Raw genomic sequence first — 72089 nt, 5'->3', positions numbered from 1 at the left:
CGTCTTTTGTAGTTTTAAAAAATGAGTAATCCACTTGAGTTCCAGTGCATATTGTTGCTCTAAACAATTTTATCCTCCCTAGATGTTTCGATGAGGTATGGATGAAAGATGGCAGCGGCTGGTAGGCTCTCCTGGGTCAGGAATAAATGCCAAATTCCAGAAAACCGCAGACTGACTCATCAACGCAGTCATGTGGAAGGTATGAGCACAAAATATTGGAGAAAATGTTACCTTTCCCACAATTTATGAAGATCTACCTTACATTAAAGCATATCATTTTAACCACTAAACCAGAGTATCCCATATTTTTAAATTAAGGATGTTAGAGTCAGCTTTCAAGATGAAAATCATTTCCATTCCTCGGGTAAAGAGATGGAGACAGAAGTTAAGTAACTTGCTATATAAGTTTCCTATCGCTGTCTAACAAGGTACCGCAAACAAGGTGGCTTAAAACAATGTCTCACAATTCTAGAAGCAAGAACTCTGAAATCAGAATATCCACAGACTGTGCTTTCTCTGATGGCTCTAGGTGTACAGAATTGTTCCTTTCCTCTTCTAGCTTCTGGTATTTGCCAGCAATTCTTGGCATTCCTTGGCTCTTAGATGTATCAATCCTATCACAAGGCCATTTTTCCTTGTGTGTCCTCAAATCATTTTCCCTCTGTGTAGGTTTGTTTCTATGCCCAAATTTCACCTTTTTATAAAGACACCTGTCACATTTGATTAAGGCCAACACTAATGACCTCATTTTAACTTGATTACCTCTGTAAAGACCTTATTTCCAAATAAGGTCACCTTCTGATAACCTCTTTGTAGGAAACAATCCAATCCATAACACATGGTTTGGCTTATGGTTTTTCTACTTTATTATGGTACAAAAGTGATATGCATTCAGTAGAAATTGTACTGTGAATTTTGAATTTTGATCTTTTCACAGGCTAGCGATATGCAGTATGACACGCTCTTGTGATGATGGGCATTGAAAGCGAGCCACAGCTCCCAGTCAGCCAAGCGATCACTAGGGTAAAAAACTCATACACCTAACCACCATTCTGTATCCATTCTGTTTTTCACTTTCAGTACAGTATTCTCTAAGTTACATGAGGTATTCGACACTTTAATTATACATAAAATAGACTTTGTGTTACCTGATTTTGCCCAACTGTAGGCTAATGTAAGCGCTCTGAGCACATTTAAGGTAGTCTCAGCTAAGCTATGATGTTTTGTAGGTTAGGTGTATTAAATGCATTTTCAACTTACAGTATTTTCAACTTATGATGGATCGATTGTGATATAACCCCATCATAAGTCAAGGAAGATCTGTAAAGCTACCAAGCATTAGACCAAGAGACTAATCCAATCTGTCTCACCTGGACAGATGTCTGAAAATTGTTAACGTTTGGAATGCTCATGATTATATTAACAAGCTACACTAGAGAGCTGGAAGGAAAGGGTCAGGCATTGATTCATTGGTCAGTAGTTCTCACTCATTCCAGATTCCCTCGACCCCAATGACTTTTCTCGTACTTCTCATGTTTCATAACTGAAGGGTAGATATGAGATGCTATCTCCCCTTGATTGTCTCTAAACTGTGTCCTGGGTTCTTTGAAAGAAACTTACCCCATAAATCTGATTCATGGGAAAAGTGTAAGTACAAGATGGTCAAGGTTCATACCCCCAGACAGATCTGACCTAGGTGGTGAGTGGTACTAACGGATATACTCAGAATGAAACACAGTCCATGGAATACCAGGGTGGTAGTAGAGAACAGTGGTTAAAATTAAGCTTTGGCATGGGGTTGCCTGGGTTTATATCCCTACTAGGCCACATAGTGGATATGTAAGATTAGCCAATTTATTAACCGATAGCCTTACTTTTCTCATCTGCAACATATTGGTGACAATAGTACTTAATTTAGAGGTCTTGTAAAGATGAAGTAAAATAATTTATAAAATAGCATATATTGCCTGCTGCATGGTAGTAACACAAAAATTTTTAGCTCTTACTATTACTTTGAGGGTGAAGAGCCAAAATATGAAATGCTTATTCTTGTTCTCTTTCATCCCCTTTCTAGCTACCTCCATCCTTACCATAACAATACACACACAATCTTGTATATAAAACCATCTTGCCCTAGCTACAAAGACTTTCTTAAAGTTCCTTGAAGAGTCTGAGCATGCTTCTACCTCAGGAACTTTGCATCTGTCCATTCTCCTGACTGGAATATTATTTCCACAAATAATTTTATGGTTAACCTCTGTACTCCCTTTGGGATTCGGACCAAATTCCAATGCCTCAGAGAAGTCTTCCTTGATGACACTCTTTTAAAAAGGCAGCCCAATCACTTTCTATCCTCTGACCTGCTTCATTTTTTTAGCACTATTTGTTGCTTCACTTGTATTATACAACCATTTGTGGCTAAATATCTGTCTCACAATGTCAAGGACTGCTAGTTGCGAAGCACTAGCTATCCTCCCATTCTTCCTTAGGTATAGTATCTCTATTTAATCAGCACAGTCGTACTTCTAAGTAAAGGTTCCATTTCCCAGTATGTTTTGCAGCTGATTATGGCCATGACCAAGTCCTGGCCAATTAGATGTAAGCAAAATCTGGTGCTGGATTCCTGGGAAAGTTGCTAGAAAAAAAAAAAAAACTGACTCTCGACAAAGTGAGTCCTTATTGTTCTTCTACCTTTTTGATATCCCTGGAATATGGACATCCTAGCTGGAGCTCAAACAGCAATCAGGGATTATAAGGTGATTCTAAGGATGGAAGCCACGTGCTCCGATGGAGAAGCAGATGGCATAAAAGAACCATATAAGTGAGTTCTGGTCTACGTAAATCCTTTGCTTTTATCTGAAATGGCAATTCCTTGTAAATTAGTCAAACACCTGCTACTAGAAGCTGAACACAAATCCCTCACTAATTAATTCTTCCATTGATATGTAGGGTCTATGAAGACCAGCTGTGAATTATTTCTCCTTTTCAATATGTGGCTTTAATACCTAGAATAGTCCTTGGCACCTTGTACATGATCAGTAAGCATTTTTAAAATAAATGAACAAAAAAGTACCCAAATATCCACTATCTGTCTATTCATTAAAAAAGAAGTAAAGGATGTAAGTGTACACGGCTTTATATTTGATTTAAGTGTTTGCCATGATAGAAAAATGGCAGGTGATTAGGCATGTTTCTATTGTCACTTTATTAATTTTATTGTATTTATTGAGTACAGTTTCATTCAAGATATGTGTTAGGAGTTATAACGAAATAATTTTTGTCTTAGTGTCAGCATTTTGCAGCCTGGATTAAATTGATGAGCATTTTTAATACTACCTATGAATCTGAAATTGGGCTAGGAGTTTTAAGCATATAGTGGATACGAGTCTCAGTTTATAAACTTGGCTGAACCGGAAATATCATATTTCTTTTCTCATATTCAATTTAAATATGATCTGAGCTTAGAATACATAGCTGACTAAATTCTCAATAAGAGTTATAACTAGAATTCCCTTCCACCCCAAATTTGACCAAGATCTCAAGTTCTGATGCATATCCAAAGGATTGCAAAGTCTTTCTGCTCAAAATTCTTTTGCCCACCCGTTTTTCTGTTATGACATCCCTGTCTCATAGCTCATGATTCCTTAGGTTCAGCAAACCACAGTTATTAGAATCCTTGAAAAGGCACAGGTTCTTAGATCAGGGTGATTTAAAGGTACTGCTATAACCCACTGTGGTTCTTCCTACTAACCCTTCCCCCTCCCACCCACTGGGGAACTCTCTTCCCATATTTCTCTTGTCCACATAACTGTTCCCTTTTCTAATTTCAGCACACCAGAAATTTCACATTTTTTTGCAAAAGATAGGAAAAGACATTGTTAACTTCAAACAGCTTCTGCTTTCTGCCCTGTAAATATTACAGAGGCAAAAACTTAAAAAGAAAGAGCCTGCATGAAAGCAGAGGAGGGAACAACAGAGAAGAAAATAGAAATAAATCTCTCAAAACAATTTTGTACCACATGAAGATCATTTTTAATTCCCCCATTAACCTAACAAGATGAAATAGTTTTTCCCACTATCAGATTTAAAAAAAAAAAAAAACTCAAAGCTCATAAGTCTAAATGAGAGTGTGCTTGGAACGTGCTTGAGCATGTATTTCAACCCAAGCATCTCTATGTTTAGAAATTCTGTCCCTCTTTCCACTAGGGCAGTAGTTTTCAGCTGCATCTTATAGCATTCTAGTGTTCCATGGGATTTGTCAGGGGAAACCAAGATTCTCAGGAGAATTTTGAATGGACATAGTTCCCTGGTGGATTCTCTCTCTCAGTCAGAATAGTTCTTCATTTACCTTCTTAGCAGTTGTCCATAAAATTTGGTAAGACCATAGGTTCCCATTTCTTAAGACAATGCTCCAACTTTTGTGGCATTACTTTTTTTTTCCCATTTGCCTTTGCAGCTGTGTCATTTGTGCACAAATAGCTCAGAACTCTTTGGCAGTCTACTTTAGCACTGTGTAAGGAATATATATTGTTTCCTAATATTAAAATGCCAAAGTTTGAATCTAATATAATTTTATTTAAAGATTTGAGCTGATTAAAAGTCACCCATATATAAATGTTCTCTCACTCATGTTTTATCTGCATAAGCATGTTTGAGTGAGAGAGAGCATCTATTGTGCTTGTTCCCGGGAATTCAGCATCACCAATAGGAGCAGACATACTGTATAGTTCACACATGTCAGTGTCTTTGATCATATAAATCACTGTTGAAAAATTGTTGCTACCTGCTACTTGGAATCCAGGATCACAGAAAGAAGAAAGTTCTGTTTCTGTAGTTTCAGTATCTTGGGTTTCTCTAGCTAGCTGTACTGTCAGAAGAAATTGGAACTCTAAATCCATATTCTTCTGTGTCACCATGGTTATAAAATCATGAAATATGATATTCTTGGAAAATAAAGATGTACCTAAGAACATTTCCATTTATTAGCAATTTTAAAATGCTATGAAATTAAAGACTTCCCATAGAAAAATGGTCCTCCTAATCTTAGAGGAAAGAGAAATGGTTGAGTTGGCCACATGTAGGAAAAATCTTCTCAGATGATAACAAGTTTCAAATCAGAGAACATCAAATAGTGGCACTGAAGAAACAGTTCTTATCTTAATTTCATTTCTTCTCAAATACACTATGCTCTGGGCTTAGGAAGAGTACTGACAGTTTCTTTATACATATATTTGGCTTGTGTTCAGAATAAAATTAGTAGAATCCATCTTCTTTCCATCCCCCTCAACTCCCTTGTCTAAAATTAGGCTTTTATTTGAAGAGAGTCTTTGATTTTATTTATTTACTTTAAAAATTAAATACCAAGGACTATAAAATCCAAGCAGGCCTCACCTTCTTATATGGTCTGGAAACAATCATGCCCAGAAAGGCTAATAGATTGACCAATGATATATCACATAGCATCGGAGCCTAAATTCAAACTCAGTCTTGACTCCCAATCAATGCCCTCAGCCCCTATGCCATTTCGTCTCTCTAAGACTGCAAAACAGCAATAGATTCCATAGAATGTCAACTGGATTTAGGCAATTTGAATAACCTCTCCAAATGACACAACGTATATTCTATACAACAAGAATATTATCTGAAAATAAATGCATTTGCCTTCTCTATTCTGGTGGCTATCTTTAAGCTATATATAGAAAACATGCAATACACCCTTCATTGATTAATTATTTAAAACAATATTTACCATGAATTCCTTTGCTTTTTAAATATTCATCCGCTCACTAGGCCTTGGGGATGCAAAGAGAAATTGTAAGAAGACCATGGTGTCAACGTACTGTGCAAAGGTAGTTGCCAGGGGGAGGAAGAAGTTGAAATACAGCCTAGGCACTACTACCAACAGTGCACCCAGGAGACTCAAGTCACCAGTGGGTATTATCGTGTTCCGAATGCGGGTTGGAAAAGAATTTCCAGACACAAGGCAGAATGTAAAGAAGATAGAATTTATTAGAGGGAAGGGTCACTGCCAGAACAGCAGGTCGACTTCCTAGTAGTCAGGGAGAGTCAAGCCCAAACATGTGTTATTTATCCGTTTTTATAGCCAGAACACAAAGGAATGGTCTGAGGTGAAATTTTCATTTACTGATTGGTCGAGGAACATATACCTTCCTTCTGTAGGGTGGGAGTGGGACAGGGCATATGCCTTTCCTTATTTGGGACAGGTTCCAATGCCCAGGTGGGCATCACCCAGGTGGGCTCAGGAATTTTGTAACCATTGCAACATGGGGGGGAGGGCGATTAATAGTCTGGTAGAGGGTATAACGCTGAAACTTTTTCAGGCAGGGTTGTCCTTTGTCCTTGAAGCATCATTGTCCTTGGACCACCACATTCCCCCCTCTCTTTATTTATAGGGCCAATTCCTTGGCCCTATTGAATACCCTGCTCATATCTACCTACCTGCCTAATTCCCTCTCAGACATTCGGGAACCCCTTTTGTGAGGAGAAGGGGCGACAAACTCTCTCTGGCTGCTTCCTGCTCAGCAGGGGTGTCATGGGGCACTGGGTTCCTGTTGCCTGCTCTCTGTCAGGGTGTATCTAAGGAGGAGTGTGGGCTCCATGGAAAGTGATGGTGGCTCATTCAAGGGTTATACAAGTGTTGACTTGCCAGTATTCTTGTTGCATCACCATTTGGAGGTTTATTTGTTGTGTTCTGGAAGAGACAAACTTAACAAGGAGGTTAAAAATACACGGCCACGGCTGAAAATCAGTAGAAGTAGGAAGGCTGCTATAGGACCTAGGAAAGGGGCTAGCTAAGAGAACCAGGACCAGATATTAGTCTTGAAGTCCCAACAGTTGAATCCCTCTGAGACTCCTTCCTTGTAGAATCCATCAGCTCTTTCAATAATGGCTCGAAGATTAGTCGGGACCTTGCCTGATTGGTTGCCAAAAATAAAACAGCAATCCTCCTTTAAAATTACACAGGTCCCTCCTTGATTAGCTGTTAGGAAGCCCAGAGCTCTTCTATTTTGTAAAACCACTCCTGCCAGCAAATTTATTTGTTCTTGTAGCATGTTAATTTGAGCTGCTAGGTAGGTAATCTGTTGTGTGAGTTCAAGAGAGAGTTGTCGGGCAGTGAAAATAGAGTTTGAGTCCTGTTGAGCCTGTCCCCATCCCTGTTAGGAGGATTGAGGAATGGCAAGTGGGACCAGAGAAGAAGATCAGGGCTGAATAAGTAGCCCCTGTGTCAATTAGAAAGGTTATAGTAGCCCCTGCCACATCCGGGGTTACCTGGGGCTCCTCCGGTCTTATGGGGAACATAGGGACCTGTAGATTGAACCCAGGCACCTTCAGTCATCCACATCCAGGAGCCCCAGATCTAGAGCTCAATCTGGTTCTTGCTCCTGATAGTAAATTACCACCAACATGGGCAGTTGACCTTGACTTCGGCCCAGGGGGCGGGACCCGAAATACCCCGGGTGTTGGGTGGTTGTGGTGTTGGCCTCCCCGCTTGAGGGTGGGAGGGACAACCCCTCTTCCAATGGCCCTTTTGATGACAGTAAGTGCACGGTGTATCTGGTGGTGGGGTGCAGCAGTTCCTGACGGTGTGCCCCTTCTGACCACACTGGTAGAAGGTCAGCAGTGGTTTCTGAGACGGGAGAGGGGCTCCCTTGGGTCCCTGTTGTGGGAGGGACTGAGAAATGGCAAGAGCCATATATTGAGCATGTCGTTTTAATTTTTCCTCCTCTCTTAGTTCTCGTCTATTCCTAGAAGCCTCCTCTCTATTGTTAAAAAAACCTTAAAGGTCGTGTCAAGTAGGACAGAAAATGGGGTCTGTGGCCCTTGCTCTAGTTTCTGTAATTTTTGTCTTATGTCTGGGGATGCCTGGCTTATGAATTGAACTGCAAGTATAGCCTGACCTTCAGGGTCTCAGGGTCTAGGCTGGTGTATTTCCTCATAGCCTTTACTAATTGAGCCTGAAAAAGGGCAGGATTCTCAGAGGGTTCCTGTGTAACTTCTCTGAGTTTATTATAATTGACAGGTTTGATGAGTGCCTTTTTCATATCTTCTAGCAGACAGGTCATCATGTAATTTCTCCTAGTGAGCCCTCCTGCTGCCCCATTTTCATTTGCCTGGTATCTCCATCCTGGGTCTGCCCAGGTCTGCAGTGGGACTGCCTCTACCCCTGCTCCGTTCTCATTAGGATTTTGGGTACGTGCCTCATCTGCGCAGGCCCAAGCCAAGGCCCAGATCCTGGTCTTTTCTTCATGATGCAGCAGGTAGTTAGGACCACAGGAATGTCTTGCCAGGTCAGATCAAAGGCTATATGGGAGTGGGACAGGGCAGATGCCTTTCCTTATTTGGGGCAGTCCCGTTGCCCAGGTGGGCGTCACCAAGATGGGTTCAGGAATTTCGTAACCATGGAAACATGGTGAGGAGGGCGATAAAGAGTCCGGTACGGGGTGTAACGCTGAAATTTTTTAAGGAAGGGTCGTCCTTTGTCCTTGAAGTACCATTGTCCTTGGAGCACCACAGGTATGTCTTTTCCTAATTTGCCATTTTTCTAATTCCTTCTGATGCAGAGCCTGCTGCAAAGGGGCTTAGACTAGTAGTTTCTTCCCTGCCAACAATCCTTACAGGCCAAGACCTCTCCAACAATCTCACCTTTACATGAAATCTTACCAAACACCACTCTACCAATACTAACACCCCCCATCCCCCCACCAAGGCTGGTCACCCCACTTCTCACCCCGAAAATTGAAATGGTTATTTCTGATTCCAAATCTGCCAACTCTCTCACCTGGTATGTCTTTCCTTATCCTCTCTTTCTAATTAAATCCTAACCATTCATTGTTCAGAATCTAGTTGAACCACTACTCATTCCAAACTCTTTACCACACCCCATAATGATCAATTCCCTTAGTTTCTTTGTTATTATAATTTATTGTAGCAATTAATTATTGGCAGGAGATTCATCTCTGCAACCATGTAGTTTCCTCAAGTATGTGGGGTTTATCTATCACCTCAGCTAGATAAGAAGTTCACATCATATATTCAGATAAATCTATTAACTTATTTGTATATCCAAAAAGTTTTATTAAACATGTATTCAATTGCATTGTTCCTGTCAATAGAGGTATCATTCCAGGCACTAAGAATGCACATAAAACTATAATAGCAAGAAATGCTGTACATTTAATGAGAACTTCAGAAATTTTTTTATATTCATAAAATACTGGTTGAATAAATGAATTAATGAATAGCAGTTAGTCAACAAGTCACCCTGAAAATATCCTTCCATCATAATCAAATATGGCTATTCTAATCAAAATTCCATAAAAGTGATATAATAAGAAGAGTTAAATAAAAAGTAAAGTGCTCCCAAAACTAAAAAATGGAATTAAATATATTTTTCAATTAGTCATTAGCACCTTTCTTTCTTCAATAAGGAAGACATATGTTGGAGCTATCTCAAGGGTCCATTGTTTCTCTATTTGCGATGGAGATCACTCATAATATGTAAACTACTTCTGTTAAGCATTAAAAGGTTTTGTTGTAATTAAAAATACATTCTTGGGCTTCCCTGGTGGCTCAGTGGTTGAGAATCTGCCTGCCAATGCAGGGGACACGGGTTCGAGCCCTGGTCTGGGAAGATCCCACATGCCACGGAGCGGCTAGGCCCGTGAGCCACAACTACTGAGCCTGCGCATCTGGAGCCTGTGCTCCGCAACAAGAGAGGCCGCGATAGTGAGAGGCCCGCGCACCGCGATGAAGAGTGGCCCACGCTTGCCGCAACTAGAGAAAGCCCTCACACAGAAACGAAGACCCAACACAGCCAAAAATAAATAAATAAATAAATAAATAAAATTTAAAAAATAATACATTCTTGTTTACCCAAGTAATATTGGCCTTTTTAATTTTCAATATGTGATGTGTTCTACCCTGTATCTGGTGTGTTCTATCCTGTATCTATGGCTTTTTCAAATTACCAATCCTTCCTAGTTATTCTGCTCTCCATTTATTTATTCTCCCCTACAAATATCAGTGTCATAGTCTTTAGAAAGATCTCACTCCATCTTTAAGAACACTGAAGCCGCAAGGAGTACACATTGATAAATTGCTTCTTTTATAAGGAAAAGCAAGAGTACAATATTAAGGAATTTAATTTCTTTAGTAATCTCTTCTTTTTATTCAGGAAATAGAATCAGTTATGGTCAAGGTGGAAAGTGTTTAGAAAGGGAGTCAGTTTGGGCAATTGCGAAAGGAGAGAGTGGAAAGTATGAAGTTGTATAGCCATTTTCACTTGTTTCATTCATTTTGTTTATCTGTAATATTTTCATCCTGAATATACTCTATTCCTCAAAAAAAGTACTAGCTTAAGAATCCACCAGTTGCCCATCAAACAGGAAAGAAGGCTAACACTGAGTTCTCCTTATGTATCGATACTACTTGGGAAGTTTTATCTAATATGTTAGAACTCCTTCTGTGGAAAGATACTCCCACCCAGCTCAGATTGATTTAAATATAAGATAAAATCCTTTGGGTCATGAAACTAAATGTCCGTGTTCTTGTTTCACTGTTGCACAATGTATTTAGGAATCTGTCTCTTTGTATCTCTCAGCTTTATTTTTCTCTGTGCTAGATTTGTGTTAAGACATGATCTCAATATGGTAACGCCAAGATGTTTCAGGCTAATATTTTATTCTCTATGGCAGAGGTCAGCAAACTACAGCCCATGGGCCAAATCTGTTCAGTTACCTGTTTTTATAAATACAGTTTACCAGAACACAGCCAGACTTATTGGTTTACGTGTTGGCTAAGGCTGCTTTTGCACTACAAAGGCAGAGTGAGTAGTTACAGTGGAGACCAAATGACTCACAAAACCTAAAGTTTTTTTTTAATATGGCTCTTTACAGATACAGTGAGCTGACCCATGAGCTATAACAACACAAAATGAATTCTCTTTTATAGTAGGTCCCCATAAACATCTTGGACTTATGTCTTATTTGTGTTATGTGCCAATTTCTGTATCAGAAACAATGACCAAAGGTTTGGGCTTCTATAATAGGCCAGTCTAGGGTCATGTGCCCATGGATAGAGCTGGGATAGAGCCAGCCTCACCTGAACCACATAAATTGATGGTGAGGAAGAGGTTACTCCCAGAAGGTACAGTCATCACATGAAGAAAGAGTGGATTCTGGGTGTATTCGTTTGCTAGGGCTGCCATAAAAAAGCCCCACAAACTAAGCGGCTCAAACAGCAGAAATTTATTGTCCTGTGGTTTTGACCCCAGAATCAAAGGGTCAGCAGGGTTGGTGCCTTCTGAGAGCTATGAAGTAAGGGTCTGTTCCAGGTCTGTCTCTTTGGTTTGTAGATGGCCATCTTCTCTCTATATCTCTTTGCATGGCATTCTTCCTGTGTCCAAATTTCCCTTTTTTTTTTTCCAGATAAATTTCTTTTTTAATTTAATTTTTATTTTATATTAGAGTATAGTTCATTTACAATGTTGTGTTAGCTTCAAGTGTACAACAAAGTAATTCAGTTATACATATACATATATCCATTCTTTTTCAGATTCTTTTCCCATACAGGTCATTACAGACTATTGAGTAGAGTTCCCTGTGCTATACAGTAGGTCCTTGTTGGTTATCTATTTTATATATAGTAGTGTGTGTACGTTAGTCCCAAACTCTTAATTTATCCCTCCCCCCCACGTTTCCTGTTTGGTAACCATAAGTTTGTTTTTGAGGTCTATGAGTCTGTTTCTGTTTTGTAAATAAGTTCATTTGTATCTTTTTTTTTAGATTCCACATATAAGTGATATTTATCTTTCTCTGTCTTACTTCACTTAGTATGATAATCTCTAGGTCCATCCATGTTGCTGAAAATGGCATTATTTCATTCTTTTTTATGGCTGAAATCAAACAGGAAATAAAAAAATACCTAGAGACAAATGACAATGAAAACATGACAAATTTCCCTTTTTTATGAGGACACCAGTCATATTATGTTAGGACCTATCCTAATGAACTCATCTTACCTAATTGTATCTGCAACCACCCTATTTTCAAATAATTCTAAGATAATGTTAGGACTTCAACATATAAATTTTAGGGGGACAAAATTCATCCCATAACACGGGGCCAGCAAAGATTAACTTACTCCTACAACTCCGTTATCTCCTTCCAGAATATCTACCCAAGCTCCCTTAGTATTTTTGCTCCAGTATTATGGCTTCATATTAAAGAATGCAAGAAGTCATTAAAATGTGCCTGAAGACTCAAATTAAGTGAGGAATAGTTAGAAAATTAAAAAGCTTTGGATTAGTATTTTAAATATTATTTAAAAGGATAATGACTCTCTTTCAATAATATTTAGGTTCTAGACACTATACTATAAGGTCACCATACATTATTTCAATTCATCTTTGCATCAGTCATATGATATTGATATTACTGTTTTTATTTATGGATGAGGAAAGAAATCTCAGAGAATTTGGGGAAATAAGATTTGGAGAATTTGTGATTCTATCAAATCACACAGCAGTTAAGAGGTAGAGTACGAATTAGAAGTCAAGTCTATGTGAGCCCAAAGCCATATTCTTGGCACTCTCCTGCATTATTGCAAATAAATAAGATATGGACCCAAAATGCTCAGACCTTAGGGAAAGAAAACAGTGGCATGGAAGCAGCAGGAATCATAAAAAGACTAGAGACTTTGTGGTTGGACTTCCTGTTTCTAATGATTGGCTAATTTTATGACTTAAGGGAGTAAACTTATCAAATCTCAATTTTCTGTCATATAAAATGAAGATGATGAAACCTACTTCATAGGGTGGTTGTGAAGATTAACTGAGAGGGACTTCCCTGGTGGCACAGTCGTTAAGAATCCACCTGCCAATGCAGGGGACAGGGGGTTGAGCCCTGGTCAGGGAAGATCCCACATGCCGCGAAGCAACTAAGCCCGTGCACCACAACTACTGGGCCTGCGCTCTAGACCCCGAGAGCCACAACTACTGAGCCCATGTGCTACAACTACTGAAGCCCGTACACCTAGAGCCTATGCTCCACAACAAGAGAAGCCACCGCAATGAGAAGCCCACGCACTGCAACAAAGAGTAGCCCCCACTCTCCTCAACTAGAGAAAGCCCGTGTGCAGCAACGAAGACCCAATGCAGCCAAAAATTAATTAATTAATTAAATAATTTTTAAAAAAAGATTAACTGAGATAACACATGTAAAATGCTTTGAACAGTGCCTGGCAGAAAAATGCTAGATATAGTTGTGGTCATTATAACAAGTGTTGTGATTTTCAATGTCATTAATATTCTTTCCTCAACTGGGTATTATGTTGAATTTAATAAATTCACATGTAAAAAAATGTTATTTCATTTAAGATTTCTATGTTGCTCCCCTTATATGATTTCAAACCCTTTCCAAAAATAAATATATACATTTATAGAATTTTTGAAAATATATGGTGGGTATTGTCTCTTTAACTCTACAAGTGAGAACAACTATGTATTCACATTTACAAGAAGTCCTGATTGTAATGACACAAATAGTGTGCTAGAATACTCCTGACTTCTCTCAGCATGAAGCAAGTCACTTTTCACACTTTCATACTGAACAAGCTTAATATCATGAAACTACAGCAAAAATAAAGCTGGAAATACTGTTTTTCTTTAACATACAACCAGATATTTTTTAAAATCCTTACCTTTAAGAGCCTTTAAAAATTATAATCTAAATAAGTGGTTATAAATGACAAGGACAAGAAAAATTTGGTAGTGGTGTTTCCATAAATGGGTTATTTGAAATTGCCAAGAGATAAGGGGTAAATAAGTCACTGTGTTATATACTGAGATACATACATATGATTTCTTAGTCCACTGTGTATTGGTTTTGAGATTACCAAGGTTTATGTTTTTCTATAAGAAAAATATAGTGAATTTGTTCTGTTTCAGGTTCTGAAAGATGATTAGATTGTCCTGCACATCTTACTCCATTCAGCAACTGGGTCCTGACCAGAATTTACTTAAAAGAGCAAGAATAGTGTGGTTCAGTAGGAAAAAAATGTTCCATCATTTTAAGTGGAGGAAAAAGCAGAAGAATTAGTATGGGCAATTGGATATGCTATTTCTCAAGCGACATCTTGGATATTAAGAGGAGATCAAGAGAAAGATGTAAGTACCATTGACCAATTTGTGCCAATGATCAAATGAAGTTGACATCCTCTTGCATGTATTATTTTATCCAACAAGTTCCAAACAAGACCCACTGGACTGTCAGCTTTGATTAAGAAGGAACCCTTGTACAAACAATTATTTAATTGCAAATGACCCTCTGAGTAGACAGCATGTCCCTATAATCTCTCCCCAACCCCAGAATCTTTTATCTAAATTGGTTGCATATGTACATACACCTATTTTTATTATTTGAGACAATACCTTAATTCTAGGTGAAATATGGTAATCTACTATGTAAAAAGCAAGAGAAGAAAAAAAAGGTATGTGGCTACCAAAGCATTACTGATATTTACTGGGGATATAAGACATATGAAAACTTTTGCATTTACAAGTTATGAACTACATACCCTTTTACAGACTTCATTGATGAAAACCACGATTAATTGGAAAGCTTGTTGCAACATTTCCCTCTAGTAATGGATAGACGATGCTGATTTTGCTAAGCCCCTAGCTCATTCTCCTTAAAATATGATTTTGAGGCAATACTTGTGTTCTTGGCTCCCTTATGAACTCATTAGGTAAGTTCAGACACAAGCCCACAAGTTTACTATTATGCAATTCATTCCTTCCCTTCCCCTATCCTTGGCATATGCTCTTGCATTATTAATTCTGACTTTCTGAATGCATGGTGGAAAAAAACTCAGAATTGGAAGTCCAGGAACCTGGTTTCTAGTTCCATTTCCACTGAACCCCTTTTCTACCTTTTGTTTGCTTTAGCTCTATATTAAAACTTTCCAAATCGACTTTTACAAAATAGCATGGCCCCATCTAAGTTCTACATTCCAGGACCCAAAGGAAGTAAAAGGAAGGGATCAACAGCTTTGATTGTCAGTTGGAATACGTAGCAGAAAAGAACCACTTCCAAATGAGAAAAATAGTCCTTAGTCGTCCACAGACCTGCATTGCTCAGCTCGCTTCCCACCCCAACGTTCTAGGAAAATATCTATATATCGAAATCAAAGAAGTTAAGTTGTTTTTCGAGTTAAACTTTCTTTTAAATTCTGTACGTTAAATACGTTCAAAATGCAATTTACATTTTTGTGTTCAGAATGTTACCAAAGGAGACTGGAGGCAGAGAATAGTCTCTATTATCATAGACTGCGTAGTCTTAATCAGCACTTAAATGTTGGCTAACTGTCTCCAAGATTAAGGCCCCCTTTAAATTGGGATATTATTTTTTGTGTCATTTCAGGCTTTTTGGAATCGAGCAGAAAGCAAATAACCATATTTGTTTTTATGACATTTATGAGGTGAACAGTCTTATTCATTGCCCCCTCAAAAAATTATACCCCAAATAAACAGACAACTTTGTATTTTTTCCCTGGCCTGCTTCGCATAAATATTACAGTCCTACCAGCATTCTTAATCCAAATAATTGCTACGTGACTGCTATTCACATAGACAGTGCTAAAATTCTAGTTTCCATCCAACAGAAACATAGTAGCATGATCATATTTCAAATCAGATCTGTAAAGTTTCCAAGATACAAAAGTACAGCAGCCATTGAGATGTACTCTCAAAACTCTCTTTAAAATAATGTTTCAAGGAGCACAGTTGAATGGCAGCTTTCAGCTATGGTACGTTTGGATTTCTTAAAGATAACACCTGCAAATGATAAAGGGAGAGGAAGGGAAAATGGGCAGGTAGAGCCTTCAGACTGTGATATGGGTATGACACTTGGAAAAGGAGATAGAAGGAAGAATTATTGGGTAGGAAGTTCCTCGATGGACTTATAGTTCTGTATACTTCATTCACTATGAAGCCACACCTCTCCTGGGCTGCTCCCAGCCAATGACTGAAAGTACCAGAGCCACTGGTCCCAGACCATTTTTTCCTGAAGTGAAGACATTGGCAACATTGGCTCAAGGACTCCCCATCAGATTCTCGGAGATGGTCTCAGGACTGCCTATTCATTATATACAACACTGTACACAACAAAAGTATATAGTCTGTTCCAGTGTTTTCCCTCAAGGAAAGCATCAAGAAGAAAGATTTATGTTCATTTATTCACTCATTTATTCATCCATTCATTCAACCAATAAATATTTGTTAGAACACTTATATAGGCCTGGCACCAGAGATTGAATACTATATCAGAATAACATGGTCTCAGTCACTGTGGAGCTTACAGCCAAATGTAGTAAATCTTAAATACATTTAATAATAATAAATAATAAATAAATCTTAAATCATGGCCCCTCTTGAATGTGATAAATGCTGTAGGCACTGTCTCCGGAGAAGTGTCACAGGCACATGTGCATGTAAGGAAATTCTGCATAAACATGGGAGGTTTCATGAACATAATTGAGTTCCTTTCATAAACAGCTTGAGTTCTTGCCTTTTTCCTGAGCCCATTCGCTCACATGGTAACCTTGTTCCGGTATCTAGATTCCCGCCATGTCTTCCACACCAAAACTTCTGCTGTTGAAAACTTCTCTACAATCCAGATTTTCTCAGTTTCCTTTTTTTTCTTTTCTTAGGGATTACAGTCCAATCTCTGAAATGGAGTCTGGTTCCTCCTGAATTACTACATTGCTTTCTGAGATTTCCCTTCATGACTGCCAAATATTATTTCTGACCTGCATAATTCCAGTAACTTCCTAACTCATGCCCTTGTCCCCAGTGCCTCTCTATTCCATTTGGTCACATCCGGATGTCAGAGGTACACTCCTAAAGCATAGGTTTGGTAACTTAACTCCAGCATCGTCCCTGCCCTTCGTGCCCGCTGAAGTAGTCCTAGGAAAGTACACAATGCCTCACACACAACAAATCCATTTCCAACTCTATTCCCGGCCAATTCCTCTACATGAAATCCGTGCCCAGAGAAACTCAAGTCTTCGCTTGTCGTAGGAAACAGCGTTCATTTTCTTGCCTCAATGCTTTCTCTCACCTAAAATGTCCTTCTGTCACATTTTCTGCTGATCTCTGCCCATATGTCAAAGGCTAAATCAAATGTCCACTGCTTTATGACATATAAGGAAGACAAATTATTATTCAGGTGGAAAGTTAACTGGTCATGTGGGAATGGAAAGTTAAAAAATCAATGTAAGAATTATTTTAAAAGTAAAATAACCATAATTAGTCCCTTATTTTGATCATGAGGATTAATTTTAAGTATCAGTAAAATAAACCACAATTGTTTAGCAACTGCACTGTATCCAACTCAGCTTACAAATGAGAAAATGGATGCTTATAGATGTTAGTAAACTATTCATAGCTTTTATAGTAAAGTTAACATTTGAATGCAGGTTTGTCTAATAGCTTATAACATAGTCTTAACCATGACTAAATGACTTGGAGGCTTGTAGCCTAAGGGAATTAGTTGCTTTGTGAGAGAAAGAAACAAGAAGAATTTCATCTTTGAAATGTTTCATTTTGAAACATTTAAACAATGCCTAAGAGGAGACATCCACCAGTTAATTGCAAACATGGGAATAGAACTCGGGAAAGAAATCATTAAGATAGATATTGATTTGAGTCAATTATATGATGCTAAGAGATAAATTCCTATGAGTAAATGCATTACCAAATGAGAGAACATGTACAGAAAAGAGAAGGAAACCCAAAGCCAATATTTTTGAAAACTTTCCATGAATGATAATGTGGAAGAAATCGAAAGAGAGAAGCCAGGGGAATTTCAAGACATTCTAGGAATCCAACAGTATCATAATGTTGTAAAATAGAAAATAACCTGGTGGTCTATGTTTAGGAGATCTTGGAGATACCTGAACAAGAAGCTGTAGCACATAAAATGGAAAGAGCTTAGGGAGTAACTCATATTGATGATTTTGACTTTTACCAAAGAAGGAAGTTGGCTCTGGGTCTGGATGGTTTATAGGAAAAGCTCTTGTTTAAGTACTTCTCTAAGAACTGTGCTCCCCCTTCCGATGGACTTTCCAGGTAATGTGATCCATCCAAGTCCTCAAAACTACCCTTCACATTCACTGAGTAAAACAGCACATTCTTTTTGGACAGTTTTTCTTTTTTCAGTTGAATTGTACAAGCTTGAGGACATCACCACTTAGTTTCCAAATGACTATTATTCAACTGAAAATGTTGACCAACCACTGAAATTTGGTGATTCCAGTGTTTGAAGGGCACTGTGATTATATATTACACTAGACTGCAAAATTTTTCAGAACAGAGTCAATGTAATATTGTTTCAATACCCATTGACTAGAACACCCCTCACAAATACAAACACACACGCCCACACACACACTCACACTCACTTACTTGACTCCAGCACCAAACATAACACATGTACGAGGCATTCAAAAGGGGTTGTTGAATGAATTAATAAATGAATGAATGAGAAGATAAATGAATAAATAGCTTGCTAAGGGAAAAAAACAGATAAATGCTTTTGTAGAGACATAAATATAAATCAATAGAAATTATATTCCATGTAGCAATGCTATATAATTAGTACTTAGGCTAAAGGGATACAAAAATTAGCAAACCTTTCTAAAGATGAGCCCTCTACAGGGACACATACTACTTCATATGGTAGAGTAAGTATTCAAGTAAATGTGGATTGGCTGGCAAAGATATAGCAAAGTATAATCTTACGTTACTGGAATATTGATTCAGACTATCTTGGAAGTACAAAATGTAACACTACATTTTTTAAAAATAATATCTCCACAGATATAAAAAAGTAACATATCTGGATTCGTAAATGTTCTTGACAATATTCTCTCTTTTGGGTAATAGCTCTTGCACTTCTCATTTATGAGAATGTCTATTTCTTAAACAATTATTGAATTATTGAATCAGTCAGAAAAACTAGATTAGGCTGTGGTAATCAACTCTAAATCTCAATAGCCTAAAACAAAAATGGTTTATGTCTCATTCAGATTACAGGTCTATTTTGTCTCGGCCCTGGTGGGCTCTAATTAGAGATCCAGGCTGATGAACTCTATCATCTGGTACATCACATGTTTCCATTACAGGGGGGAAGAGCGCATAGCAAATCATGCAGCAGCTCTAAAAGGCCTTCACCAAGAAGTGATATGTGTTACTTCTCTCAAGTTTCTTTGGTTAAAACAAGAGTCTCCTTGTTAGGCAGAAGTTAATTTACTCTTTATTTTATTGTTTTAACAAATTACAATATAATATAGTCCAAGAGTAGGTTTTTGTTCTAATTCAACTATTCTCCCTGAATCAACCTCACCATATATGTGACATGTGTGTGTGTTTTACAAACTTTCAAAGTTAGAATGCAGAATTAGCAAATCTAGGACTTCAAATCTAGGGACCAAGTATTTATGCACTGTTTTCCATATGCCAGGCTCAGCACAAAGCACATAAGATAAGATGAAATACGAGGTGAACAAAGCACAGTCCTTGCCTTTGAAGAATACTTGCACTAGTGGAAGAGATGGATAAGTAAATAATTCATAATGAAAGATGTATTTGGTGTCGTGGCAGGGAAATTAATTCTGCATGGAAGGGTCGCAGAAGACTACATTGATACTGGAGGAATATTTAAAAGGGCAAATGGGAATTGGTTAAGTGGAAAATGGCAGATAAGATGAAGCGAGGTGATTGTCATTCCTAGCAGTGGGAATGGTATCAGGAAAGACACGGAGGCATTCAAATGCATTGTATCCCAGTGAGACAGAAAGTCTTTAACTGTGATTATGAATGGAGCACCCAAAGAAGACAGCCCAGGATGAACCCAAAGGCAAGCCAAGGCCAGGATGTAAAGTTCCTTGAGCATTACACAATCTTTCCTGACGATCTAGATTTCAGAGTGCCCCATGTTGTTCTTCAGGAACACCAATGATCTCTAGTCCTTAAAGATAAAAATTATAAAATTATAAAAATATTTTATAGTACTTTAAAAGAACGTATAATTGTCACATGTTCTTATGATGGCTGATATTCAATACTTTTGAGATATTGCCAAAATATGTGAAAAATTAAAATAGGCTATATTTATACACCACATAAAAATATTTAAAATATAAGCTATTTTCCTTAAACAAAGAGATCTCTATTTTACTTAAACATAGGGACCACAAAAGATTGAGGGGAAATATATATGTAAACAATGAGTTCAACACTTAAATTTCACTCTGTTCAAGTCCAAAGGGAACAGCCTGCCAGGGCCAAACCCAGATGACCCTGAGTTGCACAAGTAAGCCTTTATGTTACAGGGACCTGAAAATCTCCACCAGGAGTTTACAAAGTAGAAACTAAATCTGAAACTAAACCCCAACTCCTAATCATCCTCTCCTGAAGTCACCAAATTCCATGTCCTCTGACCACATTCACCACTGAGTTACCACTGAGTTCAGCCCTGTTTCGGTTGCTATGGCTATTCTGTCTGGTTCCTAAAATATTAACTCAATCTTTCAAAAGAAATAGCAGTGATAAAAATAGCTGACTGTTTCAACTGCTTCATACTAGCATATCTATTTTGGGTTTTCTACTAAGAAAACCCAAAATAGATATGATAAGTTTATTAAAATAGTAGAAAACTTGAGAGAACTCCTGGATGATGTCGGTTAGCAAAAGGAACAGTATGTAAATATTGTGTAACAGCGATTCCCAATTTAAAATGGTTCTTAAATTATTGCCCTGGTACCTCTCCTGGCAATAGATTTTTTTTTTAACAATTTAATATTAACTAAAAAGAAGAAAAAGAAATTTTAACATGTCTAATGCAATGTTATTTTCCACTAAGAAGCAGAATTATGGAATGTTATACATGTGGTATGTATTTGGATATTCAAGTCTTTAGAAACCAAACATACATATATTGAGAAATCAGATATCAAGGAACCTTTCAAAGGGTCAAACTTAATGCCATATATAACAGTAGAGCAAAGAAAAGTTCTTTCATATGTTGTTTCTACAAAGACTTAGAATATTTCTTTTATGAGAGAGGAATCCTTCAACAATAATCTCCTATATGGCAATCAAAATGTCCTGTATTGAAAAAGCTCTAATTTAAATGATGTTGGGAAAGGAACTGTCAGAACTTAGCTTCCTGTTTACAATAGGTACAATATTAGTCAGCTTAGACTGCCGTAACAAAATACCATAGACTGGGTAGGTTAAACTATAAAAATCTATTTTCTCACAGTTCTAGAGGCTAGAAATCTCAGCTCAAGGTGCAGCCATATTTGGTTTCTGGTGAGAGTTCTCTTCTTGGCTTGGAGAGAGTCTTCTTGTATTATCCTCACATGGCCTTTCCTCTGTGGTGCACAGACAGAACTCTGGTTTCTCTTCCTCTTCTTATAAGGACACCATTGCCATTAGATTAAGCCCCCTTCTTTAAAATTTCACTCACTTACTGTTAATTACCTCCCTATAGGCCTTATCTCCAAATATGGTCACTTTGGGGGTTAGGAATTCAACATATGAATTTGAAGTGACACAATTCAGTCCATACAAGTTCTTATCTAGAAATATTTAAAACCTCCCATTATATTCATATTCCTTTAGGAAAAAGCTATCTGAACCCCAGAGATGTTAATATCAGTTGGCAGAAGTTTCCACAGAAGGGAAAACTTGAGACAAGTGAGGAAATAGGAAATATTACTTCCCTACCTTCTCATTAGGAAGCAGCCTGTAGAGAATCCAACAGTTCCACCCACTATATGCCACCATAATACTTTAAATGCAATAATATATATCTATCACCAAACTCTCCATGCCTTCCTAGGCCAACTTGTTGAGCTGTGCTATAGTTTGGGTCTCACATACTCGTCTGAGCAGTTTGACTAATGGGACTGCATACTAGTCAAATGGAAGGGGTGTTGCTTTACATAGCAGAGCAAAACTCCACCAAAACTCTATAAATAGGGATGGAAATTTAAACATATAAAATGCAGAGTCATGTTATAGGAAGGTTAATGAAATGACCAGATAAATCTTTGCAGCTACCTGGCTAGAAGTTTAGGAATTCTAAGAGTCAATATTCAGTTGTATAATTTCTGAATTTTGGTTATCACTAAGTGCATTACCACAGTATTTCACTGCATTTCATTTTAATTATCAGTTAAATAATAAAGGGTTTACAGGGTGTGCTTTGAAACTAATCTTTGTTTAGCATGAATTCTATGGAAATATGGAATTCCTTTTTTCCTCTCTGGTGAAACCTATAAGATTATATATTTCTCAGACTGTGCCCTGATCTTGTCCTGAAGTCTAAAGGTAAAATGCAGTGACAAGAGTGAAGATGCCAATAAAGGAGAGGCAAGAAAGGCTCCAGGGACAACATCAGGAGACATCAGAGGGTGTTGGCTAAAAGCTCATCTTTCAGGCTACATCTGCTTTCAAATTCCTGTTTCCCCACTTCCTTGTTGAGTCATTTTGAACAAAGCATTCATCTTTTCCCTGATCTTGAGGGTCTTTATCTGCAATCAAATAAAAACCCGTATCCACCTCATAGGGTCATCCTCAGGATTAAATGCCATAATAATTGTGAAGCACTCAGCATCATGCCTTGAGTTTCCCAAAGCCCCAGATGGTAGTAATTATTTTAGTATTAATGCCACTAGTAATGATGCTGGCAAAAGGGAGAGTTTCTACTATGAAAGTTTTCATGTTTATGGAATATTTGTAAATTAATATTCAAATTCAACGACAAACCTATAAAGATCTTTAGACAAGTTTCTGCTTAATCTAAAATGTTGCTTGCTATTTGGTCAGATGTACTAATTCTATTAAGCTCTATTATTCAAGGTTACTCATTAGATGTCTAACTCCACAAAGCCATTAGAATGAGAATGAGATCAGAGGGCTACAATTTCCCCAGCATTTTACTTACAATAGATAAGCAAGTTCTAACAATTCTCATTTTTCAGATGAGGACATAGAGGCTCAGAGAGGTTAAGTGAATTGTTCAAGTTATCCTAGGTCCTAAGTATATATGCTAAAATTTAGATAACAGATTTACAAAGTTCACTATTAAGTATATTCTAGCTTAAGTGTCAGCAAAATTTTTTTTGTAAAAAGCCGGATATTTTAGGCTTTGCAAGTCAATGGGTCTCTGCCTCAAGGATACACCTCTGCCGCATAAAAGCAGATATTGACAGTAGGTAAAATAATGAACATGACTGTGTTCCAGTAAAACTTTATTTATAAACATGAGCAGCAGGCCAGATTTGATTCACAGGTAGTAGGTTGCTGACACCTGCTCTGTTAATAGTTATAGTTTAATTTTAACAAGAACACTTAAGCATTAAAGAAAATCATGTCCATCTATGTGTCTCCCAAACAGAATGCCTTGAATTCTAATGGTCTAACTCATAGTAAAATCTTTTTCCATCATCCATTAAAAACTGTGCCTCATTGTGCATTATTAGCCTAAGATACATATTTAGTCACTCAAATATATTTTAGACAGATTTTCACAGTAGTCACTTAGTATGTATTCAATGAACAAATGAATGAATAACCAAATAAAGAAGCTATTAGTTGATACTTAGGCAGGACATCTGTATCATAACCTGCCTCCTATACAGATAAATTTGTCAGATCTTTATCAAACGTCTCCTATATGCCAGGTGCTCTGCTACTAACTGAGTTGTACAGAAGAATAAGACATTATTTTTCCTTTCCAAGGATCTCAAGCCTGTGAGGCAAATAAAACTACACAAGGATAATAAGTATTGCATTTATGAAAATTGTGTTGACTCAGGATATTCAGATGTAGATTATTACAGGACTAGTCCTCAAATTTAACTTCTTGCAATGCCAATCCATATTGTATTACTGTTCAAGAAATGCAAGAATCTACCCTTCACACCAAAAAATCAAATTATGTCTACATTTAGCCTGGATTGAACTGATTTCAGGAGGATTAAAACTGGAAACAGCAATTCTTTACTGGATAATTTTTTTCTTGTCATGTCCTTGTTTTATCTTTAAAAAAAAAAAACAGTTCTCTCAAACTTCATATTGGTTCTTTGGCCAAGTATTATTTTGGAAGTGAGTTACATACAGTCTATCTTTAAAGCTTGTATTCTTTAGTCCTTATCCATATGCTTAACCGGTTTTTCCCAAATTCCTTTTCTGAATTTTTCCTTAAGATCAACCATGCAACCACAACAGAGTAGAGCATAAGTTTAGGTTTTACCTTTGTTGTTAAATGCATGAGGCATCACAAAAATTGCCAATGTTAAGCTGATGACAATTTGAGGAAGATGAATCAAGTGCCAAAATATGTGAGGGGACATATCAATACACAGAAAACAGAAAAAGAAATGTCTGAAATTGTCATGGCATAGCTTTGAAAGACAAGATATTAAGAAAAGGTTTGGAAGATAGTCATATAATCTGGATGAGATAAGTGGGTTTCATTTGTCACAGCCCTGGGATATGAGTCTTTCAGATCATTGAGAATGATGCTTTGAGTGTTATAATAGAACTGAAAACTGTGGAAGCATTTGATTTAATGCATTGACATCAGTTTTGTCTGCCAGATCCCAAGGAAGACATCTATAAGCCCATCAATCAACATTAGGATCTCTGTATTGAGCAAATGACATCCAAATCAGAAAGCCGTCGTCATTTAAAATGCATTTTTAAATCACTCTCCACTACCGTTTATAATGGGTATATTTTTAACTCTAATAATTAATCAACTTTGACACATTTCCTTTCTTTTTTTCTTGTTCTCCTCTGACATCCCTCTTTTATAAGAAGCCATTTTTAATTTCCTGTATGCAGAAAACCATCCAAGATATTCAGGTTTCTAAGTTTCACTGACAAAGGGGCTTTGGAGGTTATAAATTAAGAAAGTTGAAAAACAATCTTCAGCTTAGATAGCATCTTGACATACATGTGTCATGAGCAGAATGACATCTCCATCGGGAATACAAATCCACTGCTTCTGACTATCGCAGAAAGACATTGCTTTAAAATGATGTACCTCAAGCACACAGCCATATCACATTTCCCCACCTCTTTGAGAACCAGTTCATCAGATAATTTCTCTTAAAGAGATTCCAATACTGTAATTTGCCTCTGCTTTAATCAACAACGAGATAATATAGAAGCCACATTAAATGATTCAGAATGATTTAGTCAGCAGGAAACCCATTAGTCTAACCATATTTTCCCATACTTTTCAGCACCATGTCCTGTCATCTGGAAATAATAGGTACCATAAAAGCAAATTCTGAAGGCTTTAAAAAAATTGCTAGGAGAGAGCACCCAGTGTTTATCTGGAGGTTGATATTGCCACAGATTAATCAAAATGAGAATTTTTTCAGTAGATTTGAATTCGATCTCTGTATGAAAGAATGTTAAGAAATTACATTTAAGCATGATATATTTACATATTTATTTTCATCACATTGGAATATGCCATACTAATGTAGATGTTTTCATTTCTAGTAAATCAATGCATAAACTAAAAAAAAAAAAAAAGAATGAGGAACTGACAGCTTGAGGAGATGACTAGTGCATATTAAAATATTTTGAGTCAGTAGTCTATATAAGGGTTCATGTCTTATTTTTTTTTAATAAGCTACCAAGTCTTCAAGGTGCCATGAATGCATTAGAAATAGTCATTAAAAATCAAAATCGCTAAAGTTTAATGAATGTGATGGAGGGTGAGAGGGAGTGTAGAAATCGAAAAATTTAGCATTCGATCATCCTTTAACTCTGGGTACCTGCTGGAGTTCCTCACAGATTGTGGGTTCTCAGTGAATACTGATAGATAATAATCTTACTTTCTAAAAATTCAGATTCCCCAGAACATTCTCCAATCCTCAGAGTGTATCAACACAGCAGTCCAAGTTATAATGCGGCTGTTTTGTAGCCAGCAGAAAGAAGAGTTGGGAGAAATAAGGTTTCAAATGATAGGGTGATGACAATAGCTGAAATGAACTCAATTTTTTTAATTGAATGAAAATTTCTAGTTACCATTTTGCAGAAGAAAAAATTGGGAACATTACAGTGGTGAGTAGAAAATTCTAATCTTTAATGAGACGCCTGAATTCCTACTCCAGACCTCAAAATTTGCTAGGTCTTTCAAGGTGAAAGTGAAGAGGATAGTTATTAAGTAATAACAAATCCCTGTAGGGTTTTAATTTAATAATGCAAATAAGATAATCCTAACCAGTCTATTTGATGGCTGCACTACTTATGAAAGTACACTCAACAAAGCTACGTGGAATAGTCTAGTGGAGTCACCAAACTGCAATGGTTAAGACCTGGTTTCCATTGCCCATCTACCTCCTAAGTTCACTATAAGGACTAAATGAGCTAATGAAAGTAAAGTGGTTCATACAGGGATTGGCCCTCAGTAAGTACAAACTGTGACAAGCCCTTGTTCTCTTGGAGGTGATGGTTGAAAGAACAAGGAAAATGAATAAGTCTACAACGGGGAAAAAGAGCCCGTCCTTCTGATCTATTAAAAACAAGAGCCAATATTTTATACCACTTATTACATGCAAGCAATAAGTATTTGGAAATATTAACTCATGTAATATTCACCACAGCCTGATAACACAGATACTACCTTTATTCCCATTTTATGGATGAAAGAAGCTTAAGCAGAGGGAGGTTACATAGCTCGTCCAAAGGCACAGAGCTTTGTTTGGGTTAAGATTTTAACCAAAGCAAATTGACACCATGGCCTAGCACTTAGAGAACAGGCTCTCCAGCCTTTCACTTGCATTTGTATTATGGTTATTAGCAGTGAACCTATTGCCATCTACCTAATAGCTTATAAATATAAGTGGTTTTCAAAATAGCATCCTTGTGGTGTCCTAGCAATTATGAGGCCCAAAATCACAAGGCTCATTTTTCTCTTTATATCGAAGCATAAAGCAGAGCAGTTTAGGCTAAGTTTGTGCTAACTTGACCTCATTATCTCTTCTGAGAATAAGCAGAAAGATTTGGACTATGAACAGGGAAGATGTCTGTCTTCATGAGAACTAAGCTTCCATACCAATAAAAATGATAAAGAATAAAATGTTTTGTTTCAACATCCTTGTGTGACTAAAGCACTTAGGCCCCAAATGTATGATCACAGAATTATCTAGGACCCTATCATCCTTCATGATGTGAAAGATGAGTTAGATTTGATTTTAAAGTACCCCAGGAAACAAAATTGGGGGGAGAAATGGGATGAAAGAAAAACAAATCTCAGAGGCCTTCCAAAAATATTCCACCCACACTACAGTTTTGGACAACACTGTCAGAGGAAAAACATTTAACACCCTCTTTCTTTAAAGCTGGATTTGTTTAACTGGCCAGGGCTTAAGAAAATGTCATGTTTATTCTGTGGGAATATTTGTGAAGAGCGAATTTAACTTGGCTCCAATGAAAGTTGTTTTTGTTGTTTGGGTTTCTTTAATGTTAGTGTTTGGGATGAGTTTGTTTTCTTTGGGGTGGAGGAAGCAACTTTTCATACAATTTAGTGGTTACTTGAAACCACCTCCACTGGACTCTCATGCATTCCACATTCTATATATCAGCGGTCCCCAACATTTTGGGAACCAAGGACCAGTTTCGTGGAAGGCGATTTTTCCATGGACGGGTGGGGGTGGGGAAGGGGGATGGTTCAGGCGGTCCTGCGAGCGATGGGGAGCGACAGGTGAAGCTTCGCTCCCTCGCCCACCTCTCACCTCCTGCTGTGCGGCCCAGGGGTTGGGGACCCCTACTCTCTATAAAATATATTTCAGCTAGGTTTGTTTTCCCCAAATCCAAGAAAGACTGCATTAATGTTGCTCAATTTCAGAAAGATTGAACCCACAGGGAGGATAATTCTAGATGATGCCAAACTGCAGGGGTTTCCTAAGCAGACTGCATATCATGTCACCTCTCTCTTGTCTTCCGTCCTATGTCTTGGGGCATCAGTGTAAAAGCCACCATATTCAGATTCAGTGTGTGACTGAGTTAGGAGGCTAGACAATTTTGTCTCTAATGAGCACAAAGTCTGAAGCTCCTTCCTCAACCTCTGTATCTCCTCATATTCTGACCCCTTCTCTCCCAACGCATACACACAATACACACAAACCAGAGTCCCAGCGTGGCCTCAGGCTTTGCTTTGTCCCTTTCGCTCTCAAGAATATTCTACAACTTTAAAATAGCTCTAAGCCAGACTCCTACACGGGTAACACAAGAGAGTCTGATTACAGACTTTATTTACTATGTGGCACATGGGAGAGTTATAAGGAGAGGTTTAATGAGACAGTTTCAGTATTTTTAAAATTTAAGTTATAGGTCATTCTTTTTCTCACTTTAGTTATCATAGGCAGTTTGGCATAAAATGTCCTATAGAAAAAGTATGAACATAGAATCTGTGTCTCAGTCCAACTCAGAAATGCAAAACCGGACTGGAGCGTGGTATACTCACACTCAAGCTGAGTCTGAGGAGAGTCAAATGGAGAGACTATTTCCCAGAGTGTGGGCAGGGAAAAAAAATTAAAAAGAAAGATAAGACCCAGAACATTATTAACCTTAGTCCCAAAGGGGCAAGAAGACAAAGCCTTGAGTCTGTATCACACTGGACAGCAGGTATGGCCTCAGGAAGGTGATGGAGGTAACTACAGGACAGTCGCTGACATCCCTCTCCTCTTGCCCTCTTTTCTGCTCCAGTCTCTCCTTTGGGCCAGTAAAATCTGAAAGCCAGAGGGCAAGGGAGTCTGGCCATGCAGTCTGGACAGGTCAGCCTCCCAGGGCACAGGGCAAAGCACACTGGAGAATGGGTCTTTGGGGGCAAACAGCACAAATATCCTGAAGATTATGTTTAAAAGTTTAAGAGTTAGATAGTGATGATAGATGATAGATAAAAGTAGTTTGTTGAGACACTGTTGAATTCAAATATGTTAAAACTCTGAAAAGCCTTTGTATCAAATTCACACTATGTTAAAGTCTGGAAGTCTCTTCCTCCACCAAAGCCCAGCTAAAAACTAAGTTGAAACTGTATAGGCAACACCTCTGTGAATAAAAATATTTATTACCCAAAGTATTGCTTTCTTTCAAAATACATCACTTTATACTTTGAGAGAAAAGAGATTGTAATCAGATCTTTCCCATTCTGTCTTTGCTCTGGGATTTTAAAAGGCATCCTGCTACATTTCCAATTCAGGTTTGGAATTCAAGACTATAAGATTCTGGGGATTGCAAAATGATCATTTTACCAATAAAAATGGTTTTGAGCTAGGCTGATTGTTTTTTCTAAACTGAACTTAAGTCAGAGGATAAACATTCCTGTTCGGTATCTATTATTATTCAAAGTATTTCCATACTAAGAAATCATGGAGAAATCCTAAGGAAAAGAAAAGAAAAAAAAAACAGAAGAGAAAAAAAGAAAGGAAAGCCAGCTGCCTCCATCTACCCTGGAGATAGGCATGAATTGCGCTAATGGAGTGAGCTATTTAGCTAAGTAAATTGGATGTTTTTCTAGCCTTGATTGACTCACTAGCAGTAAAATGAAATTTGGCAAATACCGCATTACCCTAGTAGTGCTAGAGTTCCACTGATAGCTGCTATAGGATTCTGACCTGGCAGTGATTGGACACTTCCTCAGAAAGCAAGAGCAACTCCAACCTCATGATGAAGCAAGGGGCTGAATGGTTTCTCATTGCTGAAGAAGAATTTTTTTTTTTAATTTGTATTTATTTATTTATGGCTGTGTTGGGTGTTTGTTCCTGTGCGAGGGCTTTCTCTAGTTGCGGCGAGCGGGGACCACTCTTCATCGCAGTGCGCGGGCCTCTCACTATCGCGGCCTCTCTTGTTGCGGAGCACAGGCTCCAGACGCGCAGGCTCAGTAGTTGTGGCTCACGGGCCTAGTTGCTCCGCGGCATGTGGGATCTTCCCAGACTAGGGCTTGACCCCGTGTCCCCCACATTGGCAGGCAGACTCCCAACCACTGCGCCACCAGGGAAGCCCTGGAGAAGAATATTAACAGAGAACTGGGAGCAGTGAGAGCTCTGTCTGGGTGTCCATGAAAAGAAGAGTTAACTTCTCCAGGTTCCATGCATAACCTACTTGACATCAAATGACCAAAAATGGCTCAACTTATTTTCCATTACAAGACGCTCCCATGCAGTTGTCTTGTTGTTAGGGAGAGACAGAGAAAGCGCTGGAAGCACCAACGCTTAAGCGGCTTGTTTGAATCATGCTCCACGGCAGGTCCCAAAACTGGTGGATAATTACAGGAAATCTCTGGAAAATGGTTCTCATTTACAAATGAGAAAGTGCTCCTCCTCCCTGCGGGCCACATCAGACAGAGAAGCGAAGAAGCCCGGCCACATTGTCGTTTGCACACTAGATTTCAGCCATATCCACAGCTTTCAATCCCTCTTTCTTTTTTTCCTTTGGAGTCTTTGCCCATTGGCTTCATGCTGTCTGGATATACTTCCGCTGGCTTACCCCATGGCTCCTGTTCTCACAGCCTCCTTCCTCTCTCCCCACCTCATTTTCTCTCACCTTGTAGGCAGGATGACAGTTTCCTGCCCATTTCTCCCTCTAGGTATTAAGCTATGAGAGAATAGGGACCAGGTTTGAGGCCCTCTTTTTTCAACATTTAACAGAGAGCCTGACATGTAGTAGACCCTTAATAAATATTTATTCAATGCATGAATGAAATTCTCATCCGGCTCTAATTATACAGTAGCCCTCCTGAAGGCATGTCCTCTTTCTTTTTTTTCTTTTTTTTTTTAACATGGGAAATTAAACCAAAACTTTCCCAGGGCTTTTGTACTAACAAATATTCTAAGCAGGTTTCAGAAATGTCTGAAAAGCCATCCCTTGCCACATCAGTCTACAAAGAGTCTTGCTGCTGACAAAGCCACAGCAAGGGCAGACAGAGCTGAGAGACCTTCATTCAGGGTAGATGGTGACTGTGCTTTACTTTTTTTTTTTTTTTTTTTAAATTTTATTTATTTATTTATTTATGGCTGTGTTGGGTCTTCGTTTCTGTGCGAGGGCTTTCTCTAGTTGTGGCAAGTGGGGGCCACTCTTCATCGCGGTGCGCGGGCCTTTCACTATTGGCCTCTCTTGTTGTGGAGCACAGGCTCCAGATGCACAGGCTCAGCAATTGTGGCTCACGGGCCTAGTCGCTCCGCGGCATGTGGGATCTTCCCAGACCAGGGCTCGAACCCGTGTCCCCTGCATTGGCAGGCAGATTCTCAACCACTGCACCACCAGGGAAGCCCCTGTGCTTTACTTTTATACAGAGCTCGAGAGTGTTTTGTGGCGATGGCACTGTCTTATTAATATCTAATAAAGAGATTAAAGTGACTCCCAAAGAAAACTACTGCTATTGTAAAATTTCCATCAAGAAAATTGCTTGGCCTAGCAGTTGTGGCCAAAGAACATGGGAATCCCCTTGTCAAAAGTCCTGAAGATTTAGGAGGAAAAGGAACCAGTCCAGAGTACATTTTTTTTCCATTTTGTTGACTGGCAACATTTCTTTAACTTCTCTGAGACTCATTTTCCACACTTGGAGAATGTGGATAATCTAGGACTTACAGAGTTATTATAAAAATAATAAGAAAAATTATATGTGTATATATGTACACAAACACACATATATATGCTTAGCTCAGTGATTTGCACTAAGTAGGTACTAAATATTTAATAATTTATGAATTTCACTAGTGCTACACTAAAATGTTAGAAGGATGGGCAAAATATTAAGATGCCATGTTGTCACACTCAAAAATTATATACACATAGAGAATTTCAGGGTAAATAGAACTATCAAATAACAAGAAATGTGTTAAGTAGAACAAAGAGTATAGCTAAGAAAAAGCTTGCCTAGAAAAACATAGACTACACAAAGTCAAATATTTATAAGAAAGAAAAAAGGAAATATAATCAAAATAATAAAAGTAAAAGAGGAGTTCTTCATGGACATTTATCTCTGTGTAAAATAAATAGGGGGGATCAACTGAAAAGTGTCTAAAAATGCAAACACTTTAAATATTTTTGTAAATTCTATGCTTACATAACTATAGATATGAATTATATTTAGTAGACAGACTCTGAAACACATTACTCCCAGCAGAGGTCCCAATAGGAGTCCCAGCAGTGTCACTCAGCATTCAGATACCCTCATCCTGGTCTGGAGCATCCAAGGGGTACATTATCTATGGGGGGTACATCATCTATGGCTGGTTTTGTACCAAGAACGGAGTAGCCTCCTGGGAAAGAAATAGGAAGTCTGGACCTCCACTTTGGTTGTGCTAGTGGTGCAATGCTCACAAACATCTGCCCAGTGAGAAGAGTAGAGGCTGAAATTTCACCCAAACTCCCTTCTTTAAGTATTGTGACCTGGCATGTGGCTAGATACACATAGAAAGAGCATCTTGCTTTAATTTATCCACCCCAAATCTCTGGAGGTAAAACAAGAAAACTCAGTGCTAGAAGGAGGAAAACGCTTCAGGTGTGTCCTATTAAAATTTTTCCCTTCTTTCCACTCTTTTCTACCAGAGATTGTGACCAGAAGAAGAAAAAGTAGATGTGAAGATATAAAGACAGGAAACAGATCACCAGAATTTCAGCACGTTATCAAGTGCACACAGGAATAGTGTAAAGGAATGGGAGGGGTTAACCTTGAAGCAGCTGCTGGCATCCACTGAGGGCCTCAGTTGTGGGAGACCAGTCTAACAGTGGAATGAAAAGGATGCATGGAGGACATGGCACATGGGGAAGGCAGAAGTCACTGCAGTACTGTTGAGGGGGCCAGGCAAAAAGAATAAATAGCAGGCGTCCTGCAGCAGCCAAGTTCATGCTCATGGAAAATGGTAAACATGGGTAGTGAGGTATCCAGGGCAATTGCCATTCTAGGGATGAACTTCATCACCAAAATTTCCTAGGAGCTTTGAAAAGTAAAATTCCTGGCCACAATCTCAGAGACTTGGTAAATCTGCATTGGGGTCCTGGAAATCTGAATCTTTAAGACAGCCCCCAGGTTTTACCTTAGATTTGAAAATAATTGATCTAGAGGGAGAACATGAGGCAATCCCTGGGGAATCTGAATTCTTGTTGGGGAAAATCTAGAGGGTGGGCAGAAGGGTTAATATTTCTATAGGGTGAGAGAAGACAAAACAGAAAAATATTATCTTGTTACAGTTTGCCTATTTCTATCCCTTTGGTATCCATATCAGAGGACCAGCATCTTTTTGGTGTTTATGATAGAATTAAGAAGCAAATTAGAATTGTAAAAATGAAAGTTTCTATAAAACAATTACTTAATTGGCAATGTAATCATATGAAAACTGTGGACTCAAAATCTGCAGAACCTATGAAATTGTCTGGATTTTTGTTTTTCTTTTGTTTCAATATTTTTAAGAATTTTTAGTAAGCAAGAAATGTCTCAGATACCTTGAGGGGCTGGGTACAAAAGCAATAGAAATAAAAATCTCATCATGTAACTTTACTTAAATGTAGACACCAGTAAATCATCAATTTGTAATTTTCTAAAGCTCCTATACATAGTTTGCAGAAAAATAAAAGTGTCCTTAATAATCTTCTTTCTTTTGTGAGCAGTAGACAACTGAATAAGTAGAGGGAAAGAAATGAAGGAAAAACAAAGAAGCTATTGATGGATTCTCTCTGTACTATAACACTCAACACAGTGGAAGGATTGGAATCACAATACACCATCATTGCTTAAGTACACAATCATAACCTGAATAGAATCTATGTCCACACAGCTAGGATTCAAAGGAAAGTTAGCAGTGAACATACATTTGTATCTGACTCCTGAATTATAAAGTTGAAACGATACCGATATCATCCTTGTGGGAATATAAAACATTTTTCTTCATTGTCAACATTTAACGTTTTTGAATGTAGATAAACTTCAAAAAAGCAGCTTTCCACTTAGAAGGAATCATTTTGTCAGAATTTATAGCAGCCAGTGATGTTTGCACCTGGGGCTGAAGATGTCCTCATTCAAAAAGGACTTTCCCACCTAGAGGTATGTGCCTGCTGCCATCACAATTTTATTAAAAAGTCAATTCTAACCTACTTGCATGTGTCCTAAATTGTTCCTGGTGTGTAATAATAATTTTTTAATGAATGAATAAATGAACATGCCAGATTGATACATGGCATAAGCTGTTCTAGTACACTTCTTATACATCATGGGGTGTAGAAGTTTCTCTGTGCAACAGCAAAGGCCTGTTTCCTAACTGTTGTACAGCTGTTATGAAAATAGGTCCTGACTTTAGTGCATTTCTTATCTTGTACCCTCCAGACTACTGAGGATATCTTTTCCTTTCGTTTGTTTGTTTTCTGAAAGCAGTGGTACTAATTCTAATTAGCTGTCAATTTAAAAGGAGATTTCTTACTTTTAACTAAAAAGATACCTGTCACCATGGTGATGCTGTTTATGTCAGGTAAAATAGAGTTCCAGCTGAGGTGGACTTCACAACCCATCAGTCTCTCCAACCACTGCCCAATTTCTGCCATTGCTGTTGCAGGAATACAGAGTCCAACTTCCCTAGTGCAACCCAGAAAAGGCTCCCCAAGCCTGATGCTCTCAAGTTACACTGGAGATCTTTCCCCAGTGACCTCCGCAGGGCTTTCTATGCACAAGTTTTATCGTTCCTGCAGAACTGAAAAGTTGTCACTCAAAACAGTGTCCTTGGCCCTGGTCAGTCCAAGCATGTGATCCAAGTGCTTCTGTGATTGATCTAAGTGATTGGGCTCCAGGAACAGCAGGGGAAGTTTGGCATTCATTGCTGTTATTGCACAACCAACTGGCCACATCATGCAGCATGGGAAGTAGCATAGCTAAGAGGACAATATGTTTCTCCCTATTCTTTAACTTTTGCTGGAATACCTACTCCAGATCTCTTTAATTTGAGAATCAGAGCCATCCCTCTGGTTTAAAAGACCCACTCCTACAAAGGACAAAGTAGTCCTGCAAAGGACAAAGTAGTTATATCAGGTTTGCTTATGAATACTTCTTTGAAATGGATATTGTAGACTAATGATAATAGCAATAGTTCCATTGTAACAAAAAGTTATCTGTTGCTTTCCTTATCCAGTGAAATACTAGATGGTCTAGTCATCAATTAAATGGCTCTGAGTTCACACACTCTGTGGCCCAGCCAACGTGGACACATCATACACTTTAGATCCTGATTTTGGTAAGAAAACTCTTACGTTCGTGTTCTCTGATTTTATTACTATTTCTAAATAAGAACAAGTTATACTTACAGAAAACAGTTTAATAAATATATGAGTATAAAGATAAGCCAAACACTAAAAACAAAATGAGAGTAGGGCTAATCCTGCAAGCAAACAAACCCAAAGATATCTAAAGTGAAAAAAATAAAAAGATGGGAAAAAGAGAAAAATGGATTTCATTGGGATCCAAAACCCATTAATGAATAGTCACACCTAAATATGTAATTTACCTGAAATGCTTGATGAGTCACAAATTGTTTCAGAAAATGCCTAAGACAGATGTTCCAGTCAGGAGAGCTCAGGGCCTTATCAGACATATTTTAATTCAATCCAATTAGGAAAAAATAATTAATGAATATCTACTATGTGCCAGTCTCGGAAAAGTTTAGAAAGATGACTCTAAGCTCCATAATACTATGAAGCATATCAAATCTGTTTTATTCGCCAGTTCCTAGCACAATAACTGGCTTATCCATCAATATGTGTATATTTATTTATATAAAGGAATGGATTCATCCCCTCTTTTCTGGGACTAGAAAGGTAATCTTCATGGTTGGATTGCATTCCCTAATTAATACAGAAAAAAAATTTCACACACCTGTTTGTTCCACACACCCATGGGAGGTAAGCAGGAAAGATATCATTAGCTGAAAGATATCATTAGCTGGGATTACTTGATGAAGCAACTAATTATTGGGTTAAGCGATTTACCCAAAGCCAGGCAGCTAAGTAGGAACAAAACAGGAACTATTCTTTCCCCTCTACTATGATGCCTGGGGCAACACATCAGGGTCCAAACTCATCCCCCTGTTTTCCTGTTCAACTCAAGCAGTGGGAAGTACAGTCATCAGCAATGCCCCAATCTTGACTCATGTGGATATATTTCTTTCAGAATATAGCCTTCACAAACCACCATGCAGACAGAAACTGACATTTGCTGAGTTCTGATTATGTGACATGCACTGTACCAGATTTTACAGATGTTAGCTTATTTGACCCCAACTAATTACTCTCTGACATAGGTATCATTTCCCTTTTGAGGCATTATATATGGGGAAATTAAATAACCTACCCAAGGTCAAAGAGTTGGTAAGTGGTTGAGCTAGGATTTCCACAATCTCAGTCTTGTTTCAAAGCCCACTGTCTTTACTTTATTACACACTGCCTCCAAGAAAGAAAAATTAGCTCCTCTTCACAAAATATCTGGGGACTCCTGCCCTAAGAAATAACTGAGCAAGCTAGCAGTGGACCTCTCTAATAAGAAGTAACCCTGGTTTCCTTTGATCAGAAGGAATGCTTCAGAACTGCATGGTGTTTACAATGCTTTGCTCCAGGAATTGCTTTCTTTCCACTGAGATGTGAAACCACAAACTAGTTGCTTTGGGTAATTAAAGATCCTTTGCACCAACTGAATGTGTCAACAGCAAATGTCCTGGGTAAATTTCAAGTAAGTAATTACATTCTGCCAATCTGAAATGCCTTTCTAATTTCATTCGCCTAACATATCCACTTACTGTACCTTTTACTGTGGCTGTAGATAATTCTAAAATAACCAAGACCACACAGTCCGTTGTCCCAAATAAGAATGTGAAAATGGACTTTCATTTGAAGAGTGTGTCAAGTTCTTCTATATCACTGGATTGAAGCAAACATATAAATATTAGGAGTTCATTTTTCCCCTTACATATCATGTTTCTTATGGCTAATTCAAGCAACCAGAAATAAAAGCTGATTATATCTTCTTTTTCTACTTCACCTGCTATAGTGTGGGTAAGGCAATTTATTCACATTATAAAAACTTTGCATTCCTTGGAGAAAAAAGTCTATTGAAATATTACATTTATAATTACAGACAACCTAATACTCAAGATATTTTTAAAACGCTCCACTCTAGAAAATAAAGTATCATCCTAAAACCTATCATACATGCTTTATTGTAACAAGTCATGTTATGCCCCAAAGGGGAAAAAAATCTCAACAGCATGCCATAATTTGCAAGATATTTTTCTCATTTTCTCTCTCTCTTAGTAGAGAGAACTTCTCTGCAGTAGATTATATTTAAATTTACTGACAAATCAGCTGGATAAGTAAATATTACAAGTAGAAAAATATACTATATTCTATAAATTAATATTTCAAGCAAAAACTCTCAAAGAATTTGCTTTTATAACTAATCCTCCTCACTAAAAAATATGGTATATAATCAAGCAATTTGTAAACTAATGTCTATCTAATAATTCTGTAATTGCTATGAAAACAAATCAACCAACTGTTAATCACGTACTGTTGACCTCATGATCTCATTTCCAAAAGTAGGTTTATAGCTATGCCTCAGAATTTTGAGTAACATAAAAGCAGAAAAATTGCCTTAGGAATATATGTTTGTTTCCATTTTTTATAGAGCCTGAATGCCTCTTATTCTTTGATTCCATGAAAATTATACAATATTTTTCAAATTCTCAAAAGTAAGTCATAAAACAGGATCACTAACTACCAAAAATTGGCTCTTTTCTTCAAGTCAAGTGTACCAATTCTTCATATTGGCCACATAGAACCTCATTATTTTTAAACTTAGCAAAAGGTCCAGAAGCCACAGCCACATTCGAGTTGAAAGAAATGGGAAATTGTTGCATTATAAGCTTGAAGCTATTCCTCAGGAATGAAAGTGGTAAGTGGCTGAAAAGCATCCCCGGATTCAATCATAGAACCATTTCCAATGAATCTTAACTTTAATTCTTTGTCCCTTCCTGGAGGTCTCTAGGCCTGGAACTTGGCGAGGATTATACCCAAGTTCTAAGACACAATTGCCAGGTGAATAGTTCAGTGACACGGTTTAAGTGTGTGTGTGTGTGTGTGTGTGTGTGTGTGTGTGTGTGTGTGAATTAGCTGGGAAGATGCCTGGATTCTGAGCAGTCCTCAGTCGATAGTGGAGGTAAAATGCAAAGACGTCAGAGAGACTTAAATCAGAGGTGAAGCTAGAACCCAAGCCTATAGACTCCCAAATCAGCTCTTTGGTCTACCCATGTTTCTATGTACTAAATTACTTCCTTCTTTTGCTTGCCTACAAAGTATAAACTCCTGGGTCGTAGAATTAACCTCTCTAATTGTAACCTTCTCTGTAAAATTTATCTTGGTTAAAATCTTGTGTGAAAAATGTCTTCAACAAATGTTTATTGAATTATACTTGATACTTTTTCTAGCATCACCAAGCCAATCCCAATCTAAGTTTCTCACATTATCTTTCATTGTTTCCCAACATTATCCTTATATCTCTGTCCCTGATGTCATCTTATAAAAAGCAATGCAGAGCTCCTGTCTCCTTTAGGAAATTAATTTTGGATTTTTTTTCTCCCTGCAAATGAGGTAATGACAAGGTCATGAGGAGTTTTAAGAAAGACTTGCCGTGGGTTCAATCATCCTTTTGTTCGCTGGTCATTCCTAAGCTGAGAAAAGTCAATAATTTTCTGTTACTGTAAAGATTTTGACAGCTACACAGTCACTGCAAAAATATGCTCCAGGCCCTGAAGTAATCCATCTCATTAAAGCCTGACCTTTGACAAAAAAAATGGCAAGGAGTTAAATATTTTACATGTTTCTCATGGCAAAATGTTTTTTCTCCATAAAAGAGCAATCCAGCGAAGACACTGGAAGATATAAGAAGTCTTATACAGAGCCAGGGAAATCAAAAGTCATAAGATGATGATGATTAACTGTGTAGGTATCTACAATGTCTAATAAATTGTCCATAAATGCTTTTAGATGACCATATAATAGGGAGAACTGAATTCACATGATATCTCATTTTCTTATCAGTGAAACAGAAGCAATGATAAAGATAAATGGAATTTATTTCTTAGTGGATTGCAACTTTTTTGCTGAAATTGGCTATGATCTTAGAAGAAGTAATGGGAGTGGAAGTATTCTTGGATTACCACTTATTTTAGGAGAAGGCAAATAGGAAACACTAGCAACTACTTAATGCCTATTTTGTCCCACATATTGTGCATGCCTTATCTTACGTAATCCTCATTTTGCAGAGGATGGTGCTAATAATCTTCTTGCAAAGGATGATGCTAAGAGAGATTAAACATTTTGTCCAATGTAACACAAATAGTAAATGAACTAGAATATGAGCCCAGTTGTACTACTCCAACATCTATACGTACACTTTTCAAACCTCAAAGGAGCTAGCAATAGAAGAATAAGAAATTTGGAAACTTTCTAGAATGTTCAGTGTAATATCTCTCACCTAAAATTCAAACACACAGATTGCATGTCATGTTTCAAATAGCATACTGTGGGAAAGTAGCACACTTCTAAAATAGATGATCTACTAGAACATTTTCAGATCCAAGATTTTAAATTAATAATGTTATTGTAAGCTTTTATGCTCAAAATGATACTATTCCTTCCATCCATTGAATCTGACACAGAATATCTCAGAAGATACTTCATCCTTTGATTTAGGGGCTTTAGTATTCAAATCCAGACTCAACAGATCTTAAGGTTCAGGAATCTTCAAACTACACCATATCCAGTGGCTTGGAAACAAAGAAAGGTTGTTCAAACCTAGTTCATTTAGATTTGGGGAGTGTGCATTATTAAATATTTCCCTCAATTCCACAAAATCTGTAAAAGAAAGCTATAAAGAAACAAAAGTGTTCTTTACGATCTTGCAAAACCTAATCAAATACCCCGCTGGAAAAATGGTTCATCTGCCTCTTAAGAATATTATAGCAATTGTCTTTGAGGTTGCCTGCTCCTCCTCAATAGTTGACAGAAGAGAGAAGATAATACTTCATTTAAACAAAATCTTTATTGGATTATCAAGTGCAGGCCCTGTGACCTGTGAACCAGGAAGCAGTTCCTCGCGGCTCACCAAGGAAGGCAGGAGAAAGTGCTTGGAACCATGGTGATAAATGGGAACTATTCACCTGCTCAGGAGTTTGAAACTGCTATTTAGTGAGATCTACACAATAATTTAACACATGCCATGCAGCACTTGTAAATGTAAAAAAAAAAAAAAAACTATTTATCACTGGCAAAGCTTAGGGTCAAAGCATTCACCTGTGACTCAGCTGATCCTTGCAGCTACTGATTTTTAAGTATGTCTTTATCAGGAAGAACATAGAGATTTATTATTCCAGGGGCTATTTAAGGGAAAGACCTTGAGCATTTTTGCAATGAAAGGTTCCTTTTCATTTTCCTAGAACTTTGGTATCATGGGTAGTGGGGGCAAATAGGTGTGACTTCTGAGCAGAGCAGAGGAAGAGACAAAGCTAATGCTTGCAGTTCAAAAATCAGAAACAGAACAACATGGCAGAAAAGTGGGAATGGTAGCCAGCTTGAGTAACGGTGATCTAGTATGTATTTTATATTTGAGGTCATCTATATTTTTGTTCTAGTATTAGTAGTTCTCTATAATTATACCACTACTATTACAACTGAAATTACTACTACTACCACCACTACTAATCAATTATTGAAAACTCACAATGTGCTATTCTTTAGTAAATTCATTCCAGAAATAAGTATCTAATCTCTGCTATGTGTGTTAAATCCTGAATACACTTTAATGTGGATTTGCTTTTACAGTGCTGAGTGCTTTTGGTAAGCTGTTTCGTATGTCTACCTTTCAGGTCTTGAAGATGTAACCGTAGGTGGTTATTATTTCCATTTAACTAGTACATATTTTCATAGAAGATAGAGGACAAAATGTACAGTGAAACATTACATGTGCATATGTGGGGCAAACAAGTAGCAAGTGATTAGGACAACCTGGAAGAGGTTTACAAGGTTACATGAGAGGAACAACAGTATCCTCTTCCTTCTAATACATCCTGAGCAGAACAACAAGAACAATCCTCAATGAGGCACAAATTTTATTGATTCAATTAGCATCCATTGTGCTAACAATAGTACTATGGGCTTTTTAAATTGTTTTTTTATTCTGAGAAAAGTATAGAAAATGTATCACATCCTTTTGTAAGAAATGATACAGAGAGATCCTGAGTATCCTTTACCCAGTTTCCTCTGATGATGACATCTTGCAAAACAATAGTGCAATATCACAACCAGGATGTTTATATTAATACAGTCAAGATATAGAACATTTCTATCACCACAGTGATCAGTCATATTTTCTTTTTGTAACCAAAACCTTTTTTTTGCATCACCAATTATTCCTTAACCCATGACAACCACTAATCTGTCCTAAATTTCTATAATTTTGTCATTTCAAGAATGCTATACAAATGGAATCATATACTATGTAAGCTTTTTGGTACTGGCTTTTCTCACTGAGCATAATTCTCTAGAGATTCATCCAGGTTATTTTGTGTATCAATGGGCCATTCCTTTTGATTGCTGAGTCGCAGCTCCAAGGTATGGGTGCACAACCATTTAACCATTCATCCATTGAAAAACATCTGTTTGTTTCCAGTTTTGAGCTATTAAAAATAAAGCTGCCATCAACATTCACATATAGATTTTTGCAGGAACATGTTTTCATTTCTCTGGAATAAATGCCCAAGATGGCAATTACTGAATAGTGTGGTAATCACAGATTTAGATTTTTAAGAAGATGCCAAATTGTTTTCAGACTGCATCATTTTACATTCCCACCCACTACACATGAATGCTCCAGTTTTTCCACATACTCTCCATCATTCGGTATTGTCATTATTTTTTAAATTTTATTCATTCTAGTATGTGTGTACTGATATCTCACTGGAATTTTTTAATTTGCATTTTCCTAATGGTAACTGATGGTTAATATCTTTTCATGGGCTTATTTACCATCTGTATATTCTCTTCAAGTGTAATGTTTCTTCACGTCTTTTCCCCACTTGCTAATTGGATTGTTTGGGGTTTTTTTACAGTTGAATTTTGAGACTTCTTGTATATTCTAGATACTAGTTTTTTGTTCTATATGTGATTTTAAAAATATTTTCTCCAAGTCTGTATCTTGTCTTGTCACCCACTTAACAGGCACTTTCACAATGCAAAAGGTTTTAATTGTGAAGAAATCCAATTTATCGATTCTTCCTTTTTTGTATGTTTTTGGTATTAAGTCTACGAATTCTTGCCTAGACATAGATCCTAAATATTGTCATCTATTTTTTCCCGAGTTTTATAAATTTACATTTTATATGTAAGACTGTGATTCTTTTTGTTAATTTTGTACAAAATGTAAGATTTTGCTTGAGGTTTGTTTTTTTGCCTAAAAATCTTCTAGCGCCATTTTTGAAAAGGTTATCTTTCCTCTGTAAAGTTTATTCTGTACTTTTGGTAAAAGTCAGTAAGGCATATCTGTGTGGGTCTGCACCTGGGTTCTCTATTCTCTTCCATTGATTGATGTGTCTATCCTTTTGCCGATACCACACTCGTGGTTACTCCAGCTATACAGTAAGTCTTGAAATGAGGTAGAGCAATTCCTCCCAAATTATTCTTTTTTTTTCAAACTTGTTCATCTATTCTAGTTCTTTGCCTTTCCATATAAATTGTAAAATATTTTTGTCTATGTCTACAAAAATCTTGCTGTGATTTTGACTGGAATTGCATTAGACCTGTATATCACATTGGAGGGGGTTAACACTTTTACTTATGTGGGTCTCCCCATCATAAATACTGTACATGTTTCTCCATTTTTTATAGATTTTCTTTGATTGTTTTAATCAGCGTTTTGTAGTTTTTATCATACAAGAGCTGCAAATGCTTTGTAATATTTAAGCCTAAGTATTTAATTTTTAAAATGATTGTATATTAGATAAGATTTTACATTTTTCCATGTGTTAATTGCTATATAGAGAAATATAATTGATTTTTGCATGTTTATCTTATACTGTATGATCTTGCTAAACTTACTTATGAGTTCTATGAGTTTTGGGATAGATCCTGAAAGAATTTTCATGGAGATGATGAGGTCATCTGCAAATAGAAACAGATGTATATCTTTCATTCTGAGTCTGTATTCCCATTAATTTCCTTTTTCCAGCCTTATTGCATTTGCTAGACCTTCTGGCACTGTACTGAATGAGAGGGTTGAGAGAAAACTCCTTGCCTGGCTTCTGATCTTCACCATTGACTATCATGTTAGCTATAGGGATTTTATAGATGTCCTTAATCAAGTTGAGGAAGTTTTTCTCTATTCCCATTTTTCTGAGACTCTTAACATGATAGAGAGTTAAAGTTTGTCAAATGTTTTTCAGCACCAATTGATATGATCATGTGCTTCTTCTTATTCAGCCTGTCTGTATTGTGGATCACATTGAATGGTTTTTCAATTTGAAGCAGTCATATGTCTCTGGAATAATCCCACTTAATTATGGTGTATGTTTTGTATATTATTTTCATATATTAATGAATTCTATTTACAAATTCTAAAAATTTGTTAAAGATTTAGTGTATATATTCATATATATTCATTTTCAAAGTGATCAGTAGTTCTCTTCTTATAATATTTTTGCCTTGTTATCTATGCTTGGTATCAGGGTAATACTAGCTGCATAAAATGAATCAAAAGTGATCTATCCTCCTCTGCTTTCTGAAGGAAATTGTGTTGAATTTGTGTAATTCTTCTTTAAACGTTTGTTAAATTTCGAACACCAGGGTCACTAGATGTCTTTTATAAGAGTTTTTTAGCTATAAATTAAATTTTCTTAATAAAGGGATATTCAAATTATTTATTTCCTATTGGGTGATTTGTGATAGTTTGCATTTTTTAAGGAATTGGTCCATTTCATCTGTCAAATTTTTATGTGTAAAGTTGTTTTTAGTATTTCCTTATTAACATTTTGATGTCTGCAGGGTCTGTATTTTTATCCTCTGCTTTGTTTCTTATATTGTTCATTCTTGCCTTTTCTTTTTTTGTCTGTCTTGCTAGAGGTTTGTCAATTTTATTAATCTATTCAAATAATAAGGTTTTTGTTTCCTTGATATTTTCTATTGTTTTTCTTGTTAAAGTTTCATTGATTTCTGCTCCTATCTTTAGTATTTTCATTCTTCTGTATGCTTGGGGTTTATTTTGTTCTCGTTTTTCTCAGCTTTTGAATTATTGATTTGAAACATTCCATTTTTCTAAAATATGCATTTAGTACTTTAAATTTCCCTCTCAGTACTACTTTAACTGTGTCTCACAAGTCCCATTACATTGTTTTTCATTTTCATTTAATTCAATTTGTGTTTTTGTTTCCCTTCAGAATTCTTCATTGATCCATGGATTATTTAGAAATGTGCTGTTTAGTTTGTAAGTATTTGGAGATAGTCCTGTTATCATTCTCATTGAATTCTAGTTTCATGATTCTGCAGGTTATGACTTTTACCAAATTTGTGAAATTTTTAGCCATTATTTTTTTCAAATAAATTTTCAGCTTACCTTTTTCTCCTCTCCTTCTAGGACTTTGATCACACAAATATAAAATCTTTTTATATAGTTTCACATGTCTCTGAGATTCTGTTTTGTTTTCTTTTCAGTCTATTTTTTCTCAGTTGTTCAGTTTGAGTAATTTCTATTATGCTATCGTCAAGCTCACTGATTCTCTCCATTTTACTGTTGAGTCTATATATTGAAATTTTTAAAACTTTTGGCTACCATATTTTTGAGTTCTAAAATTACATTTGGTTCCTCTTTCTATCTTCTCTTTACTTGCTGAGACTTTCTATTTTTTCATTTATTTCAAGCATGTCCATAATTTCTCATTGAACCATTTTTATGATAGCTGCTTTAAAACTCCTTGTCAGATCTCTTTAATATCTGTGTCTTCTCATTGTGGCATCTGTTGATTGTCTTTTCTTATTTATTTAGAGATCTTCCTGATTTTTTTCTATGACAAGTGATTTTTTTAATTGAAATCTGGACATTTTAATATTATGTTATAAGACTCCAGGTCTTATTTATACCTTTTGTTAAAACTGAAGTACAGTTGGCTTACAATGTTGTGTCAAACTCTGCTGTATAGCCAAGTGACTCAGTTTTAGACATATATACATTCTTTTTTTAATATTCTTTTCCATTATGGTTTATCCCAAGAGATTGGATATAGTTCCCTGTGCTATACAGTAGGACCTTGTTATTTATCCATTCTAAATGTAATAGTTTGCATCTACCAAACCCAGATTCCCAGTTCATCCCTCTCCCTCCCCCCTCCCCCTTGGCAACCACAAGTCTGATCTCTATGTCTGTGAGTCTGTTTCTATTTTGTAGATAGGTTCATTTGTGCCATACCTTAGATTCCATATATTAGTGATATCATATGGTATTTGTCTTTCTCCTTCTGACTTATTTCACTTAATATGGTAATCTCTAGTTACATCCATGTTGCTGCAAATGGCATTATTTTGTTCTTATTTATGGCTGAGTAGTATTCCACTGTATATATGTACATCTTCTTTTAGATCTTTTTTTTTTTTTTTTAATTTATTTTTGGCTGCATTGGGTCTTCGTTACTGCGCACGGGCCTTCTCTAGTTGTGGCGAGCAGGGGCCACTCCTCACTGCAGTGCGCGGCCCTCTCATTGCAGTGGCTTCCCTTGTTGCGGATCACAGGCTCCAGGCACGCAGGCTTCAGTAGTTGTGGCACACAGGCCCAGCAGTGTGGCTCACGGGCTCCAGAGCGCAGGCTTAGCAGTTGCGGAGCATGGGCTTAGTTGCTCTGCGGCATGTGGGATCCTCCAGGACCACGGCCCGAACCCATGTTCCCTGCATTGGCAGGCGGATTCTTAACCATTGTGCCACCAGGGAAGTCCCTAGATCTTATTTATACCTTTTATTTAAGAGGTCTCCTCTGTCATGGATTCTGTGGGAAAGGGGAGACACTGCCTCTTTACTGCCCCCTGGAGATGGAATTCTATGTTATCATTTAAGCTTCCGTTGAAAGCCAGTGGGAGAGTGTTACCTATTATTGCTGGGCTCAGGTGGGAGTACAGCTCTCCACTAGCCTCTGCTGCACTGTCCTGTATGGCAGCATGCCAGGAGCCTCATGACTGTTCCCCAGGAAGTCTACACTGACATGACCAGAGAGTAGACTGCTTACTGCTGGGTGGTGGTGAAAGTCCTAACTCTCCACTAGGCCTCCCCTGATACCAATCCACAAGGAGACGGCACAACATTACTTCTGAATGGGAGGTGAAAGTCCAGGCAAGCTTTCCACTTGGTCTCCACAAACATCATGGGAAGCGTCATCATTACTGCTCAGTGAGGGTGAATATCCCACCTGCCCACTCTGTGATACCATCCCAGCAGAGTGGGATGGTATCACAGAGTGTGTGTGTGTGTGTGTGTGTGTGTGTGTGTGTGAGTTTTGGCTGGAGTAGAGCAGTTATTTTCCGGAAGTTTTCTGCCTTGCTGTACTCCCCCTTTCCTGTTTCCTTGACTAAAGAAAGTGGGTTTTTCTTAAGCCCATTTTTTGATCTGTACTTGTTAGTATTTCTGGGTTGCTGGCTTCTCCAGCATCCAGTCTTGGCTATATGAGGTACAAAGAAAATCCAAGGATACACTGCCATATCATTCCTTTGGTTCCAACATCCCTAGATGGTTTCTTATCTTCTCTCTACCTTTCAGAGTCTCTCTCTAAATATAATATAGTATAGTATAATATATTATGACTTTATGATTTTATTTCTTACATTTATTCAACAAATATTTATTGCAACACCTACTAAGTGCCGGTGATACAACTGACTAAAATAGTTTCTATCTTCAAGGTGACTACAGTATAGTGAGGAAGACAGATGTAAATGATACTTCAAAAAATTATCAGTTAATTACAATTAAACTAAGCTGTACTATATAAACTAGCATATGAGCAAATATAGGAAACCTAACCTAAATATAGGAAACTTAGTTTTACACATTATTTTGTGCAATATACATATATTAATTATAAATACTATATGAAACATAAAAAGAGCATATTTTTTCCATACAATCATGGAATAGAGTACTAACATTTATCATTTGAAATACATAAACATGAGACAAATAGAAGACTATTATATCCAGTGCCTAATAAACTTATTATGTAATGACAGTTGAAAAAAGGCTCATGAATGTCAAATCACAAATTTGGAAGTTGAGGATATTTCTGGGTGGTACATTCCTACATTTTTGAGATTATTATAATGAATGACAACTCCATTCTCTCCCGGACTACTGACACAAATAAGACAGAATTCCAGGCTGAGTGTACTTTGATTATACTCCAGTATGGTGATTCTTAGGGTATTTGTGCCTATGAAAGTTTTCAGTGACATTGTGCTATTTCATTATGGAAAGTTCAGCTACTTTATTTGTCTTTGGATTGGGCTGACTTCATTGTCTACCATCATCCAAAGAACATACTGACATTTTTAATCTGATGGACTGCTGAGAAACCACAGCAGGATATAGACCAACCCATCAAAAGTGAATTGAGGATTTCATTGATGTGGAGAGCTAATTATGTGACTATGGGGAGTGGGACACTGATTGAAATCCATATGACTCTTTAGAGCTCACTCTGTGGGCTAGCTCCCGAGAGGAATAGTAAATGAAAGCGACTTGTTCTCTGCCCTCACCAAGGTGCTGCCTAGTCCTTCTCTGTTAGAAGTCAACTACAGAGACCCTGCTCCCTCCCCCAAAGTGAAGAGTTCAGAGAAGGGCAGGAGTGCTCTCTTTCACAGATCTTGAAGCAGTCTCCATTATACCTTAAGAAGATGCTGAGAACCTGTCTTTAGATACTTTACTAAACATATTGACTGTCTCTATATTTTCTCTAAGCTTATCTCGTGCTTGACTATTTTAGAAATAACACCAACCACTTATATGTATATATATGCATGTATGTGTGTGTGTGTATATGTATGTGTGTGTATGTGAATAGATATGAATATATAATGTATAAGTTCGTATATGTTTGTACATATAGTTTATTTAAATTCCCTAAGAACAGATTAATTCCACAAAGTTATGGTAAAGGTTACCAAACATAGAAGACCCAGGTTTCAATTCCATTTCTGTGACCTGAGCAACTGATGTGTTGTAAAGATTTCATAAGAAGTACCTATTACTATGCTTTTTAAAGAGGTAATCAGTAAATGTTGATATTGAACATGTTCCTACCTGATATCCACCCTATGCTTGACCTTCCTCATCTTTACTGAGCCTGAGAAGTTCTCCTAAGTGCACTATCTGCTTTCATCTACCTTATAAGGCTCTCTTTTGGCCTTTACACCATGTCCAAATATTTGGCTTTAATTCATACTTCTTGGAGTAGGAAATCCCTGGCTCTCCACTCCCAAACATATATTTTAGGATGACTGATCCTTACCTCTGTTCTCAATGCTCACATTCTTGACTGAACCAGCCCTATTGTGTCTCCAGGTCAAATTCTGCCATTTTTTCAAAGCATATCAAGAGACTTTTAGGAAAGAGAAGTAACATTTCACTTGGACATCAATTAAGTGCCAAACAAGACATTGAGTTATATATTTTATGGGCATTACCTCTTTTAATTCTCACAAACTTCTTATCTTGGTATTACCATATCCACTTTTAGAAATGAATAGATGCTCAAAAAATTACTCATATAAAGTCTCATATCTGTAATATGATCAAATCAGAACTCAAATTTTGGTTTCCCTGACCTCAAAATGCTTTAAATTCTTATCCCCTACCATAGTGCTTCTTAAAATCAAATGATGACTTAGTCTCTTTTAAAGGAGAAATATTCTGGTAGACACTGATTGGTGATTTAAATTATGATCTTGATTACATTACTTCTTAAATACAAAAGGTAGAACTATAAATTTTGTGCAACTCCCAAACCGAAAGATATCTCCATTGGATGTTAAAGAACCTTCCTAAACTTACCATGTACAAAATTGACCTCCTAATGTTTCACTCTATTCCCACACCTACTCTTTCTGGAGTCTTTCCTATTTTGGTTAATGACAATTGTATTCCTCCAGTATTTCAAGTGAAAAATATTGATGCCATCTAACTCCTCTTTCTCTGGTTGCCCACATCCAGCCCATCAGCATATCCTGTTAGCTTCATTACCCTTAAAATATATTCCGACAGTAAGCTTTTCTCACAATCCCCACTGCTCCCATCCTGGTTCAGATCACTGTTACCTTCCACTTAAAGTAGGTTCCCTACGTGGCTCTTTGCTTTTATTCTTGATGCCTTTAAGTTCATTTTCAACACAGTAGTCCAAGGAATTCTAGCTAAACTAAATCAGTTCACAACATTTCTCTGCTACAATGTGCCCAATGGTTTCCACCGGACTCTGAACAAAAGCCAAAATCCTTCCCATGATTTACAAGGCCCTACTTAGCGTGAGTGCTGTTTTTACCTCAAATGTTATCTCATTTTATTCTCTCCCTTGTTTAGATCTCTCTGGCCACATGGACCTGATCACTCTTGTCAAATACACAAGCATGCTCTTGCCTTAGGGTGTTAGTATCTTCTATTCCACTCTGCCAGAAGTGCTCTTCCCTGGTTATCTACATGGACGCCACTCAGATCTTCAGTGGAATTTCACCCACTCCAGGAGGCCTTTCTTACCACATTATTTAAAATTGCAAGTGTTCTCAACTCTCCCCTGTCCTCTTCCCTATTTTATCTTTCCTCCTTATCACTAATCAATGTCACACTCTGTATATTTTACATATTCATATTGGTGACTGTCTCCTCTTTCATTACAGTAAAAAACTATACAAAGTCAAGGAGTTTTGTTGGTTCACTGCTATATTTTTAGTAACTAGATGATTGATTTGTACATAGCAAGATGATAAATAATTGCTGAATTTAAGAATAAATTTGAACTAATGAACTGCAAAATCAATAAAATAGTTAAATATTATATTAGTTTAATGTTATAGATTAATTTTATGATATATATTATGTTAATTTGTTGCAACTAATTTGCTGATATTACATTTAGTAATAGAAACATATTTGTTTGTTTTTGTGCTTCATTTGTTTTCAAATTGATTCTTTTGAATTTGAGTGTGCAGAATCATAATTTTAGTCTCCATCATAATCACTTCTTTTAATTTTCTCATTAAAAATGAATTTTTTTTATTTTGATGGGCCAATCAGTATAATAGTACACCTCAAGCTATAATATGTAAACATAAAACACATTTTTTGCATATTTGCTATTCCACTTATTGCCAATAAAGTTTGGATAATTGGCATATAAAAGATGAAAAATGTCCCCCAAGCATCAACTTACCATGTGAATATGGCACAGAGAGCATGCATTGTTTGGTGACCCCATGCTCTAGGATGTGCACAGACTCGCTTTTCACCTGTGACTCTTTTCTATTTGGACTCTTGTGAAACCTGTCTTACCATGCCAAGAGAAGTTTTCTGTCCTTTACCTCTTGTGAAGGTGATTGTAAACACAACACAAACATGGATAATAAAAATGCATGTCAACACTCAATTACAAGGATGTCATACAGGTGACTTAGAATATGCTTATACTTTTTGTTAAGATCATTATCCAAATGAAAATAGAAAATTCATAACTTCTCCAAGAAGTAGAGAATATGTCTGCAGACCCCCAGGATCCACAAATCACAGTTTAAGAAACATTCCTTATACCACAAAGATTTTACAAGACAAAGTATGATGAATGACACGTGGAAATATTACAGTAGATTCAACTGAGAGACATTCAATTTATGAAAAAGGGCAGACTTTTTAAAAAAGTGACATCTGTGCTAGGGCCAATTTAGCAAGGTGGAAAGTGAAGGGGAAGTTAATTCAGGTAGAGAAAATTGCGTAGGCAAAGGATTAGAAGCAAGGAAGTCCTAGGTTTCTCAAGAAACTTTAAAAACCTTTCCTACACTGGAAAGCAGCATACAAGAGTGAGATTAATGTAGATTCTCATGAAGGGATAATCTGGATATTAGATATGTTGAGAAATAATGGTAGCCAATAGATATACAGTAACCTCTACATCTGCCAGGCACTAAGTGCTTTACACATAGTAACCTGTCTAATCTGTATAGTAACCATTTGAAGTATGTGTGTTCTCATATTCTCTTCTTTACTGAGTCTGAGAAAGGTTCAGTAACTTTCTCAAGGCCACACAACTGGACAGATTCCATAGTTTGATTCCGGAATCCATGTTTAACCACTGTGTTCCAGACTTCTAAGTATATAGCTCAGTGCCTATCAAGGATTAGAACCCCATAGAACACAATAAATTGTTGAGTATTGATGTAGCAGAAAAATTGCAGAAAACTTTCAGGAGTAGGCAGCAATAGTTTCCAATAAAGCTCTCCTGAATGTTAATAAAATATCTCACACCTTCAGTTTTCACAGAGTTACCAAAGATCTTTCACATTCTAACAAACTGCATAATAATAAGGTGTGTTTCTCATTTCCTTGTTTCTGTTACCATCCTTTGACCTCCCGCTGCTTCTCAACAGTCACCTCATCAGAGCTTTTCCTTTCATTTCAAGCCCTATAACTCATCTGACTGCTCATTTATCTTTTTTTTCAAGAACTAAATATTTAAGTAGCTTGTGCCCCATGAATCTGATGTAAGAAATTGTTGGCCTTCAATAATCTCCTGAATGCTAAAACTGATCTAGGAAAACTGGAAAAATCATGTTAAGATCTTTCTTTCCAGTGTTCTTCACCTTCAGGAGCATAAGGAACACTTATAGATAAAAATGTTCAAAATTACCAAGAAACAAAGGTCATCCATAAGAGCCAAAGTGGTTTTATTTTTCTCCTTAGTAAATAATTTACACGTCTTTATGTATTCTTTCACTTGCCAACTAGAATGAAAAATGGGAGGTCCTTGATGCCTAAATTAAAATTCATTTTAATTTTAATAAATATGGCATGGATATTTTTTGTTTTTCTCCAAACATTCTCTTTACTAAAACATGCAGTCTAGTAACTGATCAAAGCACTATTTCTAGGTGACACACCAAATATAAAGACATTTCATATAACCTTGTAATATGTATCTGAATGGTAGTGTATAGATATTTTAAAATACCAAGTCACTTAATATTTAGCTTAAATTCTGCTAAATCAATTTAGACCATAATATGAAACTGTATTTCCTTCTGATAAAAAAGTTTTTTCTTACTTGAAAAAATAAAGTGGAATATGTGTTATTTCTCTTTGTGTTTAAGTGAAGGTAGGGAAAAGATGTGAGAAGTAGTAACATAGTACAATCTATATGTTTATAATGATAACTCTGGATTATCAAGAAAATTGCATATATTGTTAATATTCTATCTTACAAAAGCACATTTTTAATGATTGTTATTGGAATCATTAAATATTTTTAATTATTGAAAGAATAATAAGTTTCATTCACCAATAGCATCTGCAATAAAAACAATCCCCAGTCAATGCTGTGTATGTGATCTGTGCAGTAGAATTGAGAATGGTAGCATTAGATAGTCCTTCAGATATAAGAATGACTCCACACTTGGTGGGGATCAAGATGATAAAATGTAGCCATTCCAAGCTAAACAGTGGTCATATTAATGTATTCAATACTTTATTTAAAATATGTATCGAGTCCAGCCACTATTTAGTGCTGGAAATAACACTATTTGGTACTGGAATGAATGAAAAAGGCAATACAAACAGGTATTCACTGACCTCATGGAATTTTATTTGTTGGGGGGGGGCTAGATAATAAATGAATAAACATGCAAATATATAAATTATGCTCAGATCCTCTGTGTAGTATCATAGAGAAGACTGGGAAACTGGAAATCTAGGTTGTAATGTAAATGGAGGGGAAAGAGTACATTAAAAACCTAAACAAAATTAAACGCTTACCCCCCTAATTATTACCCATATGAACCTGGGAAAACTTTTACATTCCTTGGGCTTCTTTTCTTCACATATAATGTGAAGATATTACACTGATCTCTAAGAACTCCTCCACTTTGTAGGATATTAAAATCCTTGCCTTGAGAAAATCAAGGGGACATTTTCCAAAAGGAATAGATTGCCTTCTCACCCAAATGGCATCATTGCCTTCACTAAAATGTTCAAGGTTATAATCCATCTAAATTGAAGAAAGCCCAAGCATGAATGAAGAATCAGACTTTCAGTCAGGATGACAGATGAAAATCCTCTCAATTAGCTTTACTCCAGACACCATGAAAACCAAACCAAAACAAAACAAAAAAAATAATCTGCAAATTCAAAGAGAATGGAGACAACAGCATCCGATTTTTCCAGGCTGCAGAGTATGCAATTAGCAGGCCAAGAAAGCAGAGCTCTAAATGAGAACGTAAGAAAGCTGATAAGCAACTGGGCTTACTGAAACATACACAAAAGATTCATAAATTGTTGTCACCTAGTGCCTTGAAGAGGGGTGACGTTAGGGATGAAAACTGGAAGACAGACAGAAATTCCATTTAAGAATCCTACCTCCCCATACACATCTAACTCCCCACTTTGAGCAATCAGAAGACAGACTTACCAAATTCTGGCAAAAGATGAGAGGGTTATTCATTGTAAAAGATATTTAAAAAAAGACTCTGGAATGGGGGCCTAAGCATAACTGAGGAAAAATGTGTTAAAAAGAAAACAAGCTGGGGCTTCCCTGGGGGTGCAGTGGTTAAGAATCCACCTGCCAATGCAGGAGACACAGGTTCAAGCCCTGGTCCGGGAAGATCCCACATGCCACAGAGCCACTAAGCCTGTGCGCCACAACTACTGAGCCCGCGTGCCACAACTACTGAAGCCCACATGCCTAGAGCCCGTGCTCCGCAACAAGCCACTATGATGAGAAGCCCGCACACCACAAGGAAAAGTAGCCCCCGCTGGCTTCAACTAGAGAAAGCCCGCGTGCAGCAACGAAGACCCTACGCAGCCAAAAATAAATAAATAATTTAATTAAATAAATTTTTAAAAAAAAGAAAACAAGCAATTTAGTGAGAGTATATATCCTGAATGTAGAGACCCCTAGACCTCTTCTCTAAAATTACTTCTTGATCCAACAATCTCATTTTGAGGAATTGTGTTCATATAAATAAATAAAAATACAAAAGATATATTAATATTATATCCATATTATGGAATATTAGACATCTATTTAAATGATTTATTAAATTTATAATCAATACAGCAAGAAATAACCCCTTACAAATTTTAAGTGAAAAAAAAGTTATTTTTTAGAAGAATACCTTTAGAATGCTCTTACTGGTTAAAAAAAAAGAGGGGGAGAAAGAAACAATTCCTCGATATGTAGCATGTAGCATGTATATCTGTATAGTTATGAAAATATGCAAAATAACGTGAAGCAATACCTTGAAAATTGTTGATTTCAGTACTATTATCAACCAAATGGACACAAAGGCTTGTCCTGCATATAATACCCAGCACAATGCTAATGATCTACAAGACAGATTTTCATGTCCTCATCATACATATTACAGATACTTCTGTTTCAGCACCTATAACTTTGATTGAACTTATATGTTTACTTATCTTCTATCTACCCAATATTCTATAAATTAGATTGAACCATATGAAATTGTCCGTATTTAACCATTTTGACCTACACAAAAGGTATTTCGCATTTTTTAGCCTATGATTTATCTGTTTGTTTCTTTATTTTACTCTGGGATAAAGGAAATTCCCTGAGGACAGATATTTTGTTTCTTTGGTTCTCTTATCCCTTGTGCTGAAATACTGAGTGACTGATAGTGGGCATTGGAAAGAGTTTTTTAAATTTGTGTATGAGTAAATAATGTAGCATGTATCACTTTTCTTTTTTAAATAGGAAATAATATATATTCAAATGTCAATTTTTAAAGATCTCTAATAACATTTTTTTAAACATCTTTATTGGAGTATAATTGCTTTACAATGATGTGTTAGTTTCTGCTTTATAACAAAGTGAATCAGTTATACATATACATATGTTCCCATATCTCTTCCCTCTTGCGTCTCCCTCCCTCCCACCCTCCATCTAATAACATTTGTATTCCTCTTTAAACAAATAGTTGTTTAGGATGTAAAATTGATGGTTTAATTTCGAAGGATTATTGTTTTCTTTACACATTTGTACCTAATTTCCAGTTTTACAATGTTATCAAAAATATGGCCTGTAAAATTTTATTCTTTTACAAATTTTGTCCAAATATATGACTAAGTTTTATAAAATTTGGTGCACTTAAGAAAACATGTAGTTCTCTTGTTGGGTATCCAATTAATGTATGTCTATTATTTCAAGTTTATTAACTGAATTATTTGAATTTTTATCAACCATAGGTTGATGATGTTGCTTCCTACTACAATTGAATCTGTTTTTATCAACTAATATTTTTAAATAGGTTGTTGATATTCAGAAAATTTATAACCATTAAGTATCTAAGATAAATTATTTTTTATCAATAAATAATGACCCTTTGTTCTGTTCAAAAAAAAACTCCTATTTTTGAAATTTGAAATTAGTTTCTAATTTTTAAATTATCTTCTTATAATTGAAATGATGAAGACTGCACAACCAGACCTTAAAAATTCTTGTATATATTTTTATCCAACATCTATCTCTATGTTTTTTCCCAGTGATCTTTAACTACAGTAAAAAGTACAATGTATGAAAGTCGAATGAAGTGGCACTGACTTATATGCAGTCAACAGGGCAAATGAACTGCATAACTATTCTTATAAAATTTAAATTTTAGTTTGGATACAAAACAAAACACACAGAGCAATCCTTGATCTTTTTTTGGTATTTGACTTAGTTCCAGATCCTCAAAGTGTAAGCTTGCTTTCTTCTGTGTCATTAATCCTTCAGAAGAAAAAAGAGAGAGTAGAAAAGAAAACAAGATTATTTTTTAAAATACACATGTAACTCTATATATTGATATATATACATATATATACAAACATATATAATATACATATGTACATATATATAAACCCGAGTGTGTGTGTTTGTTTGTATATATACGTATATGGAGAAAGAGAGAGAGAGAGGTTGAGATTCATTCTTCATTCACTAGAAGAGAGTGATCTGCTTATTTCCCAGACAAGCGTGGGTCATCTGTTTTTACTTGAATTCAATTAAATTTTCATAATCATTGTTGGAGAGATTTGGTGGAGTACACCACACAGATGACACTATTTATCTTCCTTAAAATTTGCTTAAATGCATGTTATCTGATTTACCTGTCAACCTGTCCATGGACTTGTCTCTAAACTAAGTTGGGCTAACATATAAATTGAATTATTAGTAGACCTTTGCTATTAACACAAATATTATTCCAACAATAGCGTATCACACTTAAGGCCCAAACAAATCAAGTACATGAATGAATGATTATCTAGAGCTCAGAAAGGAGGCCAAAATTTGCTATTTTACTTTTTTTGGCTTTGATTTTTGTTTTTGTCATAACTTGCTTTGTGTACTACTTAAATCTCAATCCTTTCATAAGAGAAAATTCTTTATCTTTCTCTTTACAGGTGGTGGAAGACTACATAATTTTGCTGAAAAGAAATGGAATCACAGAACAGAAAGTTATTTTCCATGACAATTACCTAAAATTTTCAGCTATACGTTACCAGGTATAAATCACATATGAACTTTAAAATAGTTTTTCATTGATCAGACTTCAAATATGTAATTTACTATTATTCCTAAGTAAACCATATTTAACGATTATCCCTCATTTTAGGCTAGAACCTTGATAGCTTCCTCTTAGTTTGAAACACAAGAAGTAAGCTATGCTGCTCTCCATATTAGTCTTTATAAATCTCCCATCATAAAATAAAAAGCATATCTCTTCCATTCCCTTTGTAGTACATAATATGTTCACAATCAATTTCTTCATTCTTTCAATAAAAGTTGATTGAGCCCCTAGCATGTGACAGGTACCACTTCAGCCACTAGACATAAGAGCAGTGAAACAAAACAGACGAAAGCCGTGCCTTCATAGGGCTGACATTCTAGCAGGGAGCTCAAATTTATAGTGTGGAAGTTGGTGATAAGTGCTATGGAAACAAAGAAAGCAGGGAAGGAGATGGGCAGGTGGGTGCAATGTTAAGTGGGTTGGTCTGGGAAAACTTCATGGAGAAGGGCCATATAAACAAAGACCTGAAGGAGGTGATAAAAAAAAAAAAGCGCCATTTGAATATCCAGGAAGAGTATGAATGAATATTTGGAGGAGATGACACATTTACTAACACAACTAGTCATCAATTTTCAAATTCTTTGCACCTAAAATTTAAATTTATTATCGATATCTAAATAGGACCACTTCAGTTCAATAGGGTAAAACAAGTTTGGTGTGCTTTTCTAGACCTATTTCTCTCTTTCACAGGAACACTTTCCCCTTCTCCCTATTGATTATTTTCTCCCTTTTCTCTGGTTGAAGTCCACTCTCAGGGAAATATACACAATAGGTTTATTCACACTAGAAGGTATATAGACTGATAAACCTTACAGGTGTAACTGTCTGTCCTCTGGAACGATTGAATTTTTTAAGTAAACCCAAGTTCAAATGAAATGTCAGTTTATAGAGGTGACCTTTCAGGAACTGGCAAGAAGTAATAATGCTTCTATAAGGTGTACAGGGAGAAAAACACTGGCTTTTCAGCTGGAAATCTTAGATCTCTTTTTACTAAGTTGTTCATCATGGGCACATTATGTAACCTCACTGAGCCTCAATTTTTCACTTGTAAATACATTAAAGTATTAGATGGAATAACTATGACATCTGCAGCTACAACGTTATATATTGATCTCAATTTCTTTTCTATGAGATTCTATAGAAGACATTTTAAAAGGAGGAAAAACAAAGGAAGAATATTTAATTCAGCAATATCAGAGACTGCATTTCTAACTCAATGCCTTCTGTTTCTTAAGTACCCATTAAATGATAACCCTGATTTCATTGAGGCAATCTTGTAAATATGGTAGCGTACACTAAAAAGTCCCATGACTTTTATGTATTAAAAGTAAAATGAATGCTTGGAAATGTCTGCTGGGATTCACACTGTATACCGTATATATTTTCTAAGTCCACCAACTGCCTCTAAATTTACTATTTATAATTTACCCATTCTTAATTAGCAGGCTGCTCCCCAAGTCAATCCAGCTACAGGCAGAACATGAAGTAGAATATAAGAAAACAAAGTGTTTCTGGTCGCTGAAAGCAAGCCATACATATTCATGGTGAAAACAGAAAATCATTTGCCAAACTGTGAATGGTAAATACAAATTAACCTTGTGAGGAAAAGTGTAATATTTGCATTTTCAAGACTTAGATCTCTCTGGGATTAATTAGGTGATCAGTAGGAATTAGAGTTATCACGAACAAAACCTGGCCTTAGATTGCGTGTGTCACTGTATGTGTCGTATTATTCATTATTTTCTCTTTCATTATAATTCTCTGGTCCAATCCACAAAGACTGTGCTACGAACTGATTGATTAAATCTCTCTGTGAAAATATTTTGCCAACTGTACAGGGCTGCATAAATAAAACGAGGTTTTATTATTTCTATGTTTGCACAACAGAATAACAAAGAGATCTATTAATGTTCTGGAAGACTCTCCAATTGTAACCCTCTTGTCCATCCCCCCGTGACCTCCGTGGTGCGACTAGTCAACATTTCCCTTCTGGTAGAATACACAGCTTCTTAACTGTTCTCTCCAGCTCAAGGTTGGCTCCATTCTGGTCCATTCCCACAGTGCTGCCAGAGTGAATTTTCTGAGACCCAAATATCATCAAGTCAGATCATTTATAAAGCTCAGCCATGCCTTTTGGATAAAAATCAACTTTCTTAGCTTGCCATAGATTATCTTTGCCCTGCCTACCTCTTCAGACTCATCTCCTGGCATTCAATCTGTCAACAATTCTTGATCAAGCATCAGTTTTATGCCAGGCATGGTTCCAGGCACTGCACATCTCACTCTTTACAGCCTAACTTTATTAAATCACAGACAGCCCCTACGCAGACTGGGGTTTCTAAGGTTTCTGGCCCTTTCCACATTTTTCTTTTCCTGCAGAGACCACTCTTCTTCTCTTCTGCATCATGATAAATGTTTATGGTTTAGGATGCAGCTCAGACATCAAATTCTATGGGAAGACCTCCCTGACTTCATTTTGCCCAGTTCAGTGGCACTCCCAAGGATTTTACCCTGGACCCATTACTGTCATGTCACTTACCACCCTACATTATATCTGTTAACTCTCCTCTTGTCTCTCTCCTCCCTTCAACTTCTTGCCCCTGAAAGCAGGGACTGTTTCTGTTATTTCTGATTTAATAGTGCGTAGTAGAATCTCTGGCGCATTGTAGACGTGAAATAAATATTCACTGAAGGAATTAATGCCAGAGGGAAAAATGCCAGAGGAGTAGAACAACAAAGAAAAGTCATCTGTGTCTCTCAAATTCATAAAACAAGTTTTCATTAATTATTAAGATATTTGGGTGAAGGCAGATTTGTGCTTTCTTTTATAATACTTATATCCTGTTAGTTAGCCCTGGGAATTTATTACAGAATTTAAGATATCCTGTCATTAGGAATCTACCCTTTTAGTTTATTTTACGAAAAAAAATTATCTTTGAAATCACAAGCTTAAAAAAATCATATATCATGTCTGAAGATTTGTCAGTTTGAAAGACAATTGGGGTCTTTCCTAAGTAGTTCCCCAAAATGCAGGTGAGGACCTATGGTGGGTTGGCGTGTGCCTGACAATAAATTATTGACCAAAGTTTGGAGAGAATCCAAGCCAAAGAGCAAGTTAGGACATCAAAACACATGTCAAATTGTAGGCAATAGTCTATACCAGAGGTCAACCAAGTGTGGCCTGCTACCTGTGTATTTAAGGCCATAATCTAAGTTTTTTTTTTTTTTTTTTTGGGTTGTTTTTACAGTTTTTAAATGGCTACATAATAAATGGTTATCTAAGTACCTCTGTTTTTACCTTTTGGTCCACAAAGCCTAGAATATTTACTATGTGATTTTTGACCTGCAAACAGAACAAGTTTGCAGACCCCTGGTCTACTAACAGAGACAAAGAATTTGAACATGGAAAGGAGATGACAGAGATAAGAAGAACACAAACAGAATCTCATTTTTTCTAGAGCAGCCCAATGAATTTAGACATATGTAAAACAGGAACACCTGAAACCACAATGGTGTGTGAAAAAGTTTCTTGACTTATGTTCAAGAATATAGAAAGGGTTCACTTTTTATATATCCAATCAACTAGTTAGTCCTAGAAGAAAGTCTTATTTTAGAAGTTTACCCATAGTCCTGGAGATGGTATAAGGGAATTTGATGGTACAATGATGGTGTGAAACATATAAGAAAAAGAGGGAAAAGGTTTTAAGGAAAAAAAGAAAGCCAAAGAACTTTCTAGTCATGAATGTCCCTTCCTAGACATGAATAAAACTGGAAGATTTATTTTTGGCTGGATCCTCATCTGGAAAACTGAGATAAGGAATGAATGTTTGGTGACCCATGTGAACTGACTTCAATTCACTTTGGACTTCCAAGATCATTGTCAAAAGCTCACACTAATCTCATCCATCCTCACTTAAATTGGACCTCAGATTTATCTGCAATGATAACTGCGTGTCAAATTGATACATTTTGCAAAAAAGACACTAGACCATGAGTCAAAAATTAAGGCCCATCTTGAGTAAAGACATGTTAAGAGCTCTGGAGTGAGAAAGTTCCGAAATCTATAGTGCATTCCCGTCCTGTTTTTAAGAAAATGGGAGCATATATAATGGAGTATATAATTGAAGCAATTGTGATTGATGTGTGATGTTCTAAATGGAATATATGGAGAATGATCAGTTTCAAATAGTCCTTAATTTAGGTACCAATGCTATAATCTGCAACTTGTAAAAGGTCCTTTTTGACCTTGTTTTTTTCTTCTTCTTCTATTTAATTGTCTCTCCTCCATATGTTCTTTATATCTCAGAACAAAGTAGAAGGCAGTTCTGTAGGAACAGTTACAGGGCTGCATTTTGTTCATAACATATAATCATTGATGCCATTCCTTGAGGACCTCCAGTATGTTAGGCTGTATAAGCACTTCTTATTCTTATAAAAATTTGGCAAATTAGAGTCTCCACTCTTCTTATAAGGAAACTGAAGCTAGGAGAGATTAAGTAACATAACTGTGTTGGACCGTGCATATCACCTTGGATAAGGCTGGGAACCATGCTCCCCAGAATCTTATTCCTTGGATGTCTCCAGGTTAAAACTAGCCAAAAGTGGTACTGACGTGAGACTTGGAAGACAAAGTAAAGCAACAGTCACTTCTCTTAGAAGATGGTTGCAATTAGACACAGTGGTAGACAGAGACAGTGTTTCTTGCTCTCTACTGATCAAAAGCAACCCCAGCTCACCACCAGATTCTTTGTTGTACACCAAAGAGGTGGAAGCTACACAAATGCAATGGCTTCATAGACATGCTACAAGCTCCCTTTCTGTGGCCTCATTTTAATAGCCAGATGTGCTTGGCTTCTCAGATTTCTTTGAAAACTCCGGCTTGTCCACCTGTAACAGTGCATCAGGAAGTCTGGCTAGCGCTTCTTTCTCTGATAGCTTGACCTCCCTTTCCAGACTTTCACTTCCTCGATTCTTCCCACATTGGTTTGAAGTCTAATTTCTGTAATAATCCTTTCACTCCTATAATGATCACTGTGACTTTGCTCCCTCGTTTAAACTCAGACAGATACACACAACCAAGACCACAGAGAAAATAAGTGAACCTAGGACAGTCACAGCTGAAGTCTATGCTCTTTTTTCCATGGATTGCTGTTTTCAGCCATCTCTATGTTTAAAGATGGCATTATTTAATTTTTTATTGAAGTACAGTTGATTTACTTTATTATATTATTTTCAGGTGTACAACATAGTGGTTCAGTATTTTTATAGATTATACTCCACTTAAAGTTATTACAAAATAATGGCTATATTGCCCTGTGCTGTACAATATATCATTTTTGCTTATTTATTCTATACATAATAGTTTGTATCTCTGACCCCCATACCCTTATATTGCTCTTCCTCCCTTCCCTCTCTCCACTGGTAACCATTAGTTTGTTTGCTATATCCGTGAGTCTGTTTCTGGTTTGTTATATACATTAGTTTATTTTTTAGATTCTGCATATAAGTGATAACATAGAGTATTTTTCGTCCTGTCTGATTTATTTCACTAAGCATAATACCATCTAGGTCCATCCATGTTGTTGCAAATGGCAGAATTTCATTCTTTTTTATAGCTGAATAATATTCTAGTGTGTGTGTGTCTATACATATATATATATCACATCTTCTTTATCCATTCATCTTTTGATGGACACTTAGGTTGCTTCCATATCTTAGCTATTCTAAACAATGCTGCTATGAACATTGGGGTGCATGTATATTTTTGAATGAGTGTTTTTGTTTTCTTTGGATATATGCCCAGCAATGGCGTTGCTGGGTCATAAGGTAGTTCTATTTTTAATTTTTGGAGAAAATAAAGATAGAGTTATTTATTTAAAAACAACAAAGACACAAATATCATGTACTACATTACTTTGTAACACTGTGGAAGAAATCAAAACAAAAAACGCCTATTTCCAGTCCTTTAAAGATGATGGAAAATGTAGTATTCACAGATCACCATAATACAAGGTAACAGGAACTAAAGGTCATAAGAAAAGTGCAGGCAGAGCATTATGGGCCCTCAAAGGTGTAAGAGAAGGTGTGCCACGTGGACCCTTCAGAGATAGATGCTCCCTCAGAATTCACACAAAGAGAATAATAGAGGTCAGGAGATGTAAACAAGAAAATGAAGTAATTATGTGACAAGATGAGACATCTTTATTTTTTTAAAATCTGAGTCTGGATTTCCACTAGGTAGAAAGCCACATTTGTAAGAAAAAGGTCTCGTGTTAGAAACTGAACAAATAAGGCTCCCTCAGCTCCCCAAAGGCTGAAGGGCTGATGTGACAAGACTTCAAGAAAGGGGGAGCTATTCTGTATAGTGGAGACAGAGGAATTGAAAACTGGAGGGAGGATGTGGAGTGCAGAGAAATCAGGGAGAGGGGAATGAGGGAGACCAAGACAGGAAGCTAAGGAGGAGGGGAGAGGGTGGGGGAAAAACAGGAAAGGAGAAGGAGGTGGAGGAGCCAGAGCAAAATAGGGAGGGAAAGAGGAAAGAAGAAGGGAGAGGAAGAGGACAGAGATGAGGACATGACACCCAATAGCAGAAAGTTTCAATAGCTCAATATTCCCATGTTAACTCCAAAATCTTCGGAATAATTTTTAAGACTAAGTGCATTGTGTGAGTAGTTTTGTATGTGAACATGCAAGAGTTTTGCATCAAAGTATTTCTGAGTAAAACAGACATATCCCATTAGAATGCAAGAACTTAGGGGTTCAGGGAAACCTGGGGAAGCAAGTCCCATGAGCTTGGCAGAAATCATGGGAAAGATTTTGGAACATCACAGGGCATGAATTGGAATTTGATCCAAGTTTATTGAGCTCTCTGGAGGGCAGAGGTGCCCGCAGAAGACATCTGGGTTATAGTAATTAAAGTTACCATATGCTGAACATTCTAGGTGTGGTATGCCATTTAACCATCCCAACAAATGTATGAGGTGCATACTCTTATTATCCACATTTTACCAGTGAGAAAACAGAATCTTAGAGCAGTTGAATAGTTTCAGAAGATCACACAGCTGGGAAGGTCAAAGATGACGTTCAAACCCAGGTCTTTCTAGTTCCTGAACCAGTGTCTTAATCATCACTTCTCAGTGAGTTGGAAACAATTAGTTGTATTCACCACAGCCTCTCTTATTCTCTTTGACTCTGCATTTTGTCAAAACCAGATTATTTCTGGAACACTCCACAAGATGTGGAATCTGCTATCAATTTTTCTGGGGCCACTTCTTATTATTGTTGCCTAAAATGAGACAAAGCTGCAATATCACTGTTTCTTTTCATTAGGCACTTGTTAAGGGACTGTTCAGCTATCACAATAAAGCTAACATGATCTCACCCATTCTTATTAAGACAAGTGTTTCAAATTAAAAATTAACATCTTTGACATGTTAGAATGGTATATATTAACTCAAAGTCAGGTTTCTAAATAGAAAAAGTATGAAATTAGTATGATCTAATGGACAAGGGGAAAGAACACCTTCTCCCATTCCTACCTTCTACCACAGAAGGAAATATTTCCTGTGCTTTTGTTAAAATCAAAAAGCAGGGTTAAAAGGCCAAGTGAAAATATAACCCAGCTGACAATAAGTTTAGTCATATATTATATGTATAGATTTTTAAGAGGTGACTTGATATGCGATCCTTATAAATCAGAGAAGAAATCCCAGTTGTGGTTCCTATTACTCTGTCTCTTACTGTTGAAGACTCATTGATATCAGAAGTCTCTTATGTCTTATTTTTATATAAGATCAGTGTTTGGTTTAAATAATATGGAATAAGCTTTCCCTTTAACAAAATGCACACCCAGTAAATTTTTTAAAAAGGAAAATTCTAGAATGGCTATTGAAGTATGAGACACAGAATTTCCTAGATACTAAAGGTACTCATTTATCTTCTATATTAAATCACAACAACCAAGTTGAAATTAGAAAAATATAATCACACAGGTGTTTGGCACACATGTCACAAAATAAGCAATTAAGTTTATGTTTATGAGTTTTTTTCAGTTTTAACTACATCCCTTTTCAGGTGTTTCTTTTTAGTTATTGAGTACAGTTGGAACCATTTGACTTAGATCAGGTGTTTTCTCTAGACATTGATTTCATGAATAAAATTCAGTGACATTGTCTAAATTTGTAATTATTCATATTTTTGAATTTGTGTATCTAAACTCAAGCATATCTTCTAATTATCAGAGGAAACTGCTCCCTTTAGCTTTTTTATTTTTTATTTTTTATTTTTTATTTTTTTTCCTTTAGCATTTTTATTAGGATCAAGGGCAAGATTTGGCAAACATTTTCTGTAAAGGATCAGATAGTAAATATTTAAGGCCAAAATTTCTCAGCCTCAGCACTACTAACACTTTGTAAAGATAGTTGTTGTAGTGACTATATTGTTCACTGCAGAATATTTCTCAGCATCCCAATCTCTTCTGATTAAGACTCCAATGCAATCCACCTCATCTACTTGTGACAACCAAAAATGTCTCCAGATTTTTTCAAATGTCTCCTGAGGCCCAGGAGCAAATTGACCCTGGTTAACAACCATTTTTAGAATTTAAAGATCTGTGTTCCCTGTTGCAACTATGAAAACAATCATAGACAATACGTGAATGTTAAGCATGGCTGCATTCCAGTAAAAGTTGATTTATGGACACCAAAATTTGAATGTCATACAATTTTTACATGTCATGAATAATTCTTTTTTCCCAACTATTTAAAAATTTAAGAACCATTCTTAGCTCATTGGGTGGGCAAAAGCAGCATCAGGCCATGGTTGCCAATTCCTTGTTTGCAGGATAAAATGATAGGTAAGATTATCCTCAAAAAACAAATTAGTCTCTGCCTCAAGGAGCTCCTAATCTATGATAGCAAATGTTTATTCCTTCACTTGATAAATACTGTCTAGAAGGTATGTAAAGCTAATGATGGTGGCAATGCCAAGGAATACGGTCTACAGTGAAGGCTGCACAGAGAAGGAATCAAACTATCTTAATAGGTCATCAAAAGTTGGCCAGGGAATCAAGGAATCAATGTGATGATAGATAGATCAATAGATAGATACATACATGCATGCATACATACACATATGTATATGTATACATATATACACCTATGTATATTTCATATATATATACATTAGATTTATACACATTATATAGGTACATATATTGATATATGTATCAATTTATTTTGGTACATATGTACATATATGTATATGTATGAGATAGGTAGATAGATAAATAGATAGATGGCTGTTGTATATAATATATTATAGTAGAAGCAGAGGATATAAAAATATTTGAGGGAGCCTCAGGCCTTATTTCTCATACATTGAAAGGTGAGGGAGATGTGATTATTATCTCATAATTATTCTAATGTGATTAAATAAGCCAGATGGACATCCAGAACTACTCCTAACATGCAAATAGATCTAATTTGGGCTTTCATTTCTACCTTTGAATGATCTGTGGCTGTGTTATATATCTAAAATGTATTTTCCCACCTGAAAAATTTTGAGGAACATGGATCCCACACAAGACATAATATGAAATCAGTGATGTCATGCCTGGGAATGTGTATGAGGAATAGGAGCTTATTAAATTATAATCTTGTGATGCTCTGTATAACGGGTTTTTATTTATTTTAAAGGAACAACATCCAAGGATAGGATAGCTTTCTTTCAACCCCCTTTCTTCATGTTTTTGCTTTATTGGTTGATTGTAGTAGAAGTTGTTTTGTCTTGATTTGGAGGATTGCATGTATAGTAATAGGTATTTCATACACTTTTGCAATACATAGCTGTTTCTGTGCTGGGAGCATTATAGCAAAAGCAGTCATAAATGCAGCAGGTTTATAGACCAACTCATTCATCAGAAAGAATTGAAATTTTCAAATACTAGCATGGGTTCATCTGAAGAACAAATTTGTTTGAGCCCTTCCATCCAATTATACCTTTGAAGATTTCAAGGACCAATCTACATCCATGGTGATGAAGTGCACTTAAGATAATACAGTGCATTCAGTTTTGGAAAAATGGATATTTTTCCCCTCCATTTCCTTGAACTGGACCCTGCTTATCAAGTTCCTGTCATTTGCAGGGTAGTGGTTTCTGTAACATGTACAGATATAGAAAACCCAATATCAGAACTATATTTTCCATGTAACTTTAATCCTTAACTTGGGCCACAATTATTCACAGTGACTAATGCCAACCAAGCCATACAGTTTTCAGTTGTCTTCAAGAAAAGTATCAATATCAGTTGTGGGAATCTGTGGCAACCACCTAAATGGATAAAATTAATGGTTAAAGTACCCTGTGGCTCAACCATTTCCTTGGAAGCATCTAGTCTAAGAGTTATTCATCTGACCTCTTTACTAAATAATACCCTTACGCTGTTACTGCAGGAGATGAAATGTATTGTAACACTCCAGGGAATGGCTAATCTTGATTTAATTTTCCAAACAACTAAAAAGTACCCCTTTGGAAAAAAATATATATATATCTGTGTCTATATATACATGTTTTTTCTGTGTGTTATGCATGCCTCTGTTACAGGTTTTCTTTCTTTCTGTTTTGCATTATAGTTGCTAATCTATACTTCTTTTACTATGCTTTTACTATGCTATCCCATAATGTTTTTGAGGGAAGCAGTTATGTTCACATCTGTACATGCTATAACACTTTACACAGCACTTAAGCATGTAACAAGTGTTTCTTGTATTTCAATTTAACTACCTGATAACTTAGTATGGTTTCTAAAAACATACAATAATTGGTAAAGTGACTTTTTAGAAACAATTATGGTGTATGAGTGTTGTTTAGAGGAATTCTCTACCAAATATTGCAGAGAAATCCTGCCCCCTACAAAAAAAATATATTTATTTTTATTATGAAGCAGCTGGTAAAAGATTCAAACCACTAGAAAATAGGCAGGAGCTCCAAATATTTTAATTTTCCTGGCAAGATAATAGGTAGACATTAACAGATATTACCTACTCTGGCTTTTCAGTCTTCTACTTTGAAGGAGGAGATATGTATTCAAATTATGTATATTCATATATGTATGTAAAATTATATATGTATATATATGTAATATGAAGAGAGAAAGCAATTCCTCTCTGGAGGGGCATTCAACATGAAGATAATCTAACAAAGGTGTCCTCAAACATTTTGTACATCAGAATAACCTGGAGATGTTTTTAAAACTCTTATTTCTAGGGTCCATTCTCAGAGTTTCCACTTCCATTGGTCTGTGCAAGAGCCCAAGAATTTGCATGTTTAACAAATTCAAGGTGATGCTGTTATTGCTGATACAGGAACCCTACTTTGAGAACCACAGATCTAACTTAAAGTTTCATGTATCCAAACTTATCATTTCTTTCATTCGTTTTAGGTAACTTGCCTCCTTCCCTAATACTTGAGAAATTGCCAGTGTTCATAACCAAGTACAAGTTCCTTTTTCTCATTTATATAATGTTTCCACAGAGGACTTTCTTTCCCATTTTTATTGGGAAACGTATATCTTCCAAATTCTGAGTTTCGTGAAATATCTATCAAGAAATCAGGAAAACAGAAAAAAAAACTATTATACTGCCCTTAAGGGAATTAAAGCTTAACTAGCAAGATAGAAATGGTACTGGTCCAGAAGTACTAGTCCAATGGTACTGGCTTGAAAACAAAAGCAGGAGACACTGGGTGGGTCAGGAGACACGTGCTGGGTCAAAGATTGAGGTAAACATTTCCAGAAAACAGGACAGAGCAGCAGGAGGTCAATATTACTTTTAGCTGTTGCCTTGTTATAAGTTTACGTTCATGGCCTGGTCCATTGCTAATGGTAAGCCATTCTTGCAAACATAAATAATAGTAAATCTGTATGCATTGTTTACTTTATACAAATCTTATGAGTGTTATCCCAAGAAATAACGCACTTAGGAAGCAAATTACGTTTTTTGATTGGCAATTTCAACATATGATTCTGTATAGAGCTGTTAACCTTAATTGGAAATCTGAATATTATATTGTTCAAATACTGCCTACTAATATTTGCTGCCATCTTCAGTGTTTGAAAATTAGCTATAGGCTACAGTTCCTTGTAAACACTTTAACAGAACTAATGCAAGAGAAGATGTGAATGTTGTTGTGAAATACTTCAACACAAAATCAGAAACTGCTCCAAAACGTTTTCATATTGCAAAGCAACATTAATTTCAACAGCAAATAAAAATCAGAGTAAGCAAACAAAAGCTTTTCATTTTTAAAAATTGGAATGAGCTCATCAAATGAAGCACTATGTACCAATCTGAAGATGTTTTTGAATTCGCTTTTAAAAATATGAGCAACATTAATTCAAAATAAAATACTTTTTTTCTACATCTGGAATATTTGTCACAAAACAAAGATTAATTCTATTGAATAGGGAAATGAATGCTTTGGTTGTTCTAAAATTTCATTTTAAGAATGGTAGTTTATAAATGTTAAATATTTTATGTTGTTTTTCCAATGTGATTTATTTTATTTGACATTTATTTTCGTGTTAGTTCTTCTTTATTTAGCATTTTTTATTATGAACTATGTATTGATATATCAGGTTGAGGTCATTTGTACATATTACTGAAATATAAAATCTTGTCACACTATATGGTTAATAATAATACAAACTATGTACTTAATACATCAATTTTATTTCACAGAAAACTCATGAAACTCAACATGAATCTGTTGCAGAAAAAAGATTCACTGTTTAGGTTTTCTTTTTTCACCATGAACTTCATAGTTTTTTTTTTTTTTAACATCTTTATTGGAGTATAATTGCTTCACAATGGTGTGTTAGTTTCTGCTTCATAACAAAGTGAATCAGCTATACATATACATATATCCCCATATCTCCTCCCTCTTGTGTCTCCCTCCCACCTTCCCTATCCCACCCCTCTAAGAATTTGTAGGAATTCACAAAATCATGTTATTTGTGTTTTTCATAGCACTCTATGTGTTTTTAGTAATAATGAGTAACCATAAAACTAAACAGTGAGGCAAACTGTTTAGTTTTATGGTTACTCATTATTACCAAAAACACATAGAGTGCTATGAAAAACACAAATAACATGATTTTGGAAATTCCTACAAATTCCTAGAAATTAGAATTTCTTGTTCTTAAATTCAAAGACTAATACCTGTCAGGAATTTGGGAATGCTATGTTTGGGTCACTAAGAGTCAGGCATTCTTAAATTTCAAATATCCCAAAATAACAAGCATATGAAATTTATCTTAGCCCCTCCTTGAGGGCATTGAACTTGCTGTTTCCTCTGCTGGAACATTTTCCTGGATATCTCCCTTGCTCACTCGGCTCATTGGTGAGAACAAGTTCTCTCTCGTAGAAAATTGGTTGAAAATATTGGGGAAGCACAGGGGTGTATAGTGAACAGTGTATAGTGAATGCCATACATTCTCTCCCTTTAGTGTTATTTATTGTAAGTGTCTCCTGGGAATAAACTATAGTCTCCCAGTCATCTTTTTCCCCAATTAAAGAAAGATTTGTTACATTGCTTGCAGCCCACCATCTGATTGTTAGGACAGAATTTTCCAAGAGTCCTTTAGCATATATCCTGACACAAAAAAAATACCAGACTTCCCATATTTTCTTAAATCTCTGAGTCCATTTTCTTTACTTTATTTTTTTTTTTAGTTTTACTTCTATTATACTCTGTTATGGGCTAAATTGTTTACCCCCAAAATTCATATTGAAAGGGGATTTGAAGTCCTAACCCCAGTACTTCAAAATGTGACTGTAGGTGGATATATGGCCTTTAAAGAGGTAATTAAATTAAAATGAGGTCATTAGGATGGGCCTTAATCCAGCATGACTCACGTCTCTATAGGTAGAGAAGGTTAGGACACAGACATGTACAGAGGGAAGACCATGTGAAGAAAGATGGCCATCTACAAGCCAGGGAGAGAGACCTCCAAAGAAACAAATATTGCTGCCAGCCTGATTTTGGACTTCTATCCTCTAGAACTGTAAGGAAATCAGTTTCTATGGTTTACCTCACCCTGTTTGTGGTACTTTATTATGGTAGCCCTAGCAAACTAGCACATGCTGTAAAACACTTCTGCCTTCTGAAGTATTTTCTAAGATATTATGAGTTAGTAAATCAAGTAACTAAACTGGATACCAGGTACATAAAGTAAAGACTTCCAGTAGGAGCCTAAAAGGTATTTTCCAGAGATCCGTGTGTTTCTGTATTTGTAGTAAGTAGCATCTGTTTTGCTTAGAAGAATGGTCAGTAGTGTTCCCTAAGCGTCCAGTTCTCTTTATGGAAATATGGGAAGGCTGTATTTTTCTACCTCCTTGAAAGCAGAGGCAGACATGTGACTTGATTTGACCAATAGAGTATAAGCAGAAGTAATATCTGTCATTTCTAGGCTGAAGTTTTAAGAGTCAATGTGCAATTTGCCATGTTTAATTTTCTCTGCTTTAGCAAATGTGCACCGTAAAAATGGAGGTTCCTGTATCCTGAGTTCCTGGGTCAGGATGGTGTAGAGCAGAGCTACCAAGATGGCCTGCGATGGTCACAGGGAAGGGATGAGAAATAAGCTCATGTTACTTTGAGGCACTGCGATTAGGGGGCTGTTTGATACTGTAGAACAACTTAATTTATCCTGACTCATAACTTGATCTGAGGCATTTTTGTTTGTTTTCCAATTTTTGACTGTGCTCTAGATACATAAACAATTACTGTAGTCTACATTTTTCTTTTCCTTTTTGAAGGGTTAAAACCAATTTTTGAGTAAGAATTCCAAGGGCAATGAGTGGGTTACATTCTGAACAAAGCTTTCAGTCCATTGCTTTCAGATCTCTTGAAGTCATTTTTATGACTCTGAATACCCACTAGACTCTCAGGTCCACAGGACAATATTTCTGTGCAGTGATGAGAATTTCTGTGATGCTGCCAAAATGTTCATTTCTTGTACATGTAAATCAAACTCTCCTGCATTTATCATAACAGAAAGTTCCTTGAGGTTTCCTTAACTAGCTCTCAACTGTCTGAGTGCCACT

This window comes from Balaenoptera physalus (genome assembly GCF_965194825.1).
Source record: "Balaenoptera physalus genome assembly, chromosome: 5".
NCBI lineage: Eukaryota > Metazoa > Chordata > Mammalia > Artiodactyla > Balaenopteridae > Balaenoptera > Balaenoptera physalus.
Note: the sequence above shows the minus strand (reverse complement) of the source record.